Below are 72,089 nucleotides of genomic sequence, written 5' to 3'. Positions count from 1 at the left end.
TCATTCTTCGAATGGTTAGCTATAATGAAGGGTTCGATACTCTGACAGAAATTAAGTTTGGGGTGTTTAATTTTCTTTCTTTGGGATCATAGACTGAGTTTTGCAGATCAATGATCTCCCTTACCCGCCACTGACTTGACCCTCTTATCTACCAAAGGCCCAGGATAACTGTTTTAGCAAGCTGAGCAACTTCATTTTTCCCAATTTTAGTCTTGTCCATTGTCACCCAGTGATATTCCTTCACAGTGTACAATCACTGTATTTCCTGAGATCAACCAAACCCACCTTGGAGAAATTTCACTGGGGCCATGATTCAATGTCTTAGATGCAGAAGACATTAATTGCCTATTAAGATTATGGAGGAGCTTCAATCTGCTCTGCAGTGTTATAAGCACTTATGAATTGTGGAGAGGACAGCTAATGGAGGAACAGTCTTCAAAACATGCTATCAGAAAAAGTTACATATAAATGACCTGACATTAGTTTATCAGAGCCTCAAAAACACTGATTAATTTATGCAAATAACTCTGTATCTTATACATCACCATTTCCTAGCTTAATCTTATTCTTGGCCATTATTAAACTAGGGACTGCAGGAAGGGGAGTGTCACCAGTTCAATCATTATTTCCACAAATATTTATCAGGCACCTGCTATGTGCTGACGCCAGAAGTTAGGGGCTGCACTGCACTTAAAGTTAATACGATACATTGTGATCATGCTTTGAAAAAACGACTAATATGAGGTTCTATGGGAGTGCAGAGCAGAGACTGTAAAAAAAAAGTGTAAAATTTAATTATGTTTTTAAAAGAGCTTTTCAACTTGTTATCAAAAGTTAAAATTGCTTTATTGTCCTCCTCATATGAAAGTTACCCTTGTTGTTTTCCCATTAATAATATATTATGTTTTATTCCTTTCTTAGCTGCTCAAAGCTCAATACTGCAAGTAAATTGGGAACCAGTGAACCATTCTCTGGACTAAGCTTCATAGCAGACACTCTCCTCTTACACTTGCTTTCAGAGGCTTTGGTCTCCCCACATTTTGCTGCTGGGGCTGGTAGAAGTTTGTGTTGTGATGTATTGCATTTGTCATCATGTGCCCCCCAAATCCCCTCCTCTTCTTGCACTGCCTTACTGCAGCATAAGGTCTGAAACCCATGAATCTTGCTGTCTTCCAATAGCCCCCTTCTGTAACACTGCGACCTGTGCAAAATTAGAGCTAATAATTCATACCAAAAAGGATAAAAATCATAAAACAACTGGCTTGTTTCCAGATTCCACAGCGACATTTTTAAAGCGTGGATCAAATATTTTAAGCAGTGCCCTTTATGAAGCAGAATTAAGGCAGTGTGTGGCTGGGCAGAAGCCCTGGGTTCTAGTTCTATTTCTGCTACAGATCCGAAACAATCATCAGTCCCCTCAGAACACAATTCTCTCATTTCTAAATGGAAGAGGCATGGACTAGATGATCCCCTAACACTTATGTCAACTCCAATACTCATAATTTTAAAATAAATTAGATGAGCTTTTTGTTCTTTTAATGTTTCACATGCTTCATTTATCCAAAGTCCATGAAGAACATTCTTAGGTAAGGCTTCATACACCATTCGAACATATGAAAATGACCCAAGAAATATCATATACTCCACTTTTCTGAAATAAAAATTCTGAATCCCAGAGAGATTCACTTTTCCAAGAATACACGGTGACTCAGCAGAAGAATATGGAACCAAATCCCTATTTCTCAAATTTTAAATAAGAAACCAAAACATTCCACAGGAAAAAGATGCAATTTTTCAAAATTTCCTCTGATTCGGTTAACAATCTGACCCTCAATAAGACTTGGTAAAACACTAACTATACTTGGCTTTCTGACAGATAAAGTAGTTTCATGGGCCAAAAATGCATGATTAAAGGAATTAGGTTGGGGGCGCCTGGGTGGCTCAGTCAGTTAAGCATCTGACTTTGGCTCAGGTCATGATCTCACAGTTTGTGGGTTCGAGCCCCACATCAGGCTCTGTGCTGACAGCTCAGAGCCTAGAGCCTGTTTCAGATTCTGTGTCTCCCTCTCTCTCTCTCTCTCTGTTCCTCCCCGGCTCATGCTCTGTCTCGCACTCTCTCCTTCAAAAATAAATAAAAACATTTTAAAAAATTAAAAAAACAAAACAAAACAAAACAAAGGAATTAGGTTGTTCATTAGAGCACCAAACGGGCCACACAGAAGGCACAGATTGATGTTCCAGTCTTTATATTTGATGGTGATAGTCACCAGTGGCAGATAGGAAAGCTAGGCCAGAGGTATCTAAATATTAGCTCCTCTTTCCTCTCCTCTGAATGCTAAATGTATCAATCACCATTTGGTCTAAGTGCTTGGATGTTTCCCTGAACTGGCTGGCAAAGCAACTATGTGTCTTCCTAAAGATGAATGTGCGTAGTCCTAACTTGCAGGGTCTCTAGCCATCGGTGGAACACTGAGAAAGCTCAGAATTGTTTTAAATGTCATGGTTTTGTGACCACAGAATCCAAATCTCTAGTTCTTGGAGTGCCCTTAGAATCCAAAGAGGTTAACATAGGTAACTTGGCACATTTTGCAAATCACTTGCCTCCGTCCTATCTTCTGCACATGTTCGGAGTGCACACCATCAGTTAAAATTTGCACCAGGAACAGATTTCTGATAAATGTTATATTAGCCTGTAAGTAAGATATGATGGTTGAATACAATATATTTTTTTATATCCTGCCCAGGTATCAACTCAGTCTTTTCATAATCACTTTTTCCCTGAGTTAGAATTCAGTCATCTCGAAAAGGTGTCTGCCCAGCATTTAGAAGTTCTATTTTTTAAACATATTTTCAACGGCAGTTATGTCACATATCAAATGTAGAGACTATTTTATATTTTGTGATCCATTGCTTTTGATCTTGCCAAATCTCCACCTCCTAATCTGTGCTAAATAAGATTAAAACTTGGTACTGGTCACTGTGATGTCTGTCTGCAAATGGAGTCAGTCAACTAATAAGTAAATTCAAAATAATAAACTCTCTCCATTCCAATTTTTCTCCAGTGAACAAAATAAGGCATGTAGGCAACAAAATATATTAATTCTTTTATGTTGAAAGCATATAGAAACTTCATTTGAAATATGCTACATTCCAAAAACATAAAACAAAATTTTGAGGTTTGCTTGTATTAAAGGAGTTGTTATTGTGGTTGCTGTTTGTTGTTGTTTAGACAGAAAAAGAGTTTCAGTAGGGGAGAGGAGCAGAGGGAGAGAGAATCTTGGTTGTTGTTTAGAGAGAAAAGGAGCATGAGCAGGGGAGAGGGGCGGGGGGGGGGGGGAGAGAGAGAGAGAGAAAGAGAGAGAGAGAATGTGAATCTTAAGCAGGCTCCATACTCAGCATGGAGCCCAACATGAGATTCAATCCCAGGACCCTGAGATCATGACCTTAGCTGAAATCAGGAGTCAGATGCTCAACTGACTGAACCACCCAGGCACCCCAAAGGAGTTTTTTCAAGAAGTACTCACTTTTATGAACACAAAATTATATGTAATTACATAACAAATATTGTATAGAGTTTACTATGTGCAGGATACTCTTCCAAGTGCTTTATAAAATTTAACTTACTTAATCCTCATAATAATTTATAATTATCCCCATTTTACGAATAAAGAGACTGAGAAACAGAGATTAAAGTAACTTTCTGGGGGCGCCTGGGTGGCGCAGTCGGTTAAGCGTCCGACTTCAGCCAGGTCACGATCTCGCGGTCCGTGAGTTCGAGCCCCGCGTCAGGCTCTGGGCTGATGGCTCGGAGCCTGGAGCCTGTTTCCGATTCTGTGTCTCCCTCTCTCTCTGCCCCTCCCCCGTTCATGCTCTGTCTCTCTCTGTCGCAAAAATAAAAATAAATAAATAAATAAATAAATAAATAAATAAATAAATAAATAAATGAATAAATAAAGTAACTTTCTGAAAGTCGACTATTTTTTAAGAGGAGGAGCTAGGATTCAAACTCAGGCAGTATGGCTCCAGAGTCTATAGTCTTAACTCTCAACAAGATTATGAAAATATCAATATATTAATGTGAAAATGAAAAGCATTTCATTTCTAATTAAAACTGAAAGCATCACTTAATTTACTGAACCTGATGTCATCAGTCCTGGAGTCATGCTTTCTCACGACTCTCTTTCAAATATTTGAGACAATATCCTGAGAAAAGTGCCGTTGTTTCTCAAAAATAGTTTATAGTCTTTCTCCAAATCTATAAAAAGTTCTCATGCAACTTTTGCTAGATTGATTTTTAGAAACTGGAGAATAATGGAAGAAAATGATTTTGCAGAAAAAGGAAATGGAGGACCTGTTCTTATTATTTATCATCTTAATTCATGTAGCTGCAGTAAGAAAAAACCAAAAGACTGCAACATGAATTGAAACAGCTCTGTACAGCACACAGACCAAATCCTAATCCCACCATTCTGGGTCTCTGCAGTATGTGAGCAGGCTGAGCTTTAATTGTTCTTTGTAAAATATGGTTACAACACCTGCCTCATGTGTTACAACATGGACTAAATGAAATAATTTAAAGTGCTCAGCAAAGTTTCTGGCACTAATAAGTCCTCCATAGATACTCAAAGACTTTCCTCTCGTTGTATAAATTAAGGCTTTCTAGTTTATAAACACTGAGGGAGAATTATTAAGCTTTTAAAGACGTGGTTGAAGAATACAGTCATTCTATCATTTAATGAGTACTTTACAAACACCTACTATGTTCCAGACACTATTATTATTTCAAACATAATAGGATAGGATTCTAGAGGGCTGAAGTGCCGTATTTGTTTCAATGTTTCTAATTTCGTTAGAAATGAATGTGTAAATGGATGGTTCTACCATCTCTGATGGCTCTTTCTTTCAAAGAACGAACTATTTCATCAGACAGGAACAGAGTATTCTGTGAATACTTTGTTTTTTCCTTGATTTTACAGGAAAATCACTTCTGAATAGACACACCACTGAAAAGAGGCATAACATTTGTTCCTAAGTAGCAACCTCAAAGCATTCAGAAATAATGGACCAAGAAGGACTAATACCATTCAATGGACCAAGAAGGACTCAAGACCATTCAATTCCTGGTCACTCAAGGTAAGCCATCCCTAGAGGTCAATATCAATGACAGCCAAGACCCTTTATAAAATACAATGTCTAGGGGCGCCTGGGTGGTGCAGTAGGTTAAGCGTCCGACTTCAGCCAGGTCACGATCTCGCGGTTCGTGAGTTCAAGCCCCACGTCAGGCTCTGGGCTGATGGCTCGGAGCCTGGAGCCTGTTTCCGATTCTGTGTCTCCCTCTCTCTCTGCCCTTCCCCCGTTCATGCTGTCTCTCTCTGTCCCAAAAATAAAAATAAAAAACGTTGAAAAAAAAATTAAAATACAATGTCTAATTTAATCATTGGCATTAAAGCAGTGCATTTTAGCTTCGGTCCATTTTTCTAAAAACTTAAGAATATTTATCTTCCTTTTCAAAATGATCCAGGTTTGTTATGTGAGTTTCTAATACAATTATTAATGAGCTTTCAGCTCCATAAAGAGTAAAGCAAATGACTGGAGAGCGGTTTCTTCTAGCTCTCTGATTTGCCCCTCAGGTAGAAAACAGCAGCTGCCTGTATTACCTACCTGTGTGGGACACATTTTGATTCTTCTCAGGCTGTGAATTCTTTAATTCACAGCTACAGTGTCTGTTCACATAGCCTAACTCTATTAATAGCTTAGCCCTTGTCTTTATGGACTTTCCACTTCCCTCTTATTTCTAACTGCTGCAGGTCAAGAGATATGGCCTCCTTGATGGTTTGAAGCCATTGTTCACACCATCACTCCACAAGTAGCTTACTGGGCACCTAAGTATGTGCTCCATGCTGAGTACTGTGGAAAATACCAAAACAACAGTGCCACAAACAAAAGGCCATATACATATGTATACATACGTATACATATACATACATCATATATATATGCACTGCACACCTCTATTGGCTGGTTCATGATTCTACCCTGGGCCCTCCCAAGTCCCTCTCACTCAAAGAGCACTCCCCAGTGACACACCCACATCTGTACATTCCTCATTATATCATCAATAACTCCCTCTGTACAGGGAGATGCTGCTTTGCAACACTTTATATTCTATCCAAATTCCTTTAATAGTATAATCTCTTTCAAAGTTGCCCCAGGGTTTCCAATGTCTTCATCTGAACTCCAAGATGAACCCCTAGAATTTATTCCTGCTGCTAAATCTGTATTTCCACAGATTCCTTGGAGGGTTATACTTTGGTTGTACAATCTCACTTAGAATAAGATCTTAACAGGAAAACACCACACACACACACACACACACACACACACACACACACACACACACAATCTTTGAATATCTGTTCAATGCAGAGAACATAAAAATATCCCCAAATCTAACATTTTAGAGCCAAGACAGGTCACAAGAAATTATCTAGAATAATCTTTTAAGAAAGTTATTAGCCCTATTTTACAGAAGAGGTTCTGGGGCTCAATGCAAATGGGGCTTGTCCAAGTTTATAGAACTCTAGGACATTTATAAGTAAATATACTTATTTTCTTTTATTTGCACTATGAACATATGTAATACTCTGGAGAAATTTTTACTATTTATACTTACCATATATTTATAAAAGTTAAAATAAAGGCATAATTTTCATCAGCCTACTTTTCCTTCCACACTTCATAACTATTTCCCTGCTGTTTCTTTCTAAACATAGAACTACTGGTGTTTCACATCACTTCCGATAAATTCAATGTAGCCAATATTTAATGAAGCTCTACATTATGCTAAGTCCTACAAAATGCCCATTCTATAGATTTTAAATACCTAGGTCTGAAAGATTCTGGCAAATGAAAGAGCTGACGATTTGTGAGTGAATATGAATATGCAAATAACTGTTCCAAGTAATGCAGGTCATGTCTCTACTGACCATCTGGTCCGAGATCGTATGGCCATTAATGCATTAAGAATGCTTTGGAGGGGCACATGGGTGGCTCAGTTGGTTAAGCGTCCAACTTGTGGTTTGGCTCAGGTCATGATCTCACAGTTTGTGGGTTTAAGCCCCCACACTGGGCTCTGCACCGACATCGTGGAGTCTGCCTGGGATTCTCTCCACCCCCCTCTTTTTGCCCCCCCTCACTCGTTCTCTCTAACTAAAAACAAACTTAAAATTTTTTATAAAAAAAAAATAATGCTTTTGAAGATTCTAGTATATGTAGGAATTACCAAAGAAATATAAACATTAATTGCCCCAATCCATCTTATCACTACCCTCTGGAAACTTACATTCCAATTATTGAGACAAGATCAAATTACTTTAAACATCAGCAAACAGTAATAGACAGTATATAATGAAATAATACATTGAGAACTACAGACTGTCAACTGCTACATAAATACCAAAAGAGTGAAATGGTCTAACGATTCTGAGAAGGCTTCAGGGAATCAAGAAACATGATTTTAACAACAGGATGGATAGAATTAGGATAGGCAGAAGGGAGAGTAACACACAAGAAAAACTGCATGGTTGAAATCAGAAAGTTTGGGAGGCTACATTTCTATGAATAGTGTCATCTGGAGAGGTTACTTTTCCATGAACAGTTCCTGGATCCATCCATGTTTCAAAACCTAGAACTTTCCATTACAGTGAAATAATTGTTTCAGTGCTTTACTTCTCCTACTGGGTCATGCATGGAGTACATATGGAGTATGTAAGCACACAGTAGCTCAGTCAGTTAAGCATCCAACTCTTGGTTTTGGCTCAGGTCATGATCTCAAGCCTTATGTCAGGCTCTGTGCTGACAGTACGAAGTCTGCTTGGGATTCTCTCTCTCTCTCTCTCTCTGTCCGGCTCGCTCATGCATACACTCCCTTTCTCAAAAAAAAATTTTTTAAGTTTTGTTTTGTTTTTTTTAAAAAAGTGGAATTATTCTGTATGGTACTGTAATGGTGGATATATGTCATTACACATGTATCATTATACATGATACATTATAACTGTATCATTCTGTGTAATCCACAGCAGGTACAACACAAATAGCAAACCCTAATACAAACTACAGATCTTTGTTAATAACACTGTAACAATACTGGCTCATCACTTGTAACAAAGGTATTATATAATGCAAGAAATTACGAGGGGATACTGTATGTGTGGAGCCATGAGGGGTTATATAAGAATTCTCTGTACTTTTCACTCCCTTTTTCTCTAAATTTAAAGCTCCCCTAAAAAATAAAGACTATTAATAAATTATTCTAAGTGTTCACCATCAATAAGCATTAATCAAAATTTTGGACTCCTTCCATATTCATTTCTAATGCATGAAAAGGTACAAGTCCCCTAGTTATTTTTAGTCTTCAAAACAGAGCAGTCCTGACAGGCAACAAAATTCCTTCTTACAAAGAGTTTGCACTAAAATGTCTATCCATTATTATACTGTTTCTCTTCAAGAGGTAAATAACTGGCCCAATAAGCTAACTTACTGGTAAGTGATACTATGAATGGGGTAGTGGGCTCATAAATGCTATCAATATGGACAACCTAGCTGGATCTCTCCCATCCAAGAAAATTACTTCTACAGCACAGATATCTGTCTCTGCTCATTTTATTTTTCTGTATTATAAAAGCAATTCATATTCATGGTAGAAATTTTGGAAAGTAAAGAAGAGCTTCTTTTTAATTGTCCATTATTCCATGTTTTGATAGTTTTCACTCTAGATTTTCTTCCTATGCATTTTAATATATTAATATTTTTAATATTTTAGTATGTTTGTGATTATAGTTGGCAGTTGTGATTTTTTTTCATTATAATAATCTAAATAAAGTGCCTAAAACTCCATTTCTCTTGATTGTGTCTTTAGTTTCCCTGATACTGCCTCCAAGTTTCACTTATGAGTAAAATAGCACAAGGCAAATCATAGGATATACTACAAGCTTTGTGTAAATATGACATCTCTCCAGAACTGCTTAAGTCAACCTTTCAGCAATATACAAACTCTACAGCTGAACCCATACCCATATTACAAGGAACTGGCTTCTCAGGGCACCTGGGTGGCTCCAGCGGTTGAGCATCCAACTTCAGCTCAGGTCATCATCTCACAGCTGTAGGTTTGAGCCCCACATTGGGCTCTGTGCTGACAGCTCAGAGTCTGGAGCCTGCTTCAGATTCTGTCTCCCTCTCTCTCTGCCCCTCCCCCACTTGTGCACTATTTCTCTGTCTCTCTCTCTCTGTCTCTCTCTCTCTCTCTCTCAAATATAAATAAACATTAAAAATTTTAAAGAAAAAAGGAAAAAACAAACAAGGAACTGGCTTCTTTTGTCAGCTGGAAAATATTGTTTTATGACTAGAACATTTCTATTTTTAGTATATGAAGGCAGTTTGCACCAGGGCACAAATTTGGAACATGTCACCTCATTATTAGTTATCACCATATATTTTAAACCTCTAGCAAAGTATATACCAGGCATATAAAAATACAATACAGTGAACAAGTTTTTGAATGAACCAATGCTATCATGTTACAGAAACTGAAAAGGAAATGCAACAAGCTCACCATGGGCCACAGTGCATCAGGCTCCAGACTCCTGCAAGATTGCCTGCACTAAAGACCACAGGTGTGGACAACCCAGCCTGGAACAAGAATTCTCCACCAGCTAGGCTGCTTTTCACTATGGTGAAGGCCTAAAAAGCAAAACTCATAAATGTACAAAGAAACAAAAGAATCCAATCATCAAAAATGTTAAATAATACAAAATGCCATGGAAGACCAAAAAGAGTATAGATTAGATTACGTCCACACAGCCAAAATATTTTCCTCTGAATGGCCTCTGTCTGCAGAACATTCCCTCAGAGGGCTACTGTTTAGGAAAATAAATGTTATTTCCCCCAAGAGTCTCTGGGTAAAGGGATGAACGGAATCAGTCTTTGCCTTTCTCTCTCCTTAATACTGGTAAAGAGGACGCAAGCTGACTCTGAAGTGTGGCATGGTGTGAGCTCAACAAAGCAGGGAAGAGGCACAGTAGGACCGGGGTCTAGCTGTCCTACTCACATGACCACAGGAAAGGGATTTTGGTAAAACTCTGAGACTCCTTTTTTTTTTTTTTTTTTTTTTGAGAGACAGAGAGAGAGAGAGCAAGCAAGTGTGCTAGCAGGGGAGGGGGGCAGAGGGAGTGAGAGAATCTTAAGCTCCATGCTCAGCACAGAGCTCGATGCAGGACCTGACCCCACGACCCTGGGATCATGACCTGAGCCAAAATCAAGAGTCAGATGCTCAACCAATTGAACCACACAGGCACCCCTTCTTTATTTTTAAAGCTTGTGTCATGCCCTATTTCTCTCCATTCCTCTCCCTCAACTCTCTTCACTGTTCTTCTAGCCACAGTGAACTACTTGTAGTTCTCAGAAAGCACCATGCTCTACTTTGGTTTTGCATCTACTATCTCCATTGCCAGAAAGGCATTCTGTACCCTTCCCACTCCACCTCACCCACTTAGCCAATGTCTTTTCAAGATTCATGTCTCAAATTATACATTACTTCATCCAGGAAGACATCCTAATGTCCTGGTATTGGCCAGCATGCACCTCCTCTCTACCTCTATCACAGTGTTCCCTATACTAAAACCCCATCTCATCCTCGCTGAAAACCTTTGCAAACTTGGCAAGGACTAAGCACTCAGATACATGCAGAAGAAAGAAAAAGAAAGGGTAGGGAAGGGGAACCAAGTGAAAGGAAAGTTGCATTTTTCATCACACCAGATGAGACAGTGTTTATGAAAGCATCACAAACACTTTGTATATCAAGATATTAAATGAGACTTTTCCTGTTCTCTAGGAATTTGGAAGTTTCTGCTGAGGCTGTAAGCTGGAGGCAACGGATGACCTAACTGACCATGAATCATTCATTCAGATGTGAAGCACTGTTCAACACTCCAGATACATATGTGAACAAAACAAAGACCATGGCCCTTGCAGAGCTTCCATCCATAAGAAGACAGATAATAAAAATAAACATGATTTAAAAAATTACATAATATATTACATGGGGTAAAAGCATTAGAGAAAAATAAAAGAAGAAAATGACAGCAGCATTAAGATTAAGGAGTGACAGGAGTCCACAGGTTAGTAATTTTAAAGGGGTGATCAGAGCAGTCTTCATTGGGAAGATGGCCTTTTAGAAAACTCCTGAAGAGGAAAAGGGGGTTAGTCACATGGATAAATGGGGGTGGGGGCATGATCATCCCTGGCAGCGAAGAGCCAGTGCAAAGGTCCTAAGGAGGCTACTTGCCTGTCATGATTGATTCCACAAAAAGGAGGGATCAGGTGATTAAAGAAGTAGAAAGAGATGAATTCAGAAGGGCAAAGAAAGGGGAAGCCAACCATGTGCACATGACCCTTAAAAAAACATGGGTTTGAACTGTGCAAGTTCACTTACATGCAGATTTGTTTTTAATAAACACAATACAGGGTGCCTGGGTGGCTCAGGTGGTTGAGCAGGTTACGATGCCACGGTCATGGGACTGAGTCCCACATTTGCTTGGGATTGATATTCTCTCTCTCTCCCTCTCCCTCTCTCCCTCTCCCCATCCCTCTCCCCACTCACACACGCTCTCTTTCTCTGAAATAAAGTATTGTAAATATATTTTTCTCTTATGCTTTTCTTAGCTACATTTTTCCCTAGATTACTTTATTGTAAGCATATAGTATATAATATACATAACATGTAAAACATGTGTTAATTGGCTGTTGTTGGTAAGGCTTCTTCTAGTCAACAGCAGACTATGAGTAGTTAGGCTCTGGGGAGGTCAAAAAGTCACAGATGGATTTTTGAATGTGCTGAGGGCTAGCACCCCCATCCCCATGTTGTTCAAAGGTCAACTGTAATGCTTTGCAAGCCACTCTAAGAATTTTGTCCTTCACTACGAAATAGAGCCACTGAAAATTTAGAGCAGAGAAGGATCATTATCTGACTTATATTTCAAAAGAGCTACTCTGACTGCTGTGCTGAAAACAAACCTTAGAGCAACAAGGGTAAATGTAGGCAGCCAGAGAAGGCCATTGCAGTAATTCAGGTAAAAGATGCTGTGCCTGGGACCAAAGTAATATCAGCAGTGGTGGTGAGAAAGATTCAATTCTAAATACATCTGGAAGTAGAAACTAATTCTAATTCCTAATCTAGCCAGAGTCTTTAATGCTGCTGAAAGTAAAAGACCTGAAACATCTTGAAAGAACTCTGCCCAAGATGGCTATCTAGTAGACTACAGAGGTATGTAGCTGTAGGGTAAGGTCAGTCTTAAAGGGGAACCAACAGAGTGACCCTGCAGGGACTCTTCAGTGGACCTACAGGCCCCCCATATGAGAATGACTGCATTAGACTCTTAAAGTGCCAGAGGGTATTCAGCAGCCAAGAGAATCTGTAAACACACAAGTGAATTAAAAGACATTTGCCCCCTTCCTAGCATTTTTCTCGCTGCTCTGCAAAAGTCAGAAAGCAGCTTAATGAGAGGGGAACAGAAATGGGTAAGTAAGGGAGAGCAACAGTAGAACAAAACTCAATTTCTGGTCCGTATACATGGATCAGGCCCTGAATTGGGAGGCAGGGAAAGTCTGAACTGGATGAGAGGCTGATGTTCTGGACTGGACTACACTCTTCAGTACCTGAATATTAGGATGCTTTAATATATGTGAATAACTGGGAAAGGAATGGGATCCACTGGAGATGCAGATAAGGTATAAAGGAGTGAGATTTATCAAAGCCTGTTTGAAGACAATGGTGGAGGGTGAAGAAACATTTTCTATTCATATTCCTACCAATTAAACTTGGTTTATGAAATTAGTTCATTATAGATGTATACATTAAGATCAATAACAACTAATGCATACCATGTGCCATGTTCTTTTTTGGAGAACTTTTATATGCCTTTTTTTTTTTTTTTGCCCTATCAGGTTAGTACTACTGCTATTCCTAGTTTACAAATGAGAAAACTGAGGAACAGAGAAATGAAATAATTTACACAAGGTCACAGAGCTAGTAAGTCACATTCTCTATGTAAATATCTCTAATTGATACCTGTATTAATCAGCTCAGGCTGCAGTAATAAAATACCATTACATAGATTCTGAGACTAATTTCAGTGGGGGCAAAGCAGGGGGCGGGGTTCCACACCAACAAGCAATTCAACAGACAACAGTAGGGTGTCCAAGAACTCAACTCAATTCCACTCAGTTCTGACATTAGCATCAGATTCCACAGGTTATAGGCTCAGTCCTATAAGACTGCTCCCCCAAACCCCTACTTCAGATACCAGTCATAAGCCCAAGTTGTTACCTGTGCTTCTGACCAAACTGCTACAGAATGGAGGTTCCCACAACCTCCTCCTTGGGTTCAATTAATTTGCTAGAGCAGCTCACAGAACTAAGAGAAATATTTTACTTACTAGATTAGCATTTTATTATAGAATGATACAACTCAGGAATAGCCAGATTGGAAGAGCTGCATAGGGCAAGGTATAGGGAAAGGGCACAGTCTTTCCATGCCCTCTCCAGGCACCCCACTTTCCTCACATCTTCATGTGTTCACCAACCAGGAAGCTCTCTGAACCCAGTCCTTTTGCGTTTTTATGGAGGCTTCATTACAGTGACTGATAAAATCCAAGGCCATTGGCAACTGATCTAGTCTCCAGCCCCTCTCTGGAAGTCAAGGGTAGGATTGCAAGTTTCAATCACAAGGTTGGTTCCCTTGGCAACCAGCCCCCATCTTTTGGTTACCAAAGGGACTTCCAAAAGTCACCTCATTAACATAACAAAGGACACGTTTATTGCTCTTATGACAGGAAATTTCAAGAATTTTGAGAGCTGTGAACCCAGAACTGTGGACAAAGACCAAATATATATTAGAAATACACATCTGGTCATCTGAATGACCAGATATACGTGTTTTATAAATCACAATATTTCAACCATAGACAGCGTGGCTTATAAACAACAGAAGTTTATTTCTCACAGTTCTGGAGGTTGGGAAGTCCAAGATCAAGGTACTGGCAAATTCACTGTCTGGTGATAACTGGATTCCTGATTCATAGATGGCTGTCTTCTAGCTGTAAGCTCCCAAGGCAGAAGAGGACAAGGGAGTTCTCCGGAGTCTCTTTTAGAAGAGTGCGAATCCCACTCATTTAGGTTCCACCCTCATGACCAAAACACCTCTCAAAGGCTCCACTTCCAAATACCATCACACTGGGGAGTAGGTATCAACATATGAATTTTGAGGGGAGTACAAGCTTCCACTCTATAGCAATGCCCCCAGTATATTTCAAACAGCATTTTTTAATGTTTGTTTTAATGTGAATAACTTTAAACTGGGCACAACTCTTCAAGTCAGTCCCACCACTCCTTCCATTCCTGCCAACTTCATTTATATCACCCATCTAGCTCATAGACATTTGAGTTTACAACTTCTGCCAGTTAGCCTAATCTCATTCCTGTCCCTTACTATCTGCCTGTACTTATCCTTCTCAATGTGAAACATTATCCATAGTCTCTTTTCCAAATCAACTAAGATACTCAAGTCTAGCTCAAGACCTAGCTTGAAGCATTCCCAGATTAACTTCAGTAAACAATAAACTTTCAAATCCTCTGAATTCCAACAGCACTTGCAAGTTGGGAATTATCCTCTGGCTCAATTGCCTCATTAATGCATACCTTATCTACCCTCCCCACCCCCAACTACACCCATCAAAGTCTAAAAGTCATGTGATTGCTTTTTGAGGTGTCAATTTTACTAGGCTACAGTTTCCAGTTATTCAAATGCTAATCTAGGAGTTGCTGTAAAGGGATCCTGCAGATGAATCTGGAGGCCCTAATCAATTGAGTTTAGGTACAGGAAAGTGTCTTGGATAATTGAGATGATCCTGAATTAACTCAACTGGGAGGGCTTAAAAGAACTGGGGCACCTGCGTGGCTTAGTGGTTAGGCAGCTGACTTTGGCTCAGGTCATGATATCGCAGTCTGTGAGTTCAGTCCCCACATCAGGTTCTGCACTAACAGCTTAGAGCCTGGAGCCTGCTTTGGATTCTGTCTTCCTCTCTGCCCCTCCCCCACTCGCACACTGTCTCACTCTCAAAAATAAAACAAAAACATTTTAAATTAAAAAAAAAAAAAAAAGAAGAAATGAAGATTCAGAGAAAGAGTCAGAGGGATTCTGCCTGTGGACAACCACCTTGGCAAGTGCCCAGGAAAGGGAGTTCTAGCCTGCCCTGCAGATTTTGAACTTGCTTAAGACAACCCCTCACAATCATGTCAGTCTTTGTTTTACACACATACACACATCTACCCATCCTACTAATTTTACTTCTCTGGTTGAACCTGACCAATTCACACAGTAAGTAGAAAGAACCATCTCTTCTTTTTGAAACTAGATCAGATATAACATACCCACACATACATATAAACTCACATTTGGGTGCCTAGTTAATACCAATGAATAAACCTAAGACATTAAAACTAAGACAATGTATTATATGCATAGGAATATATGCAGGATAAACTGGATAAACAAATGCCGAATTATAGAGGTGAAAAAGTATAAAAGTGAGTCACTAGAAGTCATGGACTTGTGGAAAGAAAAAATTTTGAAATAACATCATTAAGTGAATTTTGAATGTAGACTGGTAGTGATAACAGTGCAAAACAAAATGAGAAAAATACTTCTGAAATAGTGGCAGGACAAGTAAACAGTGTACTACTATATGTATATCCACATATATATCTGAACAGAGTTCCAAATAATTAAAATGCTACAAAACATGCATCTGTCTAGGTTCCCAATCTTTTAGTTCACTCTTCCACACTGTCACAATGATAGCAATAATTGATGTTTACCATTTTAATATTAAAGTTTTCTCACTAATGGTATTAGATATAAATGACTTTGGTTTGTGATTTTCCCCCAACACTATGCTTTTAGAATGCATAGCATGATTATGTATGAAATGGGAATTGAAAATTCCCTTAATATCCATGAGCATGTATTTATGCAGTCTTTAAAATTTAGAATTATGTAGGTTGCCTAAGCACTAGATTCAAACATTCAAATATAAACGATTACATATATATGGTAATCATCCTATATATGAAAGAATTGCAAGGAGCAGGGAAAGAAGCAGTTGAGTACAGAAGTTCAAGGTTATAACACTCTGGACATTCCACCATCTACACAGCATGTACATTTTTGAAAATAGTTGAAAGCTTCTGGTTAGCTATGCAATGACTCAGAATTGCATAGCTATTCTGAGGCCAACATCACTAAAACCAAAGGATATGCTTTTGGTTTGAAAATTGGTTTCTTGTGTCAGTTAAAATTCAGAAACATATTTGCTACTCCATGCCAACCTCATTCTACCCCCCCCCCACACACACACACACTATTATGTAAAATTATTTTAATCAAATTAAACTAGGTAGATCAAGTTTAACTTTTCACCAAATTATAAATCCTGAATGCAAGACGTTATAGAATGGAAATATTGATATTCCACCAGGAAAAGTGGAAGAAGTCATTTTTTTTATTTTATTATTTTGAGAGAAAGAACTCCTGCCCGCAAAATATTAAATTTAGTTCAAATTCAATTTAGCAAATATACATGAAGTGCCTACTACTTACCAGGTGCTGAGTTGACAAATATGAATAAAACACAATTATTGCCCTCAAGACGATCACTATGTAATAGAAACAACAGCTACAAAACATTGTGATAAGTATAGCAATAGAGTTCTATACAGAACATTATAGGACCAGAAAAGAGGGTTTCCCAAACTTCTAGAAAGGACAAGAGTGTCAGGGGTGACTTCTTAAAGTGGTCATCCCTGAGCTGAGTCCCAAAGCATGAGCAGAAGACAATCCAGCAAAAGGGAGGACAGCCTTACAAAGGGGGCCTTGTAAGTAAAGCAAAAAGCAGAGCACGCATGCTGTGTTTAAGCTACTATAGATAACTCGAGGTTGTTGGAGAATAAGGAGACAAGGACGACAGAGTACCACCAACACATGGATTTAAGCCCATACCAAACTATACATATGGAATAACAAAGCCTTTCTTGACAGAATAGATGAACTTGATATCTCAGTGTGTGGAGAAAGGGAAAGCCAGCACCCAAAAAGAAGCTTAAGACATTAAAGACACACATTGCTCCTTTGTAATTTTGGTTAGGAGGGTCCTAACCAATTGTAGAGACAGATAAACAACCTCCCCACTAACATCAAAAAATACCATCTACAGATGATTAAGCTTGCCTACAACATAAACAACGAAGCCACAGACACATTCGGACAAGCTCAAAAATATCAGCAAAGTTATGCCTGACCGAAATATTATTTTGACAGCTGTATTAATTCTCATTACCAAAAAAACATAAAGGTGTATAATATCTCATATGCTGGTAAGTTATTTTAGTGACACATATATCCCTAAGGAACAGATTCCCTGGTTGCTTTCAAAGCAACCAAATGAAAACAATGACAATGGGTATAACAAGTAATGCTTTCTTCAAAAGTCCTTAACTGTTAAATCTGATGTCTACTAGTCTGGGAATGACCAGTGGCAGGAAAATCTATTTCTCATCATCTTAAATTCTGGTAACAGTCTAATGATGGATAGAACTGAATAGACAGTGATATGATCATGTTTACAAAAAGTTCCACCAGAGATCAAACCCATGTCTGACAACCAAGCACCTGTGATGATTTTGCTTTCACCTACCTTCTTCTATCTTCTAGATTGGTGGTTTTGAATAGGCATGAGACTATCGCAAAGAAAATATGCAATGTAGGCAAATACTACAGCCTGGTAGTTAAGTAGAAGGCCTTGGGAATCACACAGACATGGATGAAAATCCATCTTTTGCCATTTATTGGCCCTGTGATCAAAAGAGATGTACTTAACTTCCCTAAGCCTAGGGGGCAATGAAACAGGCATGTTTCACACAGCTCCTGAAAAGTCTTGGCAGGATCAAGCCCCAGTCGCCCCCCGTGTGGCCAAACAATACTGCGGCCCATTGCATCTTTGGCTGTCCCCGTTCCTAGTGTCAACCCCTCTCCCGAATTCCGGGTCCCTTAGATGAAAACTCCAAATAAACTACCTCCATCCAAACTCTGTCACTGGCTCTTCTCTCTGGGGAACCCAGCTAAGACAGTGCCCTAAAGTGGTTGAAGCCTGTGGACCCTAACTACAGAGTAAAGTAAAAAGTTTCCGGTTTCTCACCAAAGCAGACAGGTGGTCCCCAAGAAAACTAGGTCCTTCTTCCACAGACCGGAAGGGAAAAAGCACTTCTGGATTTGATACTTCTTATACCTTTGGGGACATGTTGTGGCCTCCCGGCGCGCCCCAGGCGGCCAGAAGAGCCGCTTCCGCAGCATGCGCTCTGTTCCCTTTCCGCCAGGCCAGGCGGCTTCCACCCCGGGGCGCCCGCCCGGGAGGCACGCAGCCACGCCCACGCCCACGCCCACGCACGCGCACACCTGGAGGGACCAGGTGATAGCCTCTCAGGAACTGTGAGGTCGGGAGCAGGAGGATGCGCGCTCCCTGGCTCTTCTTCATTGTGCACATGTGTGATCGATTCCATAACGCACCTTTCCATTGGCCTTCCCTCCTTCCTGGTTTCGCACCTGCAGTTCCTCACTCCTTTTCCTTGGATTTGCTTCCCGGGATAAATGACCCAACCAAGCCCTTTTCTCACTCAGCCTCTTTATGGGGGAATCTAGACTAAGAAAATGCCTGTCAGCAGATTGGACTACAACAAACACAGGTCTTGGCCTCAGACTGTACCAGGGGGTCGGCCTGTTAGACAATTGGATGGAGCTCTAAAATGACCAGGCCCATCAAGTGTCACAATTCTTTTAAAATATATAGCAAGATGCCACAGATAGCAAAAATCACACTTACATTCCAAGCACAGCATTGGTGCCACACTCAAACTGTTTCATTTTATAATCGAGTTACATAAGCCAGATGTATACTGAAGGCCTCCAGTTTTCAGTTATGTTAGGGGTAACCTGTTGACCAAAGTGAAAAGTCTTATCATAAGTGGCATTAGTTTGGCCTCAGTGAGGTGTCATCTTTCCTCCTATTATCAAACAAAATCCCTAGCCAGGGGCCTATGTTTAAATGGAGTAAACAAGATATGTAACTGGAAAAAAACTGATAGCAATGTGATTCTATAAATATAATAGTTTGCATATAGTTTTATATTGTTATAATTAATATCAAAATTGTGTAAAAGACTAATAAAGTCTTTAATTAAATGAGTTAGACAACAGAGTGAAGAAGTAATCTTGAAGTTTAAATACAGAAAAAATACACAAAAGGATAAAGTTCAGCAGGTAGTGGGCTCTGTGTTACCTCTGAACCACTAACTGAAGGCCCCTTGGAAAAAGTATTTATAAGCCATAACCAACAGGAGTTGAATTAGTTTACACTGCTCAGGGCAGAGATCTGCGGCCTGAGGAAGAAAACCAGAAGGGGCAGGTGCTAAAAAGAAACAAAAAGGCTCCACAAATTGGAGCCCAATACAGTGCACTGCTAATACACTCCTCAACTCAACCATTGGTAAGCACATAATTCCTAGAACACATCTCCTTTAATGTGAGCGCAGTTTTTATTGGGAAGGATTGGAGTAGGGGGGATTTCCTAAACAAATATTGACTTGAATTACGTAACTTGCCAAGCATTGTGCTAAGTGATTTATACTCCCTAATCATCTGACCATTCAAAATACTGCTATAAATATTATAAACCCATTCTGCAGGTGAGAAAGCTGAGGCTTAGGTCTTAAGCAGCTTTCACCAAGACAAAGCAATTCATAAGGCTTAGAGCAAAATAGGCCTGTCTAGCTCTAGAGTTGCAGTTCTTTTTCACTGTACAAGGCTGCTCATCTTTCTTTTTGTTTGCATCAGAGCAAATTATTGCCAAACTTCTCAACTGCCTCACAATTTTCATCCATGGTGAAGTAAACTGTTTTCTCTACAAGAATGCCAGGCGTGTTACATGTGGCAGCTACCTAGCTCGCTAACTAGCTAGGTACCAAGAACAAATCTATGTTCCAATATTGACACCTACATTTAGAAATGTAGCTGTGTTTCTGAATTGAATTGAATTGTATAGAAATTGACTGGAACAGGCCTGACTTACCAATTTTTGAATACAAAGAATTTGGAATTAGAGAATTAAACTTTTAATTTTATAAATTAAATGCTTTGAAGAGGAAACAATAAGCAGGGCTGGTATGTTTGAAAGAAAGAAGGAAAGAAAGAAAGAAAGAAAGAAAGAAAGAAAGAAAGAAAGAAAGAGAAAGAAAGAAAAAGAAAGGAAGAAAGAGAGAGAGAAAGAAAGAAAGAAAACACAAAAAGAAAAGCATCATTTCCAGACAGAGACTGAGCAGGGAATTAAATTTAAGCCCAAGGTTTTCAGTGATTCTTTCTAACTATAAGACCACTCTCCAGAGAGTGATCTGGAGGGCTCTCTACTCTGAGAAAATCTCTTTGGACACAGGTCTGCATCTTCCTGCTCAGCTTCTTCCCTTTCTAAAAATGTCTCAGCTTGTCTTTGAAATATTTGTGACATTAAAATGCAGTTCTGCCTTTCCCCTTTCCTTTTCTCTGAACAGTAGTCCATAACTGCTCCCTCAACCACCACCCACAAACCCCTAGAATGTCTGCATGTATAATGTATCATGCGTGTGCTCAACAGAATGTTTTTTCCGTATAGAGGAAAACTTGAAAATCTGACAAAGTCTTCAAGTTTCTATAACAGAATTTTAAGCACAGAATCTTTTTTCCTGCATTTAATATTGACCCCAGGCATCTTCTGTGGCTTGAAAATCTACAAAATTATTATTCAATTTACATTCTTAGGGTTACATGAGTGCCAGTTCCTCTTGGGCATTGTGGTTGGTTTGTCCTGGCATACATGAGTTCCTTTATCCCCATTCCTCTTGCAAACTTAGTCAAGACTTTCAAAGTTCATGATTTTTATTAGCCTTTTGGATGTTGTGTTTCACAGAGTACTCATTCTTGCTCTGGAGTTCTAGAATGTACATAGTTACCTGCCTCATTGACAGAAGCAACTTTGCTTAGGGTGTTACACCACTTGGGAAAACTCCAGATAGTGGAGAATTTATCACAATAATAATATAGTATGAAGTTATTTGCAAAGAAATATATTACCAGATAAATACCCAGCGTGGATATCAGGGTGGATTAGCCCTGCATGCCATTTAAAGAAAGAAAACTACTTTGTAATAGGAAAATTATTTTTATATCTCTGATCTCACCTGCCGCATTTCCCTTCCATTCTGCTGATAATTTCATACACTTTTATGAAGAGCAATTCCAGACTCCATTATTGTTCCAAGCTCTGACATTCTCGTAGAAAATGAAAAACTGCCATAACCTTCCCTCCTGCTCATAAAGTCCTAGAAGAGGTGGATCAGACCAGAGAATCTTCTGACTTAGGGTAAATTTTTTATTCTTTTACATAAATCCCCCAGGCAGAAATAAGGAAGAAGTATTTCAAACCCAATTCCAAATATTTCACTTGGAATCACTCCCTGAGAAGATTGGAGCAGCTGCCAATTAGCATATCTGTAGATCTCCTGAACAAACTCAGTAATATTTTCATTAATAAGTTGACTGAACAGAGCCCCCAGCTGTCACCTGGGTACATACCCCAACAGGAGAATAAAAAAATAAAAGAAGGCCAAATGATCATTGTTTCTTAAAATGCCTTTGTAAGGCATAGAGTCAGAGAACTAAAAGGGCCTATGAAATCCAATTGGTCTACCTTAGCTCTCTCCTTTTACAGGTGGAGAAACTAAGGCCCACGGAAGTCAGGGGAGCTGTACAGGTCATGTGGCTACATAATGATGGAGCCGGCACCGGTGCTCAAGTATCTTGACCACTGATCTAGGTTTCTTCTCACACTGACAAAAGTAATCTCTAATATGCTATTCCATTATTCTCATAGTTTTTAAATTTAACATAGTGAATTATTTTTTCTCAAGAGCTTAGTTATGCCAGTTGATCACATATCATTGGTCTTTCAGATATCCACTGAAGCAACTGTAATGTCACTAAAATATCTGTGTATGGTCCCATTCCCTTTTTTTCTTTTTTTATTTATTTTCTTTTATTTTCTATTTATTTTCTTTATTTTCTTTATTTTATTTTCTTTACTTTATTTGAAAAGTACTTATTGGGATGGTTTCCCAGTCATCGTCATACAGGGGGCTTTTAGTGCTGCTTCTACAAGTACTGTTCTTCTCTACATCTTGCATTTCCTTCTGTAGGCTGGCAGAGGATGGTGGGGCAGGAAACACACAAAACTGCTACTTGTGCATGGCTATGGAGTGGTGATTCTATGGCATCGTGGGTGTTTCACATCCATGAAGTAGGAATCGGTGTTCTGCGCTAGGCACTTCCTGTGTTTCCTCTTCTTTTCTGAAAGAAGGTGAAGGAGATCCTCTGTGAGAAGGATATTCTCCTGGGTAGGTCATCACTGCCAGAAAGCAATGGGACAACTGGCCCATTTTCTTGATGAGGAAATGCTGGCATCGTAATCATAAGGCTTAGTCTATGCTCTCTCCCCAATTTGCACATTAAGGAAATGAAACTACATATTGGACCATAACAGCACTAGTTTTCATTGCTTCATATTGCTCTTTTATTATCTCATGGATGCAGCATGTTTTCTCTTTTATCATGTCTTCATTTTTGTGCATAATCCTTGACCTGTAACAGGCATTCCTTTCCTATTAAAATAAATTGAATTCTTATACAAGACTTCCTTGCTGAGCAACAAAAAATAAAGACTTATATCCAAGAATGTCTGAACATCTCTTGAATGTATGAACATCAGAATAGATAGGAGGGGGAAGACACAGTGCCATGAAAGTCTTTGGAGTAGCCATGAGAGTTCAGCAGCCTCTACATCAAGCCTCAGAGCAGCCCAAGTTGGGGAGCCCATTTCATATGAACCAGGAAAAAAACAAAATGAAGATGGTTAAGTGAAAGGAAAACTACTATTTGGGACAAGTTATACTGTTTTGCACGGTCATTGAAAGCCCTTGCAAGGAAAAGGAAAGGGCTGGCAAGCCAAATCAATGTATATTGCATCCCCAACACAAGTCAGAAATAACGTTTTACCCTAGATAAACATAAAATGGCTCCTTACCCTGAGTTTTCCAGGGCACATTGAGTGGCCATTGCTCCCTACCTCCAGAAGGCCTGTGACCAGAGGGAGAAGCCAACAACCCCCCATACTCACCTGACTCTGTCAAGTACCTTCAAAAATAGTACCACTTGTGGGGTGCCTGGGTGGCGCAGTTGGTTAAGCGTCCAACGTCAGCCAGGTCACGATCTCGTGGTCCGTGAGTTCGAGCCCCACGTCAGGCTCTGGGCTGATGGCTCAGAGCCTGGAGCCTGTTTCTGATTCTGTGTCTCCCTCTCTCTCTGCCCATCCCCCGTTCATGCTCTGTCTCTCTCTGTCCCAAAAATAAATAAACGTTGAAAAAAAATTTTTAAAAAAATAGTACCAGTTGAAACTGGTTATATAGTTTTATAATAGTTTCTATTTTTATATAGTTTATACAGTTACGTGGTTATTATCACTTCAGATGAAACTCAGGTTGAGATCACAGTAGGCCAGTACTCAACAGACACATGAAAAGATGTTCAACATCACTCCTCATCAGGGAAATACAAATCAAAATCACACTGAGATACCACCTCACACCAGTCAGAGTGGCTAAAATGAACAAATCAGGAGACTATAGATGCTGGAGAGGATGTGGAGAAACGGGAACTCTCTTGCACTCTTGGTGTGAATGCAAACTTGTGCATTCACTCTGGAAAACAGTGTGGAGGTTCCTCAAAAAATTAAAAATAGATCTACCCTATGACCCAGCAATAGCGCTGCTAGGAATTTACCCAAGGGATACAGGAGTGCTGATGCATAGGGGCACTTGTACCCCAATGTTTATAGCAGCACTTTCAACAATAGTCAAATTATGGAAAGAGCCTAAGTGTCCATCAACTGACAAATGGATAAAGATGTGGTTTACATATACAATGGAATGCTACTTGGCAATGAGAAAGAATGAAATCTGGCCATTTGCAGCAATGTGGATGGAACTGGAGGGTATTAGGCTAAGTGAAATAAGTCAGAGACAAATACGATACATTTTCACTCATATGTGGATCTTGGGAAACTTAACAGAATACCATGGGGGACAGGAAGGTGGGAAAAAAGTTACAGAGAAGAAGGGAGGCAAACCATAAGAGACTCTTAAGAGAGAACAAACTGAGGGTTGATGGGGGGTGGGGGAGAGGGGAAAGTGGGTGATGGGCATGGAGGAGGGCACTTGTTGGGATGAGCACTCGGTGTTGTATGGAAACCAATTTGACAATAAATTATAATAAAAAACAAAACAAAACAAAATAGGCCAGTACTATAAGGGGTCTTTCTGAGACCCTTAATTGAGCAGGGGAGTTAGGTAGGGACTGGTGAGATACAATGTTCTAGGTGTAAATTTGCCCGTAGTAGAAGGGAACATCAATTTGCACTCTAGGTTTAAAAAGTAAAAGTAGGGTTATCTCAGGGACTGTGTTAGGCCGGCCTGCCATAACAAAAATAGCATGGACTGCATGGCTTACAAACAACAGAAATTCATTTCTCACAGTTCTGGAGACTGGAAATCCAAGATCATGATAGCAGCACAGTCAGGTTCTGATGAGACTCTCTTCCAGGGTGCAGACTGCTGACTCTTCCTTATAGCCTCACATGTCAGAGAGCAGAAAGGGAAAGCAATCTTTCTCATGACTCTCACAAGGGTGCTAATCCCCCAGTTCAAAAGGGCTCCACTCTCATGACCGCCTTGAATCCTAATTACCTCCCCAACACTCCACCTCCTGATAATATCATCTAGGGAGGCGGGTCATGTTTCAACATATGAATCTGGAGGGAGAGTTCCCTCACTTATGCCTATGTCATATGAAGTTTAAAGTACTACAAATAAACATAACCTGAGTAGTCACTTAAGTTCTTTGAAAGGGGAATTTCAGGAAATAAATAATCACTCTTTGGGAAGAAAATGTACTATTTAGTATTTCTTTGGATTTCATTAAATGTTTGTTCATGCTGTTTACTTCTGTTTTAAAACATGGCCAGATACATCCTTATTAGCCTCTTTAACCTTTTGACACTTCAGACGTTACCCATCATCTGTTCAATTTGAAATACTCTTACTTGTACATGTCAGTGTAGCTAGAACTCTTTATCAATAAAAGTTCTTCTTTCTCTCTTGTTTTACCTCATTTGTACCTCTAGGACAGAAATTCTAAAGTATTCTATGAATACCATAGCAAAACAATAAAATTAAATATGATATGGCTAATATCATATTCCCAAAACCTAGAAAAAAATATGTTGTACAAATTTTACCACGATATTTAAATTAAAAATGATATCTGTGAATTCTAATAGTTTGCAAATTACCCTTTGATGATAGACTTCAGAGACTGAATCAATTGGATTTTAGTAGCAGTAGGGAGTGAGATGCTGTGTTAATAGGAACAGTAAAGTGGTCCCTTCCTTTAACAACATCCTCTCCTTTTAACTTAGTGCCAAATAAACACAACTCCTGGGATGAAGATTTAATAGGGGAAAAAAAAGGGAAAATTTCCCAGCAAATAATAACAGCAGCACTTAAAGCACATGAGGAATTAAGATACATCTCTGCCACCAGATTAGTAATGAATAAATAGGGCCCACTAATTTTTACTGTGCTTGCAGTAAAACAGACCACACAGGACTTCTCTTGTGGAATCTGGAAGTAATGCTTTAAAATCCTTACATGGCTCTGGCACCTGTAATGACTGAGGATGTTCAGGGATGTCTAAAGGAAAAGGTACTCAGCATTTTCTTATATACACAGTTAAAAATAATTTCTTGACTGTTAGCTACTGTGACCCAAAGGACAGCTTCAGGCCCAAACACCAGGGGTATTATTCTCTACTCACTTATTATCTACATTAGTTTTTTTTTTAATGTGACTCATCAATTACCCTTATATTAATACATCCTCCAGCCCTGATGATTGATATAAATGTTCCCCATCCATGATAACATAATTTACAGTACTAACTTCCTTTCATCTACAATTCTGCATAGGTTTTTTGACTCATAATAAGATCCCACATCACTTTAATTTTTCATATTGAATTCATTTCAAGACCTGCACCCCGGGATCCCCTCACATGACATCTCATTTTCAGGACAATCTGTAAACACTATAGCAATCTGTAAGCCAACCTGATAGGAGGTTATGTTTGTAGAGACCCCAAGGAACTGCTACTGCTAAAGGGAGAATCTCTCTCACTGTGTTGCTGCCCCCACATTTGTGACAGCTCCTGCTAATGGCTGTGTTCTGACTGATGCTGGTACAAAGCTAACTCATATACAGTGGAAATCATTCTTGGGTAGAGGCTTGGATAGTTGTACAACCTTTAATTCTCCAGGTACAAAGCAGGGATTGGGATGGGTATACAGAAGCAGAAACACCCCATTTTCCCCTTTCCCAGACCCCAAATCCCCACTGTCATTGGACCATCCAGCTGTGTCCCATATTATGATGGAAATTTGACGGTAAAAAATTTACTGTGAGAGTCCCACAGATTCTGTGCATTTGCTACTTTTTTTCCTATAGCTCAACTCAAAACCTCCTAGTTTTAAAAACATCCATGTCTTTACAGATTTTAATCCAGACCTAGGACCTATGTCATGGGAAACCCACTGAAATCACTGGGAAGCATGTACATATGACATATTTAAGTAGCCATGAAACAGTTAAACAGCAAAAGCCTGTGAAGGCAGCCAGTGAACAGCTTTTAATCAAAGGCTGCTGATGTCATGGGGCGGGGGGGGGGGGAGTAGGGGGAGGGAGGGTGGTGGTCGTTGATAGCAAAACACAAGAAGCAACAATAAAGTAAATGACTTCTAAGTGGTGGTGGAGATGATTTTTTAACTAGTGCTCATCCTGCAGCTTGTTCTATTTCCCACCCCTCAAAACCTCTTCCTTGCTATTACAAAGGTTAGATATTTTTGCCCAGGCAGCTATGAAATAACTAAACAAGTACCAAAGCAGAAGATGATCACATTTCCAGCATTAACATGAATCCATATAGTAAGAGATAGGAAGTAATTAGCTAAAGTCATGAAAATCAGTACATAAGGAGTTTGCACTTCAAATACTAAAACAAATAGTAATACAAAACTTTGTCGTGGCAGATTGAGAGACTAAGAATTTTCTATAATTTGTATATCAGCCCTGACACATACATATTGTGTCTATATTGGCAACTATAAAATGGAATACATCACCGAGAATCAATGGGACAGCAGGTAATTAAAAAAATAAAACAAAACAAAACACAAAAACAAAGACAAAAACAAAAACAAAATAATGGCTGGACCTAAACCAGGTCAGAGATGTTTTCCTAGCATGTCTGCTGCTTCTCATGGATTTGGTGAGAAGAAATTGAGAGATAACACAAAAGTACAATATCTTTCCAAATATAACAGAGTTTGTTTTTATCTACAGGTCATATTTATATTCATGACTTAGTAAACACATCTATTTCATTCTATTATGAGCAATGAATTGCCTTAATTATCATAATCCTTACAAACAATCTTTATAAATACTTTGAATAGGGGTGCCAGGATGGCTTAGTCCGTCAAGTGTCCAACCTTGGCTCAGGTCATGATCTCACTGTTCGTGAGTTCGAGCCCCGCATCAGGCTCTGTGCTGACAGTTCAGAGCCTGGAGCCTGCTTCAGATTCTGTCTCTGCGTCTCTACCCCTCCCTGCTCACTCTCTGTCTCTCTGTCTCTCTTTCTCTCTCAAATATAAAAAATAAAACATAAAATATTTTAAAATACTTTAACTCCATTTGGTCATATTTAATTTTTTTTAATTTTATTTAAATCCAAGTTAGCTAACATATAGTGTAATAATGGTTTCAGGAGTAGAATCTAGTGATTCATCAGTTACATATGACACCCAGTGCTCATCCCAACCAGTGCCCTCCTTAATGCGCATCACCCATTTAGCCCATCCCCACACCCAACTCCCCTCCAGCAACCCTCAGTTTGTTCTCTGTATATAAGAGTCTCTTATGGTTTGCCTCCCTCTCTGTGTTTATCTTTTTTTTTCTTCCCTTGTCCTATGTTCATCTGTTTTGTTTCTTAAATGCGACATATGAGTGAAATCATATGATATTTATCTTTATCTGACTTATTTTGCTTAGTATAGTACACTCTAGTTCCATCCATGTTGTTGCAAATGGCAAGATTTCATGCTTTTTGATTGCTGAGTAATATTCCATTATATTACCACATCTTCTTTATTCATCTGTCAGTCAATGGACATTTGGGCTTTTTCCATAATTTGGCTATTGTAGATAGTGTTGCTATAAACATTGCATCATTTTAAAGAGAGTAAACTCTACTAAAATATCCCAAATTAGGTTTTCAATCAAGCTCTTTATATCCAGGTAACCATTTTAAACAAAATGATGTCTGATCCAGGTCTAGCTCTGTGTGAATATATCTTACAACTTTATGCAGAGGACATACTATTAGTTAACATATTACAAATGTGTGAGCTATGTTGTCTGACCAACCTGAATCTTCAAAATTGTCTATTTGCATTTAACGTGAAGAAATATGACATTATCTGGAGTCAAATGCTGTACCACTGAGCTTTACCCCCAGAAATATGACAATATCTAAGTGTGTTGCTCTTATTCACCAGTGAGAGCTGCTAAGTTGTTAGTTGTAGAAACACAGCCCAAATGCAAAATTTAGTTTCCTCACCAACAGAAGGAGCCTTCTCTGAAAAGAAAATGCCTTCTCTACTTTAAAAAATTTTATGTAGAAATATTATCAAACTTACACTAATATTGCAAAAATAGAACAAAGAACTTCTGTATTCACCTAGATTCAGTTTTACTGTATTTGTTACCTTCCTCCCTCCCTCTCCCCTTCTCTCTTTCTCTCCTGAACTATTTGAGAATGAGTTGCACATACCACAACCCAATCTCATAGTACAATTACAAAGTCACAAAACTTAACATTGATACAATACTATTTTCTAATATAGTAACCATGTTTATATTTCATCAGTTTCCTCAATAAATCCTTGTAGCAAACTTTTCTTTGATCCACATCCTAATATGGGATCATAATTTGCATTTGGTTGCATGTCTCTTTAGTCTTCTCCAATCTGAAAGAGGTCCTTGGCCATTCCTTATCTTTCCTGACACTGATACTTTTGAAGAGCACATACCACTTCTTATATGCATGACCCCTACATTTGGATTCATATGATGTTTCCTTGTTATCAAATTCAGATTGTGCACATTTTTTTTTGCTGGATGTCAAAGGCATAGTGACAATGTAAGTGACATTCTAAGTGTATCACATTAGGAGGCACATAGCACTGGTTTAAGATGGTGCTAACCAGGTTTCTCCACTGATATGTGACGAGTCTCCACTGACTTTCTCCATTTATTTTTCAGTTCAACGACAGCTCTATCTCATTGTCCAAGGCACAAAGAATATATTATTAAGAATACTTCTCCTAGGGGCATCTGGGTGGCTCAGTAGTTTAAGTGTTAAGTGTCCAACTTCAGTTCGGGTCATGATCTCGTGGTTCCTGAGTTAGAGGCCCACATCAGGCTCTTGGCTTTCAGCATAGAGCTGCTTCAGATCCTCTCTCTCTCTCTCTCTCTCTCTCTCTCTCTCTCCGACCCTCCCTCGCTCACACACTCTATCTTTCTCCCCCAAAATAGACATAAAAAAAGAGAATACTCCTGTATCCAAACAGTAAATAAGTTGAAATCATCCTTTATACTTTGATTAAAAACCACTCATGCTATGAACTGTTTTACCGGTGTATTTGTTTTAAAATCTTTAATTTATAATAGAGAATTGAAAAACTTTGTTAAGAAAATTTCTGGCAGGGGCGCCTGGGTGGCTCAGTTGGTTAAGCAGCTGACTTCGGCTCAGGTCATGATCTCGTGGTCCGTGAGTTCGAGCCCCGTGTCGGGCTCTGTGCTGACAGCTCAGAGCCTGGAGCCTGTTTCAGATTCTGTGTCTCTCTCTCTCTGACCCTCCCCCGTTCATGCTCTGTCTCTGTCTCAAAAATAAATAAACATTAAAAAAATTTTTTTTAAAGAAAAAAAGAAAATTTCTGGCATCAAAAGTCGAGTAGAAGAGGTACGTAGGAAGAAGGAAGACTTCTCTCATGTCAGTCGTAATAAATGTCTGACTAACTCTAATGTACACATAACATTTTAGGGTCTTAAATATCCAGATTTTTGGTAAGAAAGAACAATGGCATTAGTAGCCATTTCACTTGCCCGTTCCTTAATCCATTCTTTATTTCTTCTTTCTTTCTATCTTGGTTTCCTTTCTACCCATCATTCACTCCTTCCCTGGATAATCGTTTAATCTACTCTTTGTCTTCCTTGGTCCAAACTTGTAATGGTTACATGCCAAAAAGCAAAGATATTTCTCAAAAATCAGTGCCTCTTTTTCTCCTGTACTTCTACTCTTGACCCAACATAATGCCCGCCTTAGGGACTAGATAACTGCAAACACACACACACATACACTTACAAGTCATCTAATTCATTATTTCACTATTCACCTAAATTATTATAGTCAAATTTATGTGTGTATTTTCTGTTACAATTTAGAGGACTCTAGTGTAGCAGGATATCTGTTGCCAGTTAGAAGACTTCCAAAGAATCCGCTGAGAGTCTCTTCATTCCTTGTTACTGGACAAACGTATTAACTTTCCAACCTCCCTTTATTCAACCAAGTCTATGAGTTCCATAATATTTCAGAGAAATTGGGTGAGATCGAGTAAAACAGAATATGTGAAGGCCCACTATAAAGTGTAAAAAGCTAAACAAACATAACTATTGTTTTCATTATTCTTTTCAACAGAAGATTTGTCTTTGAGTTTGTTTAAAGTCCCAATCTAATAGCCATGGTTATGCATTGCTTCTGAAGGTTAGAAGAAAAAGTGTCTCAACTGGAATAATAAAATTTCAAGATACTAAGAGTACATTGGGTTTCCTCTATGTATATCTTGGGATCCCTACAACTGAAAATGAAGATTTAGTTAGCTCAGTGATTCTATTTAAAGGAGAAGAGGAAGAATGAAATGGAAAAGAGCATTTTATATACCTGTATCTATGTATCTATTTTCATGTATATTTATATCTATATATAAAGTTGGGGAGGATGGGAAAGAAAGGGAGAGGGAGAGCACATCTTGGCTTTATTTACTAAGTCTCTCTCAAAGAAGAAGGAGGAGCAGGAGAGGGAGAAAAGAGGAGGAAGAGGAGAAGGAGGAAGAGGAAGAGGAAGAACTATAATATAGAATACCCTTTGGTCACACAGTTCTGACTAAAAACTCTGAGGACTTCTTATACAATGGACTCAACTCTCCTGCTACTTCAATAGTATACATGATGACCCAGTGTCTTTTAATGAATGTTAAGTGTTAAGTTGCTTGTTTTTCTTCCCAAAGAAAGAGCCAAATGCATTGCCTGTGCTTTGCTTTCCTTAATGCCACTATTGTGCAGGGATTCGCTCAGCAAGCTAGAGGAATAGCATGTGGATATTGAATACAAAGAGGCAGCAGGTTCCAAATGCAGCCTCTAAAAGATGAGGCTATCCCTGTACCCTGCATGGGACAGAATGAAACTGTGTTTTGTCCAAAATTAAAAAGCCTGACCTGCGGGTCCTTAGAGCAGAAAAAGATTTCCTATGAAGGTGACATCTGGATTCTCTCCCTGCTTCTGCTACTACTGCTGTTTTTACCACCATTTTCTATATTCTCATTTTTTTTTTTTGCTGCAAAATCTAAGTTTGAAGCTATTTTATCCAATCCTCTTGTACTAAATAGTTTGGATGAGGGAGAAGCTTATGATTTCCCAAGCAGATATATTTTTAAAGAGTTAAAAGGCACCACCATTTCTTCCAGAAATTTTAATAAGCATATAGAAATAGCCAGCTGGCTAATCCTGGGAATATCCCTCCTCCCTGTTCATTTTATAGAAAGATCCTGTGGTCAGGAAATATAAAGCTTTCAACACATTGACCACAGCTAGGATTATAGCCTCATATGGTAGAGCTTTTTCCCACTGTCTTTTTCTGGGTGTTGGCAACATCCCGCCAACTTCTCACAGGGTGTTGAAGTCACCTTCACCCCTCACTCACCGGGGAGAACTTCAAGATTGACTGCACTAATGAGGGCGTCTGGAATTGAGACATTACATGTAAATCCATCAGTATGATTAAACTTAGCATGCACACTGTGTGTGCTTGGTACTTTCAAAGAAGCTGGCTATTAAATGGCTTCATATTTTTATACCTTTTGGCACCCTCATAAAAGGACTTAAGGAAACAGAATTTTTCCTCCACTACTACAGATGGACTAAGGCAAATCTATACTAAGAAGCGATAAAATAATTTGAAACATCTCAGGTTCATTGATAAATCAAGTCATTAACTCTGAGAATATTTTTAAATGTATAAAAACATATTAATAAGGTTATACATGTATGTAAAGGTGGATACGTGGTAGAAAACTTATTACATTGCAAATAAAGTAAAACCTCATTAATTCAGACTCGCTTAAATCAGAATTTCTGATCTAACAAAGATCTGGCTGAGTGAAGTTTGTCTTTATCATATCAATAGAGAAAAGACTTGCTGAACAAATTGCTAGTGTAAATAAAGATTACAGAGAGAGTATATAAACTGTTTAAGAGAATACACTGTTTTCAGTATCCTCAAGCACTCGGGGAGCACCCATTTACATACAAATAATTGAGAGTATAATTACAAAGCAATCTTATGTATTAATCAAAGTTAGCACTCTAAGGACTTCTAAAAGGAAGATTTAATTATTGCGGGTCCACTTCTATACACTTGAAAGAGGTAATGCTGCATCCTTTTAAATATTCTGTAGTTCAAACTTCTTACAAATGTATGCACATTTTTGTCCAGTTGATGTAAATTAGTAAGCTATTAAAATATATATTATGCTATTATACATATATGCTAGCTTTATTGTTTTTGCATTTTAAATACTATGAAAAAGTATTTGTGCACTTCTGTTGCATGTATGGATACATGCTTACCTTAAGTATGGCAGTATGGAATGATAGAAAGAGCATGGAACTTACACTCTGCCACATTCCTGCAAGGTGAGCTTGGTTTCTCAACCTGAGCTTAAGTTTCCTACCTGTAAAACAAAGAGAGGTGTTTTAGTACCTATCTTACATCTCAGACTTGTTGCAAACCCAAATTAAATGTTGTTACTTAAATTAATGAAAATACCTCATAAATGAATCATTTGCATAAATGCAAATACAAATATTTTATCTACATAATTATACTTATCTTTGATTTAGAAGGAAATGTTGATGAGGCATACCATATTAAGATATCCAGATATAAAGTTCAAATTCATTATTATCTGAAAAATATACTATGTCCTGGCTTGGAGCAAAACTACAGTAAAGGAAATTGACGCAAACACCTACTCATTCTATTTACCATCTACAGTGCAGCATTAGGGATTGAAACCATAGGTATTTTAGCAATTTGTAGAATTATTTTAGATTTTAAAAATCTGAGGTTCATTATATAGGTAAGTGAAAATCTTACAAGTATACAGAGTTTAGGACACACAAGACGGGCCAATATAAAGAGAATATACAACAGTGTGCCTAAACTAAGAGCCTCTGCAGCCTGGCTCATCTACTGTAATGTAGCCAGGACCTAGCATAATGGCTAGCACATAGGAGGCACCCAACAATAACCTGCTGTACTAAGATGTCTCTTGGCCAGCTATCAGCTAATCCTAGAGAGATTCACAAATGTGGAATCAACATATTTGCCTTCAAGAACAAAAGACTGTAAATTTCACAAAGTAAAAGACCAGATCTATCTTGTTACTGATTTATCCTCAAATCCTACAACTTAATAACTGCCTAATAAAACCTATTGGATGATTTAGCAACTACTGTATACCATGTTTTATGTAAGTTGATTACATGGTCTTTACACTTAAAAGCTATAATATAAGGTGGGCAGAGAGAAACTTTTATAATAAGACAATGTGGTAGGTGCCATATTTTGAGGAAAGTTCTCTGAGAACATAAAGCATTGATTTGTTATCCTAGTTGAACATTAGAATCACCTGAAAATCTTTTGAAGCAATGCCAGTATCTCAGATCAAATACATCAGGGGGTGGAACTTGGACATCAGTATTTTTAAAAACTCTCTCTAGGTGACTTTAATGTGCAGCCAGGGTCAACAACCATGGGAAGAGAAGCTGAAGACTATAACAGGAGGTAAAGGAGTTAGGAAAGAAATTTTTCTTAGATAAGGTGATATTCATACCAGGCCTGTTTATCCCTATGATCCATTGAGCCTAGAAAAACACTAAGATTTCTTCTGTTTCCAAATTTCAAACAGGGTCTCCTCTTCAGGGACTATGAAGACCAGCTCCTCCCATACACTGCTTTTCCAGACCCTCTGAAGTTCTAAATGCCAAGGACCTAAAGGGGCATCAGTGAGTCTTAAGTGTCCTAAACACAATTCACTAGAGAGTAAGATTCAATATCTCAAGAAAGAAAAGGGAGAGGGGCGCCTGGGTGGCTTGGTCGGTTAAGCGTCCGACTTCGGCTCAGGTCATGATCTCACGGTCGTGAGTTCGAGCCCCACGTCAGGCTCTGTGCTGACGGCTCAGAGCCTGGAGCCTGTTTCATATTCTGTGTCTCCCTCTCTCTCTGCCCCTCCCCTGTTCATGCTCTGTCTCTCTCTGTCTCAAAAATAAATAAACGTTAAAAAAAAAAAAAAAAGAAAAGGGAGAACAGGAAACTTGTGATTCTCAAGTGGATGAATTGCCTGATATTGCCTAATTTCTTCACTTGGGGAGGCCTTTATATGTGGTCAGACTCAAGGGTGTGTGGTTTTATGATTTAACAAGAGCTGGTATGATCTGAGAAGTCAAGGCCACCACATTAGGTCCACCGGTCCACCACATTAGGAAGGAAAACAATGTCGTTCTTTATCTTATTATCCTGACCCTCCAATCCCAACTAAGTTGGAAGAACAATTTTCACCCTCTTCTTATAAATAATGGCAAAAATTGCAATACCAAAAGAACATCCATTGTAAGAGATGTGTTCTTCAAAATACCATATCTCAGTTGTATGGGATCAGAATGTTTTTAAGGCCTCTTCTTCAAAAGTACTAGAATACATGTAGAAAAAATTCAACAATCTCATCTAGAAAAAAAAAAAAACAAAACCAAAGTCCTAAGACCTCCTATACCAGAAAAATACTTTGGAACTAATTGTGGTTCCACCAGGAGCTACATACATAAGATTGGATGAGTCATTCTCTAAACATCTGTAAAATGAATTGTTCAGGTTGATGATGTTAAAAGAACTTTTTCCATGTTAACATCCTGTCCTACTTTAAATCCAACATATTAACAACAGTTCCCAAATGCATCCCAGGCAGGCAAGAGAATATCCTGAGGAAAGAAAAAGCCAAGCCTCCCCCTAGTGTTTTAAAACTTTGTTTACTGATTCTAATATTAAAGAAGAAAAAAAATCACTCGAAGTTTGACTCACCATCAACATCTTTGGATAGTCTTTTATGTGTCATCTTAGCACCATGGACTTTACGCATCTCAAGAAACTTTTTCCTACACAGCTATTGCTCATCTAAATGGAAAAGCCACACCCCCTGTGCTCTATTTCACTGCATAAGAATGGCTGTGTGTGGGTGAAGTGAAGGGGTTACTAGTCTACTATACCATACAAAAGTTACTATAATCATGACTGTTTTAGATCTCATCATGCTTTTCCAAAGACTATAAATCAATGAGTAAAAAGGATTACATGTATGACAGGACAGGTAGTAAGAAAGGCAGTCATACTTTTAAGCCACCACCAATGGATCCAACAAGTGCATTCAACTGTGCATTTACAGACCTAACAGAGCCTGAAAGAATTCTTGACCACTACTGCTTCTGTAAGCTCAAAAAGGGTGCTTCTGAGGGAGCATAAACTCTTCCTTTCATCCCTATATATTTCATAGGCCCTTCTCCCATATGAACAAGAATTTAGATATCACCTATAGGATCTCTAAAACCCTTGCTATGTGATCTTTGTGGCCAGGTACTCATGGAACCAAAGTCTTGTCAAGGAACCAGTTGGACAGAAAAGGAATTTAATATGTGTTTGATCAGCATCATGAATTATATTATTAAACTAACCAGGGTATGAATCATGGCAGGTCCAAAGGAGAATTAAAATCACCCAAATCTTCCCCATAGCTGGGAAAGGCCACAAAGGACTTAACTGATTATAAGGTTAGAAATTACATTTTCAAGTTCCCATCTGGAGGCATGTTTGTTTCTTGCTGTGTAAGTTTGCTCCTGAGTTCTTCAATGGTCTGTTTTGAAAGGGTGAGGCTGACTGAAACCAATGCCTCTGTCTTAAGGACTTAAAAAAAAAAATCACTGAAAACAATGTAGGGATATAAATGTCTGTGCCCACAGCCAAGATAAAAAATGCAAAGTCTGGGCCACCTTGCCTTTAATTTTCTAACTGCTGTTTTGTAAGGCTGTGTCATGCTTCTCAGTTCAAACACGCTTTGGCTCTTTATTATTCATGGACCTTTTTCTCAGTCAGTGGTGTTGAATAATAAAACAGCCCAGGATCAAATGGGCCAATTCTCCACGCCTGACACCAACTGCTACTGTTCGCTGGGCTCTGCCAAGCGTTGCCTCTGATAATGAGTGGGATTTGGTTAAACAGTAAATTAATGAATAATGAAATATCCAGGTTGATCAGTTAGAGAGCACGCTTGCTTTGCCCTGGGCTAAATGCTTGGGGCAGAAATTACTCTCAAACGGCACTTGCCTGGCTGCTGGTCTGGATAACTATTTTACAGCCTATTGCTTGACAGAATGCTGGGGAGGGGTGAAACCAGTGGGGGAGAGAAAAGGAAGAAGGACGGAGTTATTAACGGCAAAAAAAAAGAGAGAGGAAGAATAACCTAGTTATCACCTTGTAGGTTTCTAAACTGCATGTGTAAGAACAAAGTCACAAATACGATCTAGAGAAGCCAGAGTTCCAAAATTCCCAACACATGTTTAACATCAAGGAGAAATGGTGAATGAAAACAGTCTTCTGTGTGTGCCTATGCACATATGTGATTAAATGTAGAACAATTCAACCACAAACTCATGTTTCTGCGTACACATCAGAGTGATGATATGCAGAGAAGCCATGCAGGAAAACTCTACCCTCATTTTAAAGTTCCATGTTCCGGTTCTTAAATACACACCCTTTTACAAATTTTAGAACATTAAAAATGTTTCCAAATGATCTCCATTTAAAAAAAGTTTCACTGAACTGAGCTTCCAGGAGACACGTATATGACATATAATATATAATAGTCTATATATAATATACTCTATAATATAGTCACTCTTGAACTTCAACTTCACCCAAGAGTTTTAAACTGTGATGTAGTTTCACGCATGGATGCTATAAAAGGTTTGCTCCTTCAAGATCAGATATATGTCTTTCATAGGAAGCAACCTTTAGATCATCAAAAACCCACAGCAGAATGCCAAGAGAACAGCTCATACAAAGAAAACCAACACCTGCTTTCACCGCTGACATCTGTTTGGAGATAAATTTCTCTAACTGATTATCTCTAGAATACCTTATTCTTTCAGAACTTTCTGACCCTGTCTAATGGCCTCAAGATTGGTGGATTTCACAGTTTTACACACCAAAAGCTAAAATGCTTTTCAACTAATTAACATGTGGCGGGTGTTTGTGTTCTGTCGAGTTGTTTGGGTTTGGCTTTATGCTAGTTTGTTCTTAGGTGGAAGAGCGAGAAGAGTCTTCACAAAAAGGGTGGTATACATTCAGGAACCTAACTGAACTGTGCTCACAACTGGAAGTAAACTCACAACAAGGCTAGAGACAGGTGGACATTATTTTCTTTTCATGCTAAGTCGACAAATGATAGGATTATCTTTAAAAATTGCCCACAGGGGCACCTGGGTGCCTCAGTCAGTTAAGTGTCTGATTCTTGGTTTCGGCTCAGGTCATGATCTCTTGGCTCGTGGGTTCGAGCCCCGCATCGGGCCCTGCGCTGGCATTGTGGAGCCTGCTTGAGATTCTCTCTTTTCTCTCTCTCTGCCCCTCCCTGACTCACACTGTTTCTGTCTCTCTCAAACTAAATAAACTTTAAAATTTTTTTAAAATAAACAAATTGCCCACAGACTGAGAAACAAAGGAGAAATATGAATTACCTATAACTTCAGTTTCGGTAATTACTATGCTCACTTCCTCAGGGCCTATCAAGCAGTAAGGCCTAGTGGCTGATATTTTCCCTTGTTTTATCCTGCAAAACAATGTCATAGACGAGGTTTTACCTCTTCACACTGACAACCAAACCCCTCTCCCCCAAGAAAAAATAAAATGTTCTAATTGTTTTTATTACTTTCAGACATTGGCCGCCAAACACAGATGTTCACTATTGAGGATTAGAAGAAGGGTAAAAGGTCACAGAGACCCAGATCAGCTTGATCCTTCTTTGTATTAATTGGCCCCATTGTCTTGAAGGGGCCTTATTTTTTCTATTTTTTTTTTTTTTTTTATTTTTGAGAGAGAGATCCCAAGTAGGGGAGGGGTAGAGAGACGGGGACAGAGGATCAGAAGCAGTCTGTGCTCTGACAGGAGAGAGTCCAATGCAAGGCTCAAACTGTGAGATCATGACCTGAGCCGAAGTCGGAGACTCAACTGACTGAGCCACCCAGGTGCCCCAAAGGCCCTTATTTTTTGAAAAAGAAAAGAATATTTACATTGAACATAAAAGTGAATGAATCACTCAGTGGGCGCATTTTGTTGATGGGGCTTGGGCCTGTGCCCCCTGCTTCTTAAAGACAACAAAAGGGTAAGTGTGTGAAGCAACACATTGAAAATAAATTGGCTTCTGCCTTAACTTTTGGAAGTGTCCTATCTTTAGGAATCTCTGACCAAAAAATTCTATCTTGAAAACAACATCCCTAAAACCTAAGACATGAGATTAAATCTTTCCAACACATGGGACTCTCATGGCAAAGAAAATTCACATTGGTAAATGTTGTTTTGTTTAGGCTGTTTTCTTTAGTCCAGTTCTTGGGAAATTCCCATATTGTAATAGTGTGTGTGTCTATAAATAGTCTTAACTGTAACCTACCCTACCCTCCCCCCACCCAAGAAAGGTCTCTCACCTAGTTTCCTTGCAGAATCATTTATAAAGTTAGCTAACATTTACACAAAATCCATCCTGGTCCAAGATTAATACTTTGATCTCAAAGCGCTGGCTGCTGATGATTCTTCTTCTGTTTCTCCTCCTCCTTCATTTTGGGGGTGGGGGTTTGTGGTAGTGGTGCTGATAGAACACTGAGGTTTGGATGAGTTTTATGCTTGTTTTCTTTGTCTTGACTGTGATTTTCCCAGCCATTTTGTATAACCCCTCCTGGCCCCTCTCCAAACCTAGAATGGTCGACATTTCAGCAGTAAAAACCACCGCTGTGTAGAAACTCTAAAATCCTATCCTTGGAAACTCAGATTAGGGTCGCACTTGCTTTTCCCACTTGAACAGCCACCAGCCCTTCTGGAATCAGGTGTTCCCAAGCTGCCCAGGCTCTAACTGAGCAGCTGGATGCCAGGTTCTAGCGCTCAGGACTCGATGGTTCACATAGTGAGCACTAGAACTCATTAGGTTGACTTGATCCTCCTTCACTTCAGTCTACATAGTATACAGGTCTGACCTGGGTCAAGTTTCCACCCCAGAAAGATTCTCAGGCCCAGTCTCCTTCCCAAAGAAGCTCCCCTTCCCATGTATCTATACCCCACTGTTTTTGTGCCAGCTTTTCTCTGGTCATTTGATAAATTTCCCTACGAGAAGCAACATTTGACTGTTACAGAGGGCATACTGATCTCCCAAAAGTTTTCTACACTTATAAGCCGTGGCCATGCACACACACACACACACCCCTTCCAGCTAAGTGCATTGGCTAATGACATCCGACAGCCACATCCTAGAAATGTTGGCTAATATCTCCACTAACAGGCACGTCCAGGACGTTAGCTGGTGGGTGAGTCACAGATGACTGCTGGAGCTGCCCTCCATGCGGTCTGGGCAAGTCACGCTTTGCTAAGTCCATTGGCTATTGTACTGCTTTTTAAAATTTTTAAAGAGCATTTTTATGCAGAGGCCTCTCCCAGCAGCAGGTGTGACCCCTACTCGGGTCTGGACGCCTCTCGCCTGAATCAGTTCCAGAAGGATGCAGCCCTTCAGACAGCAGAGAAAAAGCGAAAAGAAGCAGGGTGGTGAGAACCAGTAAGTTTCGAACAGGTGGGCAAAAATCGCCGCCTGACCTTGATAGCTTGTGACCAACGTGGAACGTATTGAACTTCTGTGACAAAACTGCTCCCTCCATATGAACGTAAACACACACACACACACACACACACACACACACACACCGTTGCCCACACTGCAGCCGATTTTGCAAACTCGGTGCCTCGGTTCCAAAGGATCACAGCAAAAACCTCTTCAAGCTTGTGCCCTGTCCCGGGCAGAAGCTGGGGCTGGAGTCGCACCCTGGGGCGCCGCGGCGCGTGCGCGTGCAACCGCGCGTGCGCGCTTCTTGACGCGCTGCCCTGCCACCGTGAGAGCGTGCCTAGACTCTGCCAGCCGCTCTGTGTGCGTGGGCTCGGCGGAGGCAGGAGCGGCGCACGCGTGGTACAGGCTTACGCAGACACCTTGCTGGGGTGTCAGTGTCACCGCGCTGGTGGTGCCCAGCCTCCACGTTGCTGTGCGCGGCTGCGTTCTGCAAACGTGCCTGAAAGGCGGTGGGAGTGTGCCAACTAGAGTGAGCTGGGGGAGGGCACGGAGGGATCCAAGCAAGAAAGTGGACCGGAGGAGACGTTTGACTGACCTCATCCTAAAGAAGCGACGGGGTTATTTATGAGCCCTGATTTAAAAGTAGTGGCTGCTAGGGAAGTGAAAAAGGAGCTCACCCCAAGCTATAAAAGAAGCTATAGTCTCAAGAATGCTGTTTATGACGATATAAATCAACGTGGAGCTTGTGATGGGAAATATGGAGAGCGTGAATTTGGGATAGAAACAAGGAAACAAAGTCAAGAAGGAAAAATGAGTTTTCGCCGTCCTTTTTCCACCCCACCCCCTCCGTCTCCATGCATTTCCTTCCTTCCCCGGGAGCCCACAATTCCAGCGAGGAAGCTGGGGCGGGCGGAGAAGCACACCCCATCGCGGGTCAAGTCAGCCTGAATCTTCCCCCAGTTTAAACGAGGCTCGTTAGATGGCGAGGGAATACATGTAAATAAACAACTTGGAAGATTTATGGGAAGGAGTTCAATTTTATAGGACTGTATTTATAGAGCCAGCGCTGGCTCACTTATAAATAGATTAATGGGAAGCTAAAATTAATGGACTTGTGAGCTGCGCGTTTAATTTCTGAGGCTTCTACATGACAGACAACCGCCCTCAAAGTCCAAGCATGGAAGGCAGCTTGCGTCGGGAGTCGTGAAGCGGCCTCGGGAAGGGACACGTCCCTTCGGGCCAGCATCTCTCTAGTGGCTCTAAGCTCTGGCTGCCCCCGGGTCCCAGGGCAGGGACCCCACGGGGCTGTTATTTGCAAACGAAGGAAAAGAATGTGGCCTCATAAAAAAGTAATCGTCTTCCTCCTAGCATTATTTTTAATCAGGGCCCTTAAGCCTCTAATACCGGCGGGCAGGTGGGCTTCTGGGGCACTCTAAGCCGCTCAAATGGGCTGGCTGCCTCCTGGCAGGCAGGGAGGGGTGGGGTGGACAGGGACACTTTCTCCAAGTTACCTAGGGTCCCTGTGCTGGGCTTGTGGTCAGGATCCAGGACCTAGCGGTTCCAGCTGCGGCTTTCCATACTCCCTCCGCAGCTTGGTAAAACAGTAACAAAGGGAGTGGGAAGCTGTGACAAGGCCATTTTGTTAGACAAGGCCGTCTCAGGCTTCCTACTCCTTTCCTTCTCTTTCCAGTTCTTCTTTCCATGCCTTCTAATTCTTTTCTCGCACTTGAGACATTCAAGATCTTGGGTTTTACCTAGCAAAGATGATTGTCTGGGATACATACTCTCCTTGTTAAATGGTGGTAGGAAGGGGGGGCGGGGTTTGGAATTTACCTATAGGATAATAGATGGCAGGCAGGTCTGTTTCTCCAGAGTTGGAGGTAACACTTCTGTAGGAAAATTTGCTATAGGAAAGGGAAATTACTCACCACCCACTTTGTATAATCCCAGTGGTAACCAAGCTCTCGCTCTCCAAAAAGCAAATGAAAAGGAAACTCTGTAATATAGTTGAGCCAGAGACAAATACATACACCTATTTTCATTATAGATAAATGGATTGCATGCCCTCTTAATCACATTTCCCTTGCAAATTCTTTCCATCCTTCTACTTCCCTTCCTTTTTTTGGGGGGGGGGGGGTCTTGATTTAGTCATTTATAGTTCTAGCCATGATACCCTCCCCACCTTTCTTTAGTTAATAAGGAAGGCAAGAAGTGGAAAATCTCACATAAAGCAGATCCATTGTCCCTTCTGTCTTTCCCTATAGGGAAGTCCAACTGGGAATGATTCACCTGAAAAACAGAAAATTGATATGGGAGGCATATTATTAATTAATTAACTGAGCACCAACTATATGCTAAGTACTGTTATAATCTGGAGTTACCAAGATTTGACTTTGCTGATTATCCTTAAATGTATATACACATTACTGTTTCTGCTTTTTGTAATTAAACTAGGCAATATTGATGTTGGAAAGGACCCTAGGAGACCCACATTTTTCAGATAAAGACCTTGAGGTCCAAAGAGAAACAGTGACTTGTCCAGACTGTGTAACATCTTGGATGACTTTACGTTCCTTGCCTGAGGGAAGACACCCTAGCCTTGGGATGAAATACAGATTGAGAAGATGTTTGATCACTGCAGCCCATTAGGGCTGGGCTGCAGCCCATTAACCCAAATGAGAAAAACTCTGGCTTCTCTAGGCAGCCTCTGAGCCCAAGGTAAGAACTAACTTCCTAAGACAACTATGCCTTTTTCCTCCTCTGGGTCAAAGGAGCTGTTCCTCATTTGTTTATGGAGGGCTTTGCACAGCTGGTGAGGTCAGGGTTGGGTTCAATCCTGAAATAAGACAGTTAACTCCTCCAAATCCCAAGGTGTCGGGTGCAGGAGCCCATACCTGGCCCTGTGGGCATCTCCTGTGCCATTTCCTCCAAGGAACACCATGCCAGAATGCTATCCCATTAGCAGTGGGAGGGGAGCATCATCTTTGACTTGTAACCAGAGCCCTTTAGTTACTGGGACACAGAGTGTTTTAGTTGCCTGGGAAGTAAATTTGACGCCTCATTTTTTAAAGGGCAAAATAAACCAAGAGATGCAGTTAACATGAGCTTTTATTGCAAATCTAGTTCGAAATAAGAGAGAAGAGTGTCAACTTGGAATTAAGAAAATAAAAAACACCTCCTAGTGAAAACAAAGTGTCAGTTTTTCTAAGAAGCAAAATTTATTGTATTTATGCTGTAACGAAAACATTGCCTGTGTTTCAAGTGAGAGGGGACAAAAAGAAAAAAAAAATTCTTGGCTATACTTTTTCTGTCTGTAGAATTAAACAATGTCCATATTCAAGAAACTGAAGATGAAAACACAACAAAAACACAACAGTCTTTTTATTTGTGTAAATCAGATCAACACTGGACAATAAACCAATTTCTACCCATTACCATAACAGCTCGTCTATAAAGAACAGAAAAATTCAGATAGGATTCTACCTAGGGGCAAGCTATTTTTTTGGGTTTTTTTTTTTTACTTTTTTTTTTAACCACCCATTCACAGAGGTATAGATTCACAGATAAATAATTCCAAACTACTTGCCATATTTACACATTCCCATTAAATTAAGCATAAATAAATATATACAAACTTAACATGGATACCCTCCAGAGCTCTTCTTCTGAAGAGCCAATAGATTGATATTTCTCGATTGTGTGGCAAAAACAATGTTAGTGAATTAGAGACCAACTCAACAGTGGAGTCAATTTTGGCATTTAAAGAATAGTGTTCATTCCACCTTTTGAAAGAAAACAAAAATGAATTTTGATATTTCTTCTTACTCTTCTTTCTTTCTTTCTTTCTCTTTTTTACCCCGATAATTTAACATATATTGGCACAGGAGGGGAAACACTGTTTGGGCTCTTGAGGCAACATCAGATGGTTTAAGGTTATTATTTCCTTTCCACATAATGTATTACGCATACAGGATATCAGGTGTGATGACAAATTCTCTATAAACACTCTAAGTAAGAAGGAGTTGCCCTTTTAAGTAAGGCTTTGTACCAGAGGAACAGTGTGTAGATAAGTCCGAGGCTGCAGGTTTTCCATTCAACCAAAGTTTTCATAGGATATGAAATAATTGCTTGAGAGAAAGTGGTTTCCTTGGCCAAAGAAAATAAAACAGCCAGGTCTTTGAAAGCCTCTTCGGTTCTTTATGTGGGGGTGGAGAAAGCTAAGGATGTGGAGCCAGAGAGAAGGAAAGAAAATGGAAGATAATTTTGGGGGTGGGGGTGGTGAGAGAAAGTTACTTTCCCAGTTTAGGGGAAAAATTAAAGATCGTTTTGATGGTGGAATACTTTCCTGGACAGCTCCCCCGCCGTTTTTTTGTTTTGTTTTGTTTTGTTTTTGTTTTTGTTGGTTTTGTTTTGTTTCTCCCCTGAGACCCGTAATACCTGTAAGGGGAGGCCGGGTCGGACAGAGAATGGTCAGGCGACCTCTGGAACCTCCAAAGGAACTTGCAGAGTGGAAAGTGTGAAGGCAACGCTGCCACATCCTGACTCCTTTTTTCTATCTTTAGCTATGTTGGTTTGGGACTGAGCGTTTGGGAGGGGGGGCACGCGGCTGTCTAAAGAGTGCAGGGGTGGAGGAAGAGCTGCAACTCACCTGTTTGGTTTGAAAACAAAGCTCAGAAGAGCTTGTTTTAAACGTTTCCCTTGACTTAAAAGGCAAACTCTTGCGTTAATCCTACTGTTTATTGATTTATGGGCCCAAGGAAACCAAATCTTTTAATAACTCAATTATCAGATAAACGTAGCGGGCCTGGCTAACGAAAGCAAAGGGGTGGGGGTCGTACCTAAAAAGGAGAAGGGAGGGAGGGAGAGGGGGCAGTGAGCTCTCTCCACGCGGGGAGGGGGGCAGGGGAGGCGCGCAAGGGGCTCTACTTAGCGGGGGCGCAGAGGAACACACGAATGAGGGTGAAGGGAGTTGAAGGGGGTCTGCATAGCCAAATAGCACGATTCCTATCCCATCACCCGCCTTTAGGAGCGTGAGGAGGGGGAGAGTTTTCATCCTGGCAAAGGCGGGGGAAGCTTCCGATTCCCTGGACATTTCTAGGCCACTTGCCTCGGGGGAGCAAGTGCCCGGAGCGGCCGCTGGTAGCAAAGGGCAAAGGCAGCGCTGAGACCCCTCCCCGCCTGCTGCCCGCGTGGCGCCGCCCCATTACCTACTGGAGAATGGGGCTTTCTCGGTCGCCTTAGCCCTTAGGGTGAGACCGAGAGCGAAAAGGGCCCGCGCGGCCCGCGGCCCCTCCAGCGGCTGATTCTATGTCCTCAACACGACTGGGCGTCAGTGGCCCACACGCTCTCAGGACCTGCACAGTAAGAGCAAGGCGCGTCCATCGCGTCTCTCGAACGTCACACGCGTGGGGCGCGTTGCCCTGCAAGGAAAGGAGACGATGGTTTTCAGTGTGGTTTCTCCTGGCCTTTTGCAACCAGAATACATACAATGCAAGCGGCCAGGCCCTCGGACAAAGGCGCAGGCTTCTGAGCTGGGGAGAGATGGAATGTCTACACCCTCCATAGGGGTTAGTTCCCGGCCTTTGTATTTCACCCGGTCTGGGGCTGAGCCCTGCACACCCAAAGGTCCCCAAAGGAGCTAGCGGTAGTTGGGCTGGGGGGTGACAGTAACCGTTGCTTGGACCTTCCAGGTGACCTAAAACCTGCTCCCTAACTCCCTTCCCCATGAAAGTGTCAGCGCAAAGCTCTCAGCAGGTGCCTAAAGCCCAATCCTCCAACCTACCCCTCCCCCCCAGGCCAAAGCCCTTTGGGGCGGCAGAACTGAGAGTCCCAGAGGATTCTGTGAATCCTGAAGAACAGACATCTGGATCTTTAACTTCCAGGGATGTTGCAAAGGTCCTAAGGTCTACTTTGTATAAAGAGGTGCGTGTATCAACACTAAATTTAGACTACTGGGGGTGGATTTCCCCACTGCTTTTGGGAGAGTGGGGACAATAGGTTCCAGATTTATTTTCACCATAATGCCCAGATGAAGCCCAAGAAAGGAGCTGGGCTGCCAGAATGAGACACAGTAAATGCATGAAACTTTATCCACTGGGAATAATAGTCCCAGGGTATACAGACGGTAAAATTCAAAGCTGAAATACATCTCCTTTCACTTTGCATTCATTATTTTGCCATCATATGCCAAAACGAGTGCACGTCTTGGGGGGGGGCGGTGATGCCTCATTCAGAAAGCATCTTGTAGAAAACAATTGTTGCTGAAACACGGAAGCTTGCACCACCCTCTTGCCCAGGACCACTCGAAAAGCTGCTTCCTTACCCACTAAAACAGCAATCACCAAAGAGCCCAAGGAAATGGAATCTATTTCAAAGGCAGGGCAATATTGCTAAAATATTGGACTCCACGAATCCTTACTTTTCTCCCCTAAAATTCATTTTCAGCTCCCCCCCTCCCCTGGAATTCCGTGTTGAGGTATCTGTTAGCAACTAGACTCAAAGCTGCTTCAATTTCTTATTGGCCACTTTCTAAATTATTCCCTTTGAGCTTCTTTAAAGAAGTGCACCTGCAGAATTCTGACACACAGGCTTTGATTAAAAAAGGATCGGATTTTTTTTTTCTCTGTACCTTATAGATTGTGTAGGAAGCCCAAGTCCTCTTTGAAGAAGCTCATAAACCATGCGGGCAAAGCTTTGGAAAACAGAAGAGAATGAAATGGTACATACCCCTCCGAAGGAATTACATACTAATCAACGTATTCATATTGTGCTTTTTTTTTTTTTTTACTATTGTTCTTAAAATTGGTAGATGACACAAACATGACAAATGCAAGATTCTCTGTATGCAGGTGCTGGCAAGGCTGGGAATTAGTAACATTTCTGAAAGGAACTGATGATGAGTCTGAATCAACTTATTGATCCGGATTTTCCTCAGCCGCAGGAGCCTCTCTGCTCGGCGGGCCCGCACAAGCGGCAGCCACCGCCGGCACCACGGCGGGCCTCCCGCCCCGCCCGCCCTCGCCCTCCCCGAAGGGTGCCAACGGGAGCTAGGCACCGGTGAGTTAACAACGCAGGGCGCAGGGCGGGGCGGGGGTAACCGAGGGGCAAACGCAAAGGGGCTAACCACACTCATGTTCATCCCGGAAAATTCCCGTGACAGCTTGAGGGAGGGAGGGCAACATAGAAAAGGGTGGTTGGGAGAGGGGTGAGGTGAGGGGCAAGGGCGGGGACTGCGAGAGTTTCCTAAAAAAATATTAAAAATTAAAAAGTTCGTGCGTCTCAGTCAACCAACTCTCAAAGCACTGACACCAACAATGTTTCTCCGATTTTCTTCCAATAAGTTAGCGTTTTCTCATGTTTAGTCTTATGTTTATTTTTCCAAAGGGGGAAAATCATGGTTTTCTTTTATTATCAGTATTACTAAGCTCGAAAGAACCGAAGTGGAAAATCCGGACGTTTGTCTCCAAGTGTATCTTGAAATAGACACTGAGAACCGATATTGTTGCTCCGTTGTAAGCCTCAGTTTTTTTTTTTTAAAGTTATTTAGCTCTTTTTTTAAAATTTGATTGTATGTGTATTCTACCTAATATAATTAATTCTTCCAAAGCCAATCCAACATTTTAAAGCTAAAATTAAATTTTTTTTCTGTTTTCCTTTTGTATTTAAAACATTTTTCTTTCTTTCTTTCTTTTTTTTTTTTTTAATTTTTCATTTCCTGTGTTTCTCCTCCTTGTCGCCAGTTTTACTACCTGGGCCTTCCCCAGACGTGTGCCTGTTAGTGGTGGTGTTGTTCAAGAACATCTTGTCCATGCCTTTGAGCGCCTCGGTGAGATAGTTCTGCAGGGCCGTGAGTGCGGCGCAAATGGCCGGGGCTCCGAAGCCGTGCGTGATGAGGCTGAAGTGCGTGAGGCAGCTCTGGATCCCCGGCTCCAGGATAGGGCTAGGTCTGCTGTTCCCGATTGGCGTCCGGTCCTGCGCCAGCAGATCCGTAAATTCTTTACAAAGTTGCCTGCAAAGAGGTGGGAGAGGAATAAAAAATCACTATCGGTGTCGTTGTCATTGGCATTAGAAAGGAGACGCGCACACTAGCCCAGAGGCGCCGGGTCACCATAGAGCCGGAGAGCGAGGCTAATGCGGACGATTCCGCTCTGTTTCCCTTCACGGCACTCTCCCTTCTAGAGCAGCTGGGACGAGAAGGAAAGCGGGGGTGGGGAAGTTATGCACCCCTTACAGCCCAAAGCCTTGCCTTTCTCCCCACATCCAGTCTTTCCTCCTTCATTCCAGGACCGCCTAAACCCTGCTTGGGAGGAAATCTGCTAGGCTTTAGCGTTTGATCTTTACTATTCAGTCATTTTTGGCTCTTACCTGGCAGATTTTTTTTTTTAAGCCCTTTCCCCCTTCTCTCCTCTGCCTCTCTAACCTCTTGATGATCAGACTCAAAAAGCCCTGAAAGATTTAGGCCCCTAAACCACAAGCCCGTCCCTGGCACAGAAGCAGATTGCCAGAGACTTGCATGGCCCAGGGCAAGCAACTGTTTATTCCAGGACAGAATGCTGATTCCATTCAAAGCAAAAATCTGTTTACCTGCAGTATTTGGGAAGGAAGGTATTTTCCCCCCTTTCCCTTTCTTTTAAGTACAGGCTACTGAAAATCTTTGTACAACAGGATTGTTGTCAATATAAAAGGATTCCTACATTGTTTAAATAAAACCTACAGGTAGATGGGTAAGACACTGGGGAGGGTAGACTTTTATTTGTTGAAGGTTTTTATTTCCTCAGGGCAACTACAATTTAGAGGAAACTCTCAGCCTTAGAAATACTGTGTGCCTACGAATTGAGCTTATTTGAGAAATTTTTAATATAGGAGATGGACAAGAGGCTTAATATAGGATGGTTTTAGCCCAGAAGGTCCTGCATCCCAAAGGCCACGACCTTTCACAGACTGGCAAACTTCTCCTGTCAACCTGCTTCTACCAGTCCATGGGTCTATACAACTCCAGTCCCAGTCCCTCCCCACCCCCCCACCCTCACCTCCAGTGTGGCCTGACGCTTGGCAACACGTGGCCTGGCCAACAGGTGAACAAGGCAGTTACCCAGAGGCCCTTATCAGTGACCCTGGGGCATCCTTTGCCAGGGGGATTACTCTCAGGAAGAGTAATGGCTAAACAAGACAGAGACTACGTCCCCCACCCCCACCTGCAGCAGGTGAAAAGGTTTTAGTTTTAAGGCTGGTGGTTAGATAATACTGACAGGCATCTCTCTACCCTCTCTCTACTGGTTACTCCATTCAAAATGCACACCTACATCCTCACAACCAGGAAGAAATAGGTTACGGTGGTGTTGACGGTGCTGAAGTAAATAGGGCAGTTCTTAGGCACCTCAGAAGCACCTGTGGGGCTCAGATGCATGTATCCATGCCTCTACCCCATGATTCCAATTCAGAGGGCCTGGGGCTAGGTCCACAAGTAAATACCTTGGAAAAGCTCCCCAGATGATTCTGATACTCACCCCAGGTTAAGAAGTGCTGTCCTAAGTGAAGCCACAGGGCTTCAAGGAGTGATGGGGTGGAGGAAGTTACAAGGATTCCTTCGGGAAATAAGAGTTGGTGGGTGAAATCCTATTATCTAATTTATACACTTTAGTTTTATTTTCCCCCAAAGTGCATTTACTCTTTTATAAAGCACCAACAGGTCCCCCACCACCAGACAGCAGGGCAAGGGGTAGGAGGGCAACAGATCCATTATACTGCTAGCTGGTACATCAGAAGAAAAACTTTGAAAAACAGGACGAGAGCCAAGTTCTGATCATAGAAAGAGATGGTTAAAGTCTGTCCTTAAGTTTGTACTCATTACCAAAGTGCCAAAAAAGAAATTCTGAACTGGGGGGAACAAATGCTCAGAGTCAAACATTCTAAATCTTCAAAGCCCAAAGCAGGGTCTGTAAGCAATTAAAGTTCTGGGACATTAATATTTTTTGACCCTGCGGAAAGGGGCAATCAAATTCCAATCACGTCTCAAAAACATCTGGACAAATTTGAGCAAATGATTTTTCAGCCTTCCATATATTTCTTTAAATTACGCTGTCAACGGAACAAACTGCGTCCTCCAGCACTAAATAAATGAGCGCCGCTGTTTGGGCCGAGCCTTGGAGAGAAACGTGCGGACGCGCACAGCGCCGCCCACTGCAGGCCTGAGCCGGCCATAAAACACCAACAATATGACACCGAAGCCAAAGACAGGAGTAAATCAAATAAATAGAAAACCCACTGTAAAAGTTCAAATGAGCTCTAGACCTAAATTTAGCCAGAGATTTACTATTTTCCCCTCTGGAATTGTAGTAAATTTTACGTCTGTGGAAGATGCCAAACAGCAACGTTGGAAAGAGAATAATTAGAGCTGCGGGTGGAGATGGGTACACGTGGGTGACATATAGACATCCTGAGTGTGCCTATGACTGGAGATGTGAAACCAGGAAGAAATGTGCACCTAGGGATCCAGGGAAGATCTGGATCCAGGAAAGACCCAGAAAAGTCCTGCCTGGGATCCCCAGGGTTGGGAATAAGAACTGTAAAAAGCCTGGATTCATAATAATAAAGCCATTCTCCCCAAGAAACTTGGTAATAGAGGAGATCAAGACAAACCCACAGCCCTTAATCAACTTGCGCGGGGGGGGGGGGGGGGGGGGGGGGGGGGGGGTAGGGTGGAGCTGGGAGGGCATCCTAGTCAGCAATCCACAGGCTGCAAAAGCTACTTGGACCACTGAGTTGCTTCCCAGCCCCACAAATGAGGTCTGCATTGTCCTCCCAAGCGAGGGGAAGCAGCAGGGTGGGAGTCAGAGAGGAGGGCTGAGGGTCTGGGATACTCACTTTGTAGCGAGCAGCATATTCTTTCGGGAGTGCAGGTCACTGGGGTCCGTGTGCTGCCGGTTCAAATACTCAGAAACAGCTTTAGCAGGAAACTCTGTTTCGCAAATATACCCAAAATCCCGAGCTAAGTGAACAGCTTCTCCTGAAAAGACGAGAGTAGAGGTAATAATCAGCACCTAGTCCCTGATCATCTAGGACAGGAGACAGTCCCTGGTCAACTGTTGTTATTTATAGAAGAGGCCAGCTGTTGGGGGCAAAAGCAAGGGTGAGACTGATGCCCAGATAAAAAGGATTCTCGGGGCGCCTGGGTGGCGCAGTCGGTTAAGCGTCCGACTTCAGCCAGGTCACGATCTCGCGGTCTGTGAGTTCGAGCCCCGCATCAGGCTCTGGGCTGATGGCTCAGAGCCTGGAGCCTGTTTCCGATTCTGTGTCTCCCTCTCTCTCTGCCCCTCCCCCGTTCATGCTCTGTCTCTCTCTGTCTCCAAAATAAATAAACGTTGAAAAAAAAATTTAAAAAAAAAAGGATTCTCAAGCCATAAAGTTGATGGAATAAACTTTGCTCCTGCTGCTCTTTCCAGCCTCTCTCTGATGATCCTTTTAGCCAAGTCCTAGCTAGACATCCCCTGAAAAGCTTTGGGTCTCCTACACACCATGCTTTCACTTAAGGGCAGATATATTCAGGAGCCACCTTACAATTGCACCTAGACAGTTGGCTAGACATTCAAGCCAGATTTCCCCCTTCCCTTTTTAAAAAGCACCCGTTAGACCTGCTTTAAATAAAGTTTAAAAGTATTCCTATCTTTTGTGTTATCTTTTTTATTTCCTATAATTGCATTAGGAAAAAATATCTTATTAATAACAAATATATACAAACAATTCCACGTGTGAACATGTCCACATATATTAAAGAAACATATAAGGAATGAGTGTTTCTGTCCAACAATGAAATATGTGTTCTTTGTCAGTTCCCTGATAGATTTCAGGTCTCTCCTCAGAGGTTCCTGTCATCATTCTCCTACTCAAGAACTTTCTACTGCAGAAAGATGGCATAACAACTATAGAAAACCTGGACATCTGAGTCCTCAGCTTATGTGGAAGACCTTTCAAATAAAACACGAATAGCCCTTCATGCACAGCCTTAGGTGTTCCAGGGAAGATCCTGAATATGGTAAAGAGATATGGTGAATTATCCCATAGCTATGTGATTTTTAAGGAGCATGACTTACTTTTAATCATCATTATCATAGTAACAACAAAAGACTTCAGGCATGGTGCTTACAATGATCCAGATCCATAAAACTGAAAATTGCCAACTAACTATTGTAACTTCAGTAGTTTTACAGTTTCCTTCCTTCTACACCCAAATTCAAGTCTTAGGCAGAGATAACCTTGACTGCTTTTTAAAATGAGGATTGTGATACTAACAAATCCCTGAAGGGCAAAAACTAAACCCCCCAGGCTGAGAATCAATGCTAATCAGTGTGATCTGGAAATTTGGTGACTGCTTCCCCAGAGGGTAAGTTTGGGCCAGGCAACTCAGCCTTAAAGATGGCAAAGTGCAATGCCTGTAAATGTGATGACTTTATGGTTGCTGCTTACATATTCTAAGATCTCCTCCAAAAACCAATTCCCCACAGGAGTGTCATAATATCACATCCATAAAAATAGAAAAAAAAAACACAAGACCAACATGTTAGACTCTAGAGAAAATTCTATAACTTCCTTCATTAAGACCATCTGGCTGTATTTCCTATCCCTTCCCCGTCCCACAAATTAACTGCAGATCCTCTTGTTCTCAACTGTGTAGAAGTTCCTGTTTATTACATACCATAAATATCATCCCCAACCCCAAAATGATGAGCAAATTAGAATGTGCCTGTCATAATTATGGCTCTTTAATTCACAATTGATGAATCTACACTGAAGATCATACGTGACTCCCCTCCATGTTTCCTCAGCACCACCCTGCACCCTGTTTTCTCCTAGGCGTCATTGGCCTTATTAAGCCATATTTCAATAATAATAATAAGTCCCAGGTAATCAGCAGGAGATAGAACCCTGGGAGTGGCATGAGTTTTAAAATAACCATTAGGGGTCAGGAGTGCAATAATAGTTTCCTTATGAAAAAAGACAATGTGCTTTCTACTACTGACGATTCAGAGGTAGAACCTGGGAAGGAGAGGAATATAAAATGGATTGCTGCTTACAGAGTTACTCTTGCGAGAATTCATACAGAGGGAGTTTCACACACTGTCTCCTGCACATGGTGGTACAAGTGACCTCTGCACTGCCTTAGAGTCTGGACCTGAGCACTCTCCAGAGCTTAGGCACTCTTGCACATGTCCTTTGGCCTCTCTACAATTGCCAGTTCCCTCTAAGTAAAAGGACCTTTGAACTTCTCTCAGGCAGCCTCTTGACATTCGACTCATAAGGGCACAACAATTGCAGTGATTTCCAGTTAATCATGAAACGTGTAAAATGTCAGCCTTCAGCCAACAGTTAAACTCAGCCACTTCGTGAAATGGCCACACGTCTTGCTTACCTTCCACCAGGGAGGTGAGTAACGTGACATTTGCTGCTTTGCGCCTGCCCGCGGGTAAATTCAAACCGATTTTTTCTAGCCTTTCTCGCAAAGATCTCCCCCCATTTTTCGATTTGGCTCTGAAATTGCAAGAATTAACATTCTGATTAACCTCAGAGTATTCCTGAAACAAAGTTTAGACTTAGCAATCTAAAGCCCAGTGGAGCTTGAAGAGGTTTTAACTTGAGGTTAGCACATTTTCCCCCTTTCCTTGTGGTTATTTGCTGATAGTCTGCTGAGGTTTGCTTAATTTCTGCAATACAGAGCATAAAAAAATTGAGTCTTTTTTTTTTATCTCATGAGAAAATAAAATGATACCAGATGGGAATAATTAGGATGTAGGTTGTGGGTCCAGAAAAGGTAGAAGTTGCACATGCAAACACACAAGCTCTTTCCTTGTAATGGAGCCAGTTGGTAAGCAGAAACTGGGCAAGCGCTACCTTGCCGAAAAGAAGGAAAGAACTGGGTGGTTCAGAGAGAAGGCACTAGCTGAAACAGGTGGGCCTTTCGAGGAAGGAAGGGGTCAAGAATTGCTGTAAGATGGAGTTGGGTTAAAAGGGGAAGGAAGACTGAAACATGAAACCAACATGATGATGGTAATCGCAATAACAGTTAAACTAACACTTTAGGGAGTTTAGTTATGCGATAAGCACTGTATATTGATTATCTCACTTAATCTCATAGCAAGTTTTATACACACACACTCAATGCCCAGGGGGTGAATGAAAGAAACTTCCACACTCCAGGACTCAAAGGACTCACTTGGAGAGCACAGCAAAAGGATTCAAAGTGAGAAAAATCCATGAGTCACCCCCTTACTTCCTCCCTCTTCTCTCCTTGTATGTGCTAAAGTCTTGGCAAAAATACAAGAAAAAACCCAGTTACTCTGACCTCTCTGGTGGTACAGTTCACACAGCGACTTTTAGGAAAGAAAGGGACTTTCAACCCCCCAAATAGGCCAGCTTGAAAAGTTCGTCTCCTACAGCGTCACCTTCCTATCAGAGACACTACCAAAGTGTCCTCTGTCCAGGCACTGGCAGAGAATCTGGGGAGAGGTTTTAAAATCTTAAGATAAAAGCCACCTCTTCCTCCATTTTTCACAAGGAATCCATGAAATGTCTTCCTCCAATATTGAGGACCATTTGAATGCCCCCACGGGATAACTTTTAATATTCCATTGTTATTATTGGCGGTGTTCTTACTGAAGACGAGAGGTCGCAAGTCTAGTGCAGAATTTTTCAAGCCGAGGGAACAATGCTTTGGTGGCTACTGACCGATTTAGTCGGCCGCCAAACATACTTTAAAACAAAACAGAGAAGTATCACAGTACGTTACTGGTACAAAGTGGTTTATTCCATGAAACGTCTGTTTTAGATAAGTGTGTGTCGGTTCTGAGTTTCACTCAGGCTACAGAACGCCCTCGAAGTGTCCCGGGGCTGGGAAGGAGTCCCGCGCCAGGCACACGGCAGGGAAAGTGGGAGGCTCCCTCCACCGATCGCAGCGGGAGGGCGAGGCGGCGCGCGCTGGCGGCGCGTGGGTCCCGGGGCGGCGGCGTTTGCGCGCGCTGCTCTCAGCACGTGGCGGCCGTAGCTCTCCGCACGCGCAGCCGGGGGGGGGGGGGGGGGGGGATGGGGCCGCGCTCTGGACGCCCAGTTGCTAGGCAACTGCGCCGGGCTGTATGTTGGTTTCCGGGAGAGCCCTCTTCCTTCACCCCATAATAACCGATTTGGGGGTTTTACCTTCTGAGGACGCCGCCGAGGAGAGACGCATTGAGGCATTCGGGGGGCGAAAGCCGTCTCTGAACTTCTCCCACAGTTACTTTGTACTTTGAAGTTGAACTGAGCAGAGACAAACGGCCCGGGACCGAGCAAAATACCTCGCCGGTGTTGACGGACATGCCTCCCAGGAAGCCATCTTTATTCATCATCAGAGAAGTCACAGATTTGGGAGGAACCGGAACTAGGGAGAAAAAAAATATGCCATAAAGGTGACCGGGTTTCGATCCTGGTGACCGGCTGATAGAATGTGTCGGTGCGTGCGCAGGGGCGAGGCCACAGGACAGGCGCCAAGTGGAAAGCTGGAGGAGGAAGTGTTTGTTCCAGTGGGGCTGCGGTGCGTTCAGAGCACTGTGTACAAACAAATGGAAAAGCCATCACTCCTCTGGAAACTTACCCCATGTGTGTAGCTATGAGTGCCCCCTTGCCACAGTCCCGCTTACTATACAAAATCAAAACAGACAGCCCAGAGTTTGAATTATGCTGTGAAACCCGGCAAATCCTATTCCACCATGTGCTAGCTTGTGACCTTAGATAGCTCAGTGAACCTCTCTGAATCCTAGATTCCTCATCCATCCCCTAAGGATAATAATCATATTTGGTGCTGAAGCCTGGGAGTGATTACATTATCAATGATATAAAATGGTAATACCAATGTTCTGTATGAGAACCCCTCCCTCCTTTCTTATTGGACTCAAATCTATGGTCATCACTGGAGAGCATTGGAGAGTGGGCTCTTTCAGACACTGTGCTCAAGAACAGCCAAGTAATACCATTAAGCTTGGGCTCGAAAGAGCTGCTCATTTCTGTAAAAGTGGATCTCATTCTTTCCTACATCATAACAACATATCCATTTAGAAATGAACCCAAATGCTCCTCTCCAGTGAAAGCAATTCCACAGTGACATGAATTTTGTTTACAAATTAACTAAAGCACCGGCTGGTGATTGTTTGGAGCAGTTATGATTTACAACAGGTGCCCTGATCAATCAACCAATCACTCTAATTCATGTGAGCGGAGGTCTTGCCTTGCCCCAGTTGTTTCATTTCGGCAAGTAATTGATAACAAACCGCACTCAAGGTATGTTTTATGCAGAAGTTAATAAGAGCTGACAGCTGGTTGCCACTGCTACCCAGGCGCATTCAGTCTCTCCAGCCTGTATTTCTGTTTAATTGTGTTTCAGTGTCATCTGCACCTCAGGAAGAGGCGGGGCTCAGTAGAACCAAAGGGCTGGGAATGAGGAACAATGAATGGTCAATCTCCCAATTCCCGGGCAGTCTTTCTCCCTTGGACTTCTACACTGCTGAAGCTCATTTTCTTTCTGCAGGCTCTAGAAGCCACAGGGCAGGTGACTTTTCCTGGCTTGCCTTACACCTTAGCTTCTTCCAATGGGATATGAAGCCCCCAAATCTTCAAACAATATTTGTTGATCACCAGTTCAGGGGATTTATTGAAACATGCATCTGGCATGGAAAAGAAGGCTCCCATTCCTTCTCTTTAATAAAGATTATGTCTTATCCTATCATCCTGGTAGGGGAAGACATGCTCTTTCCACCATCCAGAGCCTAAAACTCTACATGTCAAACAAGTTGTACAACTTCTCTTGTATAGAATAACCAACAGTGAGTATTTTTGTAACAGCTTATTCTCGCTACTACAGATTCCAGCATTCAGACTTCCATGATTGTTTGGAGACTCCTGAAAGCCAGGTTGGTCCCAAATCTCTTATTTATTAGGAATTGCAATTTGGCCCTTTACAAACATCTCATGGAAAAGGATTTTCCTAGGAGAATGGATGGAGGTCCTGGAGCATTTCCTTTTGCTACTCCTTAGATGTTTTAGTATTTCTGGATCTGCAGAGTTTAAGGCCCTGTCTCAGAACAGGTGAGTGATGTTAGGTAACAGAGTGGATCTTCTGCACTGTCCTGGTTGGGGGGGGGGGGGCGGCTACAGACCATGTTTTCTTCTTTCTGATTCCCCTCATCACATTCTCATATTCCCTTTTGAGAGTGAACCAATGAAAAGTCACAGTGTGAGTATTAATTACATTTGAGTAAAATACGGAGTTAAAGTCATTTAAAAGACAGTGATTTTGGTGAGAACACCCTGTCATTTAATTCCCTTACACAACATCCACATCTAATTTGATCTGTCTTATTCTTCACAGCACTCTTGATTTCCATATTTCAGATTTGTATTCAAGAACTATAAACAAATAATTTACGATCATGGAAATTAGCTTCAAGTAACCTTGGAGAAACTTTTCTCCAAAATATAGATATAATTTTGTAATTTTAACATGGTATGAACTATAGAAATAAGTTGTAAAAAATCTCATCCTTGACATCAGCAATATTTTCATATTTAAATACTATTTGGAAAGAATATTTTAACAGAAAATAAACCTCACTATAGAATATTTTAACAGAAGAAAAAACCTTACTAAATTGAAAATAGTAAGTTCATTTCCCATTTCCCATACTGAACAACCAATACCCCTTAGGATTGGAATTTTACCTGCTTCTCAGAGTCCCAGTTTTAGATGTCTCTAAAAGCCAAGCCTTTAGAGACACTTTATAACCTGCCCTCTAATTTCACTATTGTTAATTGCCTGATTTACCTGACAAGAGCCATTTCCTTTGGGGAATGTATAGTGTTCTCTTCCGTTCCATGGACTGTACCTTTCCTCAAATGCATTATCACCTAAATATCACCAATCCAGTCAGCTTCTGTCAACACATTGATGTCCTCTTTTGTTGTTGTTCCCCCCGTCCCCCAAAGATGCAAGCCATTTGAGCAGATATGCTTCAGGTTATATTTCCATTTTCTAATTTATTTTTTTATGTTTATTTATTTTTGAGAGAGAGACAGACAGAGTGGGAGTGGGAGAAGGGCAGAGAGAGAGGGAGACACAGAATCTGAAGCAGGCTCCAGGCTCTGAGCTGTCAGCATAGAGCCCAACACAGGGCTTGAACTCAGGAACCTTGAGATCATAACTTGAGCTGAAGTCGGACACTTAACTAACTGAACCACCCAGGTGCCCTTCCATTTTCTAATTTAAGTATAAATCATGTTCCTACCCTCTACTCTCTCATCTTCAGGTTCTAACCCTCTCCCACTCTGACCTTAATCTTGGTATCTTAGACTATACCCTACACATTTCTTGTCCTAATTTTCCTTTGAATCCCTAGCAGTGTTATCTAACTTCTCCTCCACTTTCACACCTGCTTAGCTCAGCTGATTAACCCCATATTTTATTCTCTTTGTCTTTTCCCTTCTGCTTTCCTCCAGCTTATCAATAAACCCAGAGAGCAACAGGACCCGGTTGATTTGTTAGTAATTATGAGCACACTGTTCCTGCTCATGGAACCCAGAGATGACTAAGATAGGTTTAAAGCGACAGCAGGAAATGGTAAGGAAATGGAGCATAGCAAAACTCAGCGTGAAGCTTTCAGTTCTTTACATGTTTACAATTTTCTGTGCATACATTAAAACTGGTTGTTGTTTTTTTTTTTCCTATTCAGTTCTCAGTTGCATATCATGGCCAACTTCTGCATGTAACATCCACAAAACTTGCTCCATTCCTTTTTTCCTGGCATTATATTAGGGAGAAGAAAAAAGGTTTAAACCCAATCAGTATTTCATTAGAGTGACTGGAGTTTTATTTAAGGAGAGAGGAAGGAAAACTGATTACAGAAAATATTATTCATTAGTGGACTATAGAGAACCAAAGTGTTAATAGACTAGCTCTTAATGTGTATTTTTTAAACTTAACTATGAAACCGTAGCCTTGAGATCTCTGTGTTTGACTGCAAACAGACCCTTTGTGGGTCTGATCTGCTGGTGGGGAAGAAAGGAAGAAATGAACTCATCTAATGGATTCAAAGGTAAGTCCCTCTGAAAGGTACTCAGACTTAAATATGTAAGCTACACCAGGAAGCCAACAAGAGGTTGAATACTGCTTGAAATAAGTACTTCTTACCAGCAGAGCACCCTTTTCTTTTTATACTTGCATTGTCTCTCATCTACCTGAGGGCTAAATATTATTTCACATGGATATACAGCACATCTATAAATGTGAGCACTGAAATCCTGGAAAGAAAAATAAAAGGATTCTCACAAAGAAAGCTGGCATATAAAGAACTACGAACATCCAGTGTTAGCATCCTTTAGGGGCAAAGTCTAAGAAGCTATAAACTGAATGGGTCCCATCACTTACTTGGTGTGTGGGACCTTGGGAAAGTCATTTATCTTCTCTTGATCTCAGTTCCCCCCTCCTCCCCACTGGTGGTGGAGGGTAGGAGTTGGAGAAGAGTGTCTGAGCTTTCTAACTTTGAAATTCTGTGAACTCTTGGGGCACCTGGATGGTTCAGTCAGTTAAGCATCTGACTTTGGCTCAGGTCGTGATCTCACAGGTTTGTGAGTTCGAGCCCCGCATCAGGCTCTGTGCTAATAACTCAGAGCCTGGAGCTTGCTTTGGATTCTGTACCTCCCTCTCTCTCTCTGCCCTACCCCTACTCACTCTCTCTGTCTCTCAAAAATAAATAAAAATTTTAAAAAATTCTGTGAACTCTGATTACTCCCTGGGTGGCTGGAATGTATCTCAGAGTCTTGAGTTGAATAAATACCTATTGGGATCCAAGTCAGCTCTGGAAATGTGAACCTCTTCCTTTGAGGGGAAACTCAAACCCTTTCAGAGGCTCTGACATAACTCTCGGTGCTTTTTTGCCTTCTAGGTCAGAAGGAAGAATCCCAACATTGTAATTGAAATTGGCAATTTCTTCCTACCTCCCCCCCAAAGAAAATCCACACCAAATCAAAGTGTTTATATGGGGAAGGGGCCAGAACTAATGGGGAAAAAAGTGGGAAAGAACTGAGGTTGAACTGAAACTAACCAAACAGGATATCCCCAAGACCAATGAAAATGCCCCACAGTCACATTTGAACCTTGGACTCCAGCCACACTAGCCTTTCCAAGAAATCCCAGCATATTTTCTGCTCTCTAAGGTGTCAAACCTATTGCATTTTGGCCTCTGAATGCACCAAACACTTCTTCTTAAAGCCTAGGTGAGCCTTTTTTAGTTAGGCTATAGGATGGTGGCAGTGATCATTTATATTAGCTGGGCACCAACGCAGCCCCTCCCCGGCCCAGAATCCTAATCTTAATGGAACTGAGAGTTAAGAATGATTTTTTAATGTCTCGTTGGATTTTTAGACTGTTAATGTACCGAATCCTTCTCATTATTACTTTATTGATTGCTCATTGACCAGCCCCCTTCAAATCGTATTAACCACCCTCTGCCGGTTTAGATTAGGAGAGTTTAAAAAGCACCTTTCATTACTCCCTCCACTCCTGCCACGGAGTTGAGACTCGGCAGCTTAATGGGAGCTCTAATGGGGCAGCTAAGAGGAGAGGGGCCACGGTCCCTGCCGATTGCATTAATAGCTCAAAGGGGGCCAATACAGAAAATTAGCCGTAAACGAGCTCTGGAGATCTTCAAATGAAAGAGCCATTTATCACGCTGGCTACCTTCACTCCACTCGTTTGCTCTCTCTACTGGGAACAACTCATTTCCTCTTAACTAAATTACTTCAGAAATGTCAGCTAAGCCCAGATAGCAAACATAACAGGAGAGCTAGCCTATAATCTATGAGGTGATATCAACACGGGTGAAAAATTGGTTAAATTTTAGGAGAGAGTCCCTCCATAATTAGAGACAGTGAGAGACATAGAGACCTTTATCTTTTATGCCTAGGTCTTCTGGCTTCAGTATATATAATAGCAGAGACACCGAAACCTGGGCCAGTGGCTGCACTTTTATTAGTGAGGTAGACTTTTAAAAATCCCTCTACAAAAAATAAAAATTAAAGATCTCTCTAAAAACCCATTAGAAAATAAATTAAGCAACCGAGTCCCTTGCCCATTGTTGAGATGTAGAAAACTTAGTTCTGAAAACTGTCTCACCTCCTCTTTTATGAAATTAATCTCTGGGAGATATCCTTCATAAGGGTTGGGGAGGGGACAAAAATGAGAGACCAGAGGGCCAGGAAGAAGCAGGTAAATCCATACCCTTATTTTAAATGATTCACAGTTATCTAGAAAAGTAAATCAACCACTTATTTCTATTTTACCCATGACTCTCTACAGATAAATATATGATACTCAGATCTTTTCTTCATGTAATAAAGGAAATACCTGAAGTATTAAATAATGGAGTTGACCTAACACTTCATATTCATACCATGCCCCCTAAATCAATAAAGTGACTGGAGTGCCACTTAGATGTTTTAAGCTATACATTAAAAAAAATAATAAAAAAGGCGTTAGAGGCCATAAAAAGTATTGCATGTTTTCGAACAGAACCAGCCACTTTAGTCAATATTCTCCTTATTCCTGGAGATACCCTTATACATAAATATTCATATTTTGCTGACAAACCTATACTAGCCCTGAAACCAAAGCAGCCTACATCTAAGAATATTTTCAGGTCCATTTTGTTAAGCAAGCTAAATTCCAAATATTTTTATTGGCCTGCCTATTAATAACATTTCTGATTGGTCATCTGTTGGGCATGACCCACTGACAGCCCAAATGTTGTTTCTAGGATACAGAACCCTGAGATAAGGGGTTCTAGCCTCCGGTGAAAAGGGAGGGGGGGCTAAAACAAAAAAGAAACAGAAAAGCCAATGGGGAAGTACCTCCCCACTCTCCCTGCCTTGCCCCCATCAACTAGCAGTTATCCAAAAGAGAAGACCCTAGAGGAAATGGTGAAAGTGAGCTGTCAGCACAGTTGCAAATCTAAGCACCAAGCCTGGGTGTCCGAGCAAACCAAAAAGCTGGCATTAAAAACTGAAATGACACTATCTAAAGAAGATAGGGAGAGATGTTTGGAGCAACACTCAAAATAAATAGTTTTGCCCCATATCTCACCATTCTTCTTCAGGATATTACATTCCAAAGCCAAATGGCATTATTCAAGTACAGCTCCCCCCACCCCTGTCCCAGCTCCCATCCTTCACCTCCAAAGCCACTTTTTCTGTCTTTGTAAAGGAAGATAATTTAGAATACCCCACCTGTTTGGAATCCTTACTTCACAACCCTTCTACTGTACCAGGCTTGATTTTGCATTCCTTTCCAAAGCACCTTTTCTTTAATTGTTTTTGTGACTGTCATGTGGTTCAAATTAATCATAACTGACGGAAGCTAGGGATTGTTGACATCAAATATAAGGACGGGCCTTCTCCAGAATCGGTAAGAAAGAGTTACAGTAGTTAAAACTGTATCTCCAAATACCAGCTCTAGCGATAATTAAAGATTGCACTGTTTACACATTCAAGCTCCTAAATTGGTGGCATGTGAGTGACATTCGGGCCTTTCGGCAGCCACACTAATCGCCAGGCATTCTCTCAGTGACTGTCAGAAGAGAGGGGGAAAAATTAAGCAGCTGCAATACGCCCGAAATGAGTTATTGTAATTACATTTAATTAGTTTAATTAGTTAATTATTTTGCTTACAGCTGTACAAGAGACTGCAAACATTTGTTAATATCACATGCCCTTTAACAGTATGGGGTGATTCCACAGTCACACTAAATCATGAATGCATATGTAGGAAGATTTAGAAATGTGCATAGGCTGTCTCAACTTCTCGGATGTGCATATTTAGCAACACATTTCGCAGGATTTTTTTTTTTAAATAATAAAGAACTCATAAAAGACAGAGAACTGGGAACAGAATTACCACACACAAAAATCAAATACAAAAACAAGAGAAGGACCTGTCTCAATGACTTAGGTTAGGGTTTAGCTCAGCAAACTCCAGTCATAAATGAAATAATTATAGCACATTTTTGAAAGCAGTGTTTCCTAACCAGTTCCACACACGATGGTAGTTTGGTTATTTAAGATGTATCTACAATTGCTGCCAAATGTACCATGAGAAAGTGGCAACAGTCTCTGTCCCTCTGTCTCTCTCATCTGGGTTTCTGTCTTTGCCCCTCCCCGTTTCCTTCTTCCCAACATGCCTTTTACACCCAGGCCTTTTACACCTTTGTCCTGTGATTGTGCACAAACATTTCTGTCTTATAAAAGAACGAATTCCCCCAAAGCGAAAACTCATAAAGACATGACTGCACAGGAAAACTTTGCTTACTTTTGGGAGGAATAATCCATACCTTTTTTTATGACAGACTGGTCCAATAGATTCATGCCGCTGTTATTGGCATCTTCAACTGACTGTGAATATAAAAACATCACTATTCAAATTGACTGGATATTAAAGAATTGCACACATAAATCATGTCATTCCAAACTGGAGTTTCTGTTATTTCCATTTATATTAATTCACAAAGGGAGGTTTTATTATTATCATTATTACCTCCAAATCAACATAGAAATGAAAGTCACCCAAATTATAAATTCTTCCAATGGAAGAAGAGGAAAAAGGAAACTGCGAGAGACATCTGGGATGCAGTATTGGTTTAGTTATTATATTAAACATAGATGTTACACAGACATATAAACTTTCATATTACTTGCTCTTATGAATTGTGAAAATTTGGCAACAGCTGAAAGATTTTCACCAATATAAGTACGGATAATTCCTGTTTTCAGTTCTATCCCAGCACATCTTAACCCCAGAGTCACTTTACAAATACATAATAGTTTACATTATGGGATTTTAATTAAAGTCTGAGCAATTTGGAATGGAATGCAAACAGCAACACATAGGAACACGTTTGCAAGCTGGCAGGACCGCACACACTCTTCAGTCCGTACACGTCCTTGTGTGCTATGAATTTCTTGCTGCCTGACAATCCCTCAGAGGAACCTGCACAGTTTGCTTCCCCTCCCAATCCTGCTGCTGCTACTTCCCAGCAAGAAGCACACCTGTTAGGGCCACAGTAACCACAGACACACAGAGAGCCCCCAATCCTCCCAGTGAGCACCTATGTTCTGGCAAAGAGCATTTATCTTCTGTGCCACAGTCTTATCCTAAAGGGGAGTTTCAACCCTGGGTGTTGGCAGCACTTCTGAGGGGAAATGGCTGTTGGGATGAGTTTCTTACTGTCAGGATGCACAAATACAGAAGTTCTGGCTGTGCGTCCCAGGGCATCCAAAAGCACTGTATTCCCTCCTCTCTCCACCCCACCCCCCAAATGAAATGTACCGCTGCTTTCCTTGATTCTTAGAAACCTACGTTCGGACCAATCTGTCCCCCACTCGACAGAGAAGTAAAAAGTAAACGGCTTGGGAGTGAGGTTGTGTTTTCACAGCACCTCCCACCCACTCACACCTCATCCCCAGACAGGGTGTGTGTTCATCACAAGGAAGAGACTGTCTACCCCAAACAAGCAGCACATTAGACACGAGATGATCTAATCACGAGGAGCGGGGGAGGAGCATGTTAATTTGTTTCTTTACGTTTTTAAGAGTCACTCTTCAGTTGTCGGAAAGGTGAGGAAAATTGTTATTCCCCGTAAGACCCGTTTTCCATGTTGCAACATGCCATGTCCATATTAAGAGACAGTAAAACGCTTTAACAAATACTTCATACAACTTGCTCGGAACTCCTCAGGACACCCCCACCTTGCACACCCGCGTGCGCGCGCGCGCACACACACACGATTCACGCCTTGCCATGCTCACGTGTCTACACTGCGAGGCGTCCACTCAAGACCAAAATAGTCGTCGGTGACTGTGGGCGGGCAGTCCCCGGATCTCGGGGGCCGGGACCCAGGGCGCCCCCACACCTCACCCTCACGCCGATACGTAAATATGTATATACGCCTCATCAGCGACGTGGGGTAGTTGTGGTAGTTAATGAGAAGGCTCTTGTCTGATTTTCTATCTAATTACGGCCGCCTGCTGGGTTTTTGTACAGGATATTCACGCAGCATGCTGGCGCTTAATCGTCACAGGGAGGATCGTAAAGATTTAATTAGGACTGCATGCGGAAGCGCAGAAAAACAACTCAGACTCGTAATTACTAGACTTCTTTAGTTAAAAGTGATACCAGGGGTTGCTTTAAGACACTGGTGTGTGTGTGTGTGTGTGTGTGTGTGTGTGTGTGTGTGTGGTGGGGTTTGACAACGTCCTTATATGCTTATATTCAGGGGTAGTAGAGGTGACGCGAGGTTAGGGAGCAAAGACTGGAAGAAGAAAAGAGGGGTTCACGACAACTAAACTCCAAAGTAGGTGTCATCTCACTCCATCTTTCTCTCTGATGCTGTTTTTCCGGAGTTTTTTTTTTCTTAACAGTGCACACCCCCCAACACACATACAGGCAAATGGGTGAAATGTAGCATACCCAGAGCCCAAACTGCGATTTGCTAGTTTAATAGCCCCTGTGAGTAAATTGAAATAGAAATTGACAGGGTTTTATAGTTTCATTTAAAAAAATATTAGAAGCATTTGGTTAATTAGCTCCGCTCCTCTTCTCTCACGGTCGGTCGGGGCGGTGGCCCTCCGCGTGTGTCTGGGTCACACGACATACCCACAAACCAACCCTCGGCCAGGTGAGTACCCCTCTCGGTGAGGCCCTCTGGCCCAGCGGCGCCCTGGGGACCTGTCAGGTCCGCGGCTGGGAGGGGGCAGGGAGAGGGATCCGGAACACACACTAGGTCTTCGAGTTCGTACAAGTGACTGAGGTCCAGGCCGAGGCACCCTCTGGTCTCTTTTTAAAGACTGGTCAGGCGCAGCCAACCCAATCCGTAGCTGCAGGAAACGGTGAAATCCCCACCGGCTCGGGTAACTTCACCTCCCCCCTCTCCCCACCCCTACCCGCTCCCCCCCCCCCCCCCAGCAACTAGGAGTGGATCCTCCGGGATGGAGCAGTTGAGGCGAAGCCCCTGCATTCGGGGCCCGGTCCTAGGTACATCTCTCCCCCTAGGTACATCTCTCCCCCGTCTTTCTTTGTCACCTGCCCCCTGTCGTGTCAAGCGCATCCTTGCCTCAGAAGGCCTGTCATCGCCGCCGCGGAGACAGAGATCCTCCCTGCAGCCTGGGACAAGCGCAGGATGTATCCCCCGTGACCCCGTGCACTGAAGGTCGTCCAGAGAAAGTCCCGCGAGCCACCCCACCCCGCCAGATGACGGGTTTGGAAGCCTCTGGGGGAGGAACTGGGTAGAGGTGGGGAGCGTGCGTGGGCCGGGGCCTGCACCTTCTCTCCTCTGGGCTCTCTGCACCTCCGCCGTCCTTGTTTCGACGCAACAACTCAGCCTGCCGGGCGACGCTTTGATGCGGGTGTTCTCCCCAATACACCCTGAACTGGTCCTGTGCTTCCCTCGTCCTTTGCATTTGACCAAACACTCAAAACCCCTCACAATTCTATCTTAAAAAAAAAAAAAAAAAACTAAAAAACTAAACTAAACTAAAACCAAACTAAACTGAGACCAAAGAAATCTATTCCCTGTTTTGAGAGAATTCCTGGGTTCGACTGACTGAGTCACTGGGCCTGCAGGGTGGTGGTGACACGGCCAGTGCGTTAGCATTGCCAACAGCAGTGGTGATGAGTTGGTCCACTTTCATTATCTAGCACTTTGAGCCATACTCAGAAAGGTTAATTTAAAAACTTGCCCCCTCCCAGACACATATTACCTCAATACATTTTTTAAAAAGCTATTAAATATTTCCTTCTTGTATGGTATTCTGAAATGAGCAGTATCTCCAGACAGGGATCATCAAGCTTGATTAAACCAACAAAACTATCGTTCATGTTACTATGGGTAAATCCAGCCACAAATCATGTGATCCCATTATTTTGGGAAATAATAAATAACTGAATTTCTTCTAAAACAATAAACCATCACAGGCTACACACAGGCAGCATTTGATGCTGTCACCACATTTTAACTGTCCGAAATAAATGTATATTTTCCCCAGTAAGGTAAAACAGAAGGACTTTTCCCTTTCCCATTTCATTTTCCTTTGCCTTAGAGGTACGTCTAAAACGATGCATAATATATACAACTATGCCAATGAGACCAAAGTGTCAAATACCTTTCAACCGTATTTATCCTTTCTGCAGACTATTTAAATTAGGGAGCAAAAGGAGACCTGCTCAGAATCACCCAGACAGTTTTTCGAAATCATTTCTTTGATGTTTCTTTGTTTAGTTTAACCAAGTATTCTCAACCAAATCAGGCTCCATTGTGTAGGTTGCAGATGGGTTAGGGAGTGGGTGGGGGGAGTGTTTTGAGCCTTTTGTTTTAAGAAACAAACACGTGATGCCTGTCTAACTGGGATGGTGGCTTTGGGGAGAGGAGAGTATTAATGGAGGGGAGAACTGAGGAGGGATGTGGAGAATACTGCTCCATAGTCGTCTGATGCACCAAGAGGTGAAAACAATTCTCCAAAATGGTATGTGTCCTCTTGGACTCCCAAGCAGAATTATAGCTTTCTGGGTCAGCCCCACCCCTACAATTATTCCATTTCTCCAGAGATGACTTTGGAACTCATTTATCTTCAAAAAGGGCTCAGCAGCTTATGGGACATTCAAAGTAGGACCTGGTTTGGATGATCATAGCACATGTTTTTCTGCCCAATGTGCATTATCATGCTTAACATCCAGCAGGAACCTCTGGAGCCCAAGAGGCCCTTGCACCTCTATGCTGAAGCCCCAGACTCTAAGCAGCCCAAGCTTTCACCTGCCTTGTCAGGGGCCAGGCCCACTATGGAACGTGCATGGCGGGGGGGAGGGGGGGGGGCGCAGTGGTGGTTGGGAGGGTACCTAGCTTGCCAGCACAAAGTACAAGAGTAAAAGGAAGTAGCTAAGGCAAGAGGAAAAAGAACTAGCCTTGATTGTGATGACCCTAAACTATCAGCCCGTACATGCATCTCTTTCTCCTTCAAGATTTCATTTCTAGTGGTTCCAGCTTTCATAACTGGACCTCCAGAAATCGCCACAACATGCATAACACATAAACAGTTATATAAGTCGTGTCCAGCTAGTCCTGTTTTAAAGATGGAAACTCTCTCCCCCTACCGGGATGCAGAGTGCCCCTCCCCCACCCCTCCCATCTCCCGGGGCACTCACTATTTATTTATTGTCCTTCTCATTTGTTTGTTTGTGGTTACCTGGACGTCTTCCATTCCGGGATGGCCGAGGCCGTGCAGCGAGAGGCTGTCACCCATGCCCGCGTCCAGGCCGTGGTGCGCCGAATGCAGCAGCACGTCCGGCCGGCGGACCGAGTGGTAGTCCCTCCGGGGGTCGAGGCCCGAGAGCTGGGGCAAGGCGGCCCGAGGCTGGGGCAGGAGAGAGCCAGCTTCTGAACCCACTTCTTGCCGCTGCCGTTGCCCCCAGGGATGCTGCTGGGGCTGGTGCAGTGGGTTCAGGGAGTAGGGGTCGTTGACGTGGGAGTAGGGGTCCTGGCTCTGGTGGTAGGGGAGCGGCTGGTAGGGAGGCGGGAAGTAGGGCGGCTGGAAGTCTGACGACGGGGTGTGGGACAGCGGCGGGGCGCTGGAGTAAGGTCCTTGAGACACCGAGCCCAGCTGTGAGAGCCTGGAACTGTGGCTCGGGACGCCATCGTGCCGGTCCTGGGAGCGGAGAGAAGGAGAGAGAGACAGAAGCAGAGAGACAGAGAGAGAGAGAGAGAGAGAGAGAGAGACAGAAAGAGAGAGAGAGAGAGAGAAAGAAAAAAAAAAATACAAGCGACTAATGGAGAAGCCCCGCTTCTGTACATTCTTCCCAGGACAGGGGAAGCAAGAGTCTGAAACTTATACTCCCAGGTTGACTCAGAGGGCACATGATTTCAGCAATTCCAAACTCGAGGCTTTGAGGGGAAAAGTGGGTAGAATCACCACCCACTTAACCAACATCTGAGCCTTCTGTTGGGAGTGCAAAGCAGGCAAAAGGGGTAAGGGTCAAGTAACTGAATGTATGGGGGGAATTCTAAATTCCTTAATTAAAAATATAGGAGCCTCCCGTACAGTGTTTCCTCTTCTGGGTGTTTTAAACTATCTTTTCTAACTCTTCCAGAGGTGCAAAGCATAACAAATAAAACTTCATACTGTTTGCTCTGCTGCTGCTCCTGTTCCAAACCAACTTCTGCCTTCACTGGCAACCCAGCCAGCTGACCAAGTGCTCCCCACACAACCTGATAATTCCAGGAGCTCTGAGAAATCTGCCTACTCTGAGTTCCCAGTCACCCCTCCCTCCCCAAGAGGAATTAAATCATTTAAATACTGTTTGATTGAAATGGATCTCATTTGAAATTACATCCTGAACCCACGTTCCTTTAAGTTGAGTCGTGGTTCGAAGGAGTTATTTCTACTGTTGCTTTTCTGTATCTAATGCTATGATACTCCAGGGTGTGAAAATTAAGGACCTGGGGAGGGAAAAACAAGAAAAAGCCCAGACAACTTACTGTTGGTTCTGTCTGGAGTGGCAAACTGAGTGGAAGGAGAAGGGGGAGGTGTGTGTGTGTGAGAGGGGTGTTTAAGTTTCTCCCTGTCCTTTGTGGAAGTGCCTTGGTAAAGTCCCCGTGATTCTTTTTTGGAGAAATTGTCACCTAAATTTCCAAACTGCAGTGGCAAATAAAAAGTTTTTCTCTGCGGCCTCCCCCCTCCCCAGCTGACTCATGGAGCTCAGACGGAGAACACACAATGCAGAGAGAAGCAGCTGCAGCCTCCTCCAATTATGGTGCTAAATTACCAAGCCAAAGGCGCTCAAAGGAAGACAGAGACAGAGAGAGTGAGACGCACGCACAGAGACGGAGAGACAGAGAGACAGTGAGAGGGGGGAGCATGCAATTCTGGTACAACGTGAATCCAAACTCACCATGGATGAATAGGTGTGGACTAACATCTGGAAAAAAAAGCCTGGTTACTGCTCAAAATCAAACAGTGATTTAAAAAAAAAAAATCAAGGAGTCCAGCAGAGAAACGAGCTGGACACAGGAGCCGAGCTTGAGGGGTTTCCAGGACAAGCCATCAAAAAAAAAAAAAAAAATCCCCCCCCACCCCCAAACAAGATTGGCGATGCCTGTCACACACAGACAGAGCTGTTCATCGGGTCTCTTGCTGTCTTTTTGGCCTCTTTTCTTCTGCCGCTCTTCGGGGCTCCAGATACAGTCCTCTTCCACCCGAAGCTGGGCTCAGACTGCTCCAGCGCCCCTTCCTCCCTCCGCTTGCCTACACCGCCTCATAATAATTGATATTCATGACTATTAATATTACACGAGTACTTTAAAGGGAGAATGGAGGACAAATGGAGCGTGAAGCAGCAGCGAGCGCAGAGCTCCCCTACTATTGTAAATGACGTTCATTCAGTGGAGAATTACTAGATGTAATCAGACGAGGGGGCTGGCAAAGGCAGACTGGGGAAAAAGTTTAGCAGGAAAGAGGCAGAACTTCAATTAACTGAGCCGGGGACACGCGTAAGGCAGCCCCTGCTACTTTGGACAAGGCAGTGAGGGAGAGCATCGCTGGGGGCTTGTACAGAATGTAGGTGTCCTTGTTCCTGGAGAGGGACTTTCCTAATGGGAAGAACTGATCGCCCTAGGTGCTTTGTGTGCAGATTAGAAAAACAAAATAGAAAGGCGTTGCCTCATCATTTGGAGGGGAGAGAAAAGTAAACCGGTGGGCCTGGTTGTTTACAAGTGACGTTTGCAGATTTGCACTGAATATTGGAGATTATGCTGATTTATTAAAGGACTGGAGAGAGATGGGGCTTTTTTTTCATCCCTTGTGTGACCAGTCCCTTTTCACTGCTCAGTCTGTGATTTTTACCTCAATTTAAAATATATGCAATCAATCTCCAAGTACACTAAATGTATCCTTTCCAGGCAAAGCCAGGGGCAACAGAAAACCTTCTGGGATGTTTCAGGAACCCGTTCAACTGGCCTGACTGCCATTTCTGTTAAAGTTCAACCTTCCTCCGGACTTAAAAAGGTTCCTTCCACAGGGCTGCTGGTTCTCCTATAGTTTTGATCAGAAAATTTAGCCAGATAAGGGTACCTGCAATATTCTCTCTCCTCCCTCTCTCTCCCTCGCTCTCATTTCTCTCTTCTCTCTCTTCTTCCCTCCTCCTTCCCATTTTGGTCTCCTCTCTCTACCCCTCTGGCACTCCACTCCTCCCTCTTCCTCTTTCCCTCTATTCTTTCTGCTCTCCCTCCCTCCTATCTCATTTAGCCAGTTTACTTTTCGTAAGCAAAGAACAAGTTTTATCCTGCTTACTTTTGGGAGCCCACTGAAATCCCTCTATGTATATTCCGAGCTGTTCACACACACCATGACCCCATCTCCGTGAGTGTC

At 41.9% G+C, this 72,089-nt stretch overlaps 1 protein-coding gene across 3 annotated transcripts; it reads right to left on the bottom strand.

The window, feature by feature from the left end:
- Positions 1-45,914: 45,914 nt before the first annotated feature.
- Positions 45,915-71,017, bottom strand: TFAP2B (transcription factor AP-2 beta). 3 transcript variants are annotated; one of them, XM_047859236.1, is made up of 9 exons: positions 70,830-71,017; positions 70,615-70,641; positions 68,913-69,371; positions 64,010-64,070; positions 55,800-56,019; positions 54,022-54,140; positions 51,480-51,621; positions 48,365-48,624; positions 45,915-46,036 (listed from the first exon to the last, which is right to left on the bottom strand). In XM_047859236.1, the coding sequence occupies exons 2-9, from the start codon at positions 70,639-70,641 to the stop codon at positions 46,014-46,016; spliced, it is 1,311 nt and encodes a 436-aa protein (XP_047715192.1). In that variant the 5' UTR covers positions 70,830-71,017; the 3' UTR covers positions 45,915-46,013. The 3 variants fall into 3 exon arrangements, with proteins under 3 accessions (XP_047715192.1, XP_047715193.1, XP_047715191.1); XM_047859237.1 differs by lacking the exon at positions 45,915-46,036 and adding an exon at positions 47,143-47,307; XM_047859235.1 differs by lacking the exon at positions 45,915-46,036 and having other exon boundaries at positions 47,804-48,624.
- Between the last annotated feature and the right edge of the window lie 1,072 nt (positions 71,018-72,089).

Source organism: Prionailurus viverrinus, chromosome B2 (assembly GCF_022837055.1).
Source record: "Prionailurus viverrinus isolate Anna chromosome B2, UM_Priviv_1.0, whole genome shotgun sequence".
Taxonomy (NCBI): Eukaryota; Metazoa; Chordata; class Mammalia; order Carnivora; family Felidae; genus Prionailurus; species Prionailurus viverrinus.
The sequence above is the reverse complement of the archived record's forward strand: the minus strand, read 5'-3'. Positions and strand labels throughout refer to the sequence as shown.

Bases quoted from the DNA above. Each gene is read 5' to 3' on its own strand.
- TFAP2B (XM_047859237.1), bottom strand. From the start codon at position 70,641: ATGTTAGTCCACACCTATTCATCCATG. The intron at 64,071-68,912 runs GTAACCACAAAC...TTATATTCACAG, and splicing joins CCGGAATGGAAGACGTCCAG to TCAGTTGAAGATGCCAATAA. The intron at 54,141-55,799 runs GTAAAACCCCCA...TTGCAATTTCAG, and splicing joins CTCGGCGGCGTCCTCAGAAG to AGCCAAATCGAAAAATGGGG.